Source organism: Lotus japonicus, chromosome 1 (genome assembly GCF_012489685.1).
Source record: "Lotus japonicus ecotype B-129 chromosome 1, LjGifu_v1.2".
In the NCBI taxonomy this organism is placed as follows: domain Eukaryota; kingdom Viridiplantae; phylum Streptophyta; class Magnoliopsida; order Fabales; family Fabaceae; genus Lotus; species Lotus japonicus.
In genome coordinates this window covers 85,234,596-85,306,684 of record NC_080041.1, presented here as the reverse complement: position 1 = coordinate 85,306,684, position 72,089 = coordinate 85,234,596, and the positions used below count along the sequence as shown (strand labels likewise).

Sequence of the window (72,089 nt, the reverse complement as noted above, 5' to 3'; positions counted from 1 at the left end):
CCACTCACCACTGAGTTTCCTTTCGACTCCTTATCCACATTAAACTTCAAAACAGTGGCTGGCGGTCGCTCCTAATACATTGTTTGTGACATCTTTTATTTTTGTGGCCATTCAATACGCTCAAAGCCTCTAGCAAATTGTTCCAAATTATATGGACAATCATTCTACTTCCCTTTGACTCACCAAAACGTACAAACCAAGTAATAGTTTCATATATGTTCAACAGAAACAGCTTTGTTATTAAACACTGCATGCATTTCTCTCTAGTAATAGATATTAAATCATTAGCGCTTAAGTAGTCTTAATTCTTTTTCGTTTAAAAATATAGAAAATTATTATGTGAGTTAGAAATATATTAAATCAAGTAATAAGTTTTTAATATCATAAATAAATTATAATGACATATTTTTTACACTTTATATCCACAATAAATTAATTTTTACTTTTAACATCATAATAAAAAATGTTTTTATTAGAGTAAAAAATTATTTGTTAAATTTAAATTAATTCAAATTTGGTCATAATTATTTTAATCTGTTATTCATTCTCAAGTCATTTCTACTTATATATAATAGATCAAAAATTATATTTAAAGAATTTTTTCAACGAATGCACACATATTATAGTTAATGGTAAATACTTATAGAGCGCCACTTTTTATTTAAAGACTACATTTTTTTAATTATTTTTTAATAAATATTAATTTACTATAATTAATTTTAACTCTCAATATTTTTTGTATATGCAAATATTACTTAGTTTTATTTTAACTTTCTCCCCTTCAATTTATGATTGATAATTAATATTCTAACTTTTTTAACTAATACTGAATAAACTGTTTTTTTATAAGTAACTTAAATTTATAATTAATACTTAATACAATTGATACGAACGTGAGTTTTTTATTATTTATTCTATTTTTTATTTTTACTATTTAATATATAGTACTCCCATATGATTTAGTGTAGTTTTTTTACAATTCATTATTTTTTTCCTGAAATAAATATATAGTAAATGAGTAATGTAAAAAAAATTCAAAATTTAGTTTATAATTTTATTTGTATTTAGCATGGTTAGCTAAATAGTCTCTAGTTAATTTCTTTCAGTTTTCAATCTTTATATTTAATGTATTTAATAAAAAAATTATTTCATATAATTTATAATTCAAAGGTTACATTATATTGGCATGTGTAAAGTAAAAAAAAAACAAAAAGCTTGACATATTTCAAAAGTTACATTGTATTGAAAGTTGAATAGAAATTTAATTTATTTAACTTCTTTATTTAATGCTTTTAATACATAAAGCTCAAGTGAGCTTTACATATATATATAGATATAGATATAGATATAGATTATTCACAGTTCACTCATGTTTATTCCTCAATCCTCACTACTCTGAGCAATGAGAAAAATTTCAGATTAGGCAAAACTGATTGTCACTACCATTGTCCCACTAAGGTGGTTGAGTATATTCGGATCAATTATCCCATCCACTAATCCCCTTCCGAGTTGCCTCATTTCCAAGCTGTTTAATTTGATATATAGCAATTTTGTGTTAATTAAGATATTCCAAATTTTATAGTCGTGAGACTAATAACTGGGCTCATTATAAAAAAAAAAAACTGGGCTCATTATCAGAGCAGAAAGTTGACCAATTAATTCTTTTCATTTATAAAAGTTTAAAATTGAATCATAAATCACTTACTTAAAAGATTAAGTGACACGTTAAAAAAAAAAATTAAGTGACGAATCATAATTATACCAACCTACTTGGTTATTGCTGAACTATTTAAACAGACACTACAAAAAAATGTATTTTTAGTGGCATTGATATTGTTAAATTGTGGCATTTAATAAATGTCACAAGTGATATTACCGGCATTCACCTTAAGTGCACCTATTCCCAGTGCCACAACTGCCTTTGTGGCATTTTTTGCTTAAATGCCGGTTTTGTATGCCACAATTTGCTTCAGGCATTTTTTAAATGCCACAAATGCATCTACCATTGAATTAGGCTTAAATTTTACTGGCACTTTGTAAATGCCACGAATGCATCAATCATTACAGGTTTTGAAACATCACCAAATTAGCTTTACCAAGTGAATATTTCATATTTTTCTTATTCGTAAATATATTTAAATTAAATCTTAAAATCTCTAATATGTTTTTTTTTTAAAGAGAAATCTCTAATTTGTTGGTGATTAGTTAATCCCTAATCACCAAAGTAAGCAGAAGAATAAGATAAAAGGAACATATGAATATTAATGAGCATGAGCAAGATTATGTTATACATAATTGCAAGACCACTCTTCAAAGGTGGTTCTGTCACTCATAAGAAAAAAAAAATTACAATTCACTGCTTTTCCATGTCTCAAATATGAAACATCTTTACTAAGTATGCATCAAGATTTCATATGCTAGCACACTAGCAAATGGGCATGAAGCCATGAACATGGTAAGAAATGTATATATTTGTTCCAGCCTCCAAAGTTGTAAACTACCAACACTAGCTGGAGTAAGAGTCATTGCAACATGAGACTTAGATGAATGTACATCCTACACAGATTAAAACACCAAAGTACATAAATCAGTTACAGGAAGATATATGTAAACTGTTAGGAAGCTATTTCCCTAACAGTGGAATGCAAGGGAACAGGTATGAAAGGAACTGTAAATTGATTGCTTATGATTAATGGTGGCAATTACACAGAAGAGGAATGGGTACCAATTCTGACAAGAGCTATGCTCCTAATAGGAAGCTCAAAGATTCCTATCCATTCTCTGACTAATACAATGAATTCGATACCCTCTCTACCCTTCTAACAGCCTTCTTATACTAAGGGTGATTACAATCATTCTCTCTCATTGCTGGCTAACAGCTTGCTAACATAATTAGTTATCCTTGGATTCTTTTCTCCCCCTCCTAGTGTAAACCTTCCACTCCCTTGGCCCACATTGGTGACGAATTAGAGGCCCATTAGGTAATCCAGTGCTAACATAAACTACCAACACAAGCTAATCAAGTACATGAAGATTTAAAGTCTCAAATATTTTTATACGTTTCTTCATTGTAACTATATTGTTATCAATTGACCCCGCAATAAAAAGAGTAGGCATATGCCAAGTTTCTAATCAGTAGCTGAAATCCAAAGGAATACTATCCAAGCAACTGCTCAAACAAAAATGTTGGTACAAACCTAGACATTACACTAAAATCAATTATATTAGTATATCACAATCTAATAATTGGAAATAACCAAAACCCATTTCGACTTGCTTAACAGGTGTTTAGGTTCAAGTTCAATAAGGGAAAAAAAATCAAATCAGAGTAGCCAGTACTTATTTCAGTATTTGAAAATAGCTAATGCAGTACCATCTTCAACAATTTTCCTAATATAACATAAACAGAATTCAGCCTACAGAACTTGCTCAAAGCAACAAGAGTATGAAATGAAGCACAAACCTTCATCGAACGAAATTTCACCCAGAAACTATTATCCAGGCAAATATGTAAGTTATCAAGAAAAAAGAGAATATAATAACTAAGTTAAACAGTACTAGGAGTTGGATTTAGAGCAGGACATAAAATGATATAAATACAAATAATCACAAGCTCAAGTAAGACATTGTACTTGTAGTCTCAAATATTCATAAATCAATTCTTATCTCCAAATAAACAACACGAAAACAGAGAATTGAAATTGCTTTCAACCCAAATTTCTGAAGAAAAAAGAAAAAGATTCAACAGCTTAGAGTTTTGTTTCTTCAAAATCATAAGATGGCGATTTCGCTATGTTCCATGCAATGAATTCAAACACAATACAGTACAATCCAAAGTGCATGCAGAATACCAATACAAGCAAGATTGTGCAAAATACCAATGCAGAGGTAAGGAGAATTACCTGAGCATACGTATGAGAACCAGAGTCGATTCCGTGAGCAATACCTCTATCCATCCCCCAACTACTGATGTTGATGCGGGTAGTATGGGATCACCGTCAACCCAAACACCTCCAATCCCTAAATTCTCTGCGTTCAGCCCTACAATTCCTATCTCTGGCACCGCAATTTCCAATTCAGTGTACCTACGGGTAAGAAAATAGATCGAATCAGAAGAAGAAGGGCAAGAAACGCAACCTCTCGAGCTTGATTGGGTGATTTGAACTCCAAATCGAACGAAGCCAAATCCACTGACTACCTACCTTGTTGCGGCACCTGGTGGTAGCCGGAGTGGAATCCTGGAGGTATCGGCCATGGAGCATCGCGGATCTAGGGTTTCTTCTCCGGTGAGTATTGTGAACGAGAATTTGCTGGATCTGGAAGCAGAGGAAGGAGCATTGCAAGCACATGGCGAGGCGTGGAGTGTGGCTGCGACGGAGATGGTGCTATATGGTGATAGAGGACGGCGGCGAAGGTTCTTCACAACGGCCGAGCTTGACAGACGATCGGGGAGGACGACGATGGTTGTTGCGTTCGTGAATGAGAAGAAAGCGTGAACGTGTTTTGAGAGCGTTGGAAGAAAAAGCTGAAACAAATTTTTCTTTTTTCTTTTGGGTTTAAAAATCTGAAACTGTGTGAGTGAATTTCTTTTTAAAAAATTATATATTTAAATTGAAAAGGGTTATTTGTGGCATTTGAGTTAAGTGCCACTTTAGAAAATTGCTACCAAATAGCTCCTTATTAGCTATGAATGTGTTTTTAAATTAGTGGCAATTAAGTTAAATGCCACTTCCGAAAACTGCTACCAAACAACTGCTAATTAGCTAGGAATGAGTTTCTAAACTAGTGGCATTCTAATTAAATGCCAGAATAATATACGTTTGTGGCATTTTTTGGTAAATGCCACAAATGTAGTGCCACTAAAAACAAGTTTTTTTGTAGTGACTGAAGTCAAAACCTATCGAAATACCATAAGCAATTAATTAGGATTGTTGTGTTGAAATATAAAATTCTAATTATAAACTATTTTTAAAAGTTTAATTTAATTTACATGAAATTATGTCAATACTAGTAATCAAAATAAATTAAATTTAAGATTTTTTATATTAATAATTTGTAGTAACTTTTTATTAAAATGCTATAGGTTTTGTTTCCAACGTTTGGATCAAATTCAGCAAAAAAAAAAAAAAAAGACAAAATTTCTGTTTCTCTGTTCACATGATAAGGAACAAAAAAGTTTGTAGATAAAGAAATAAAATAAAGTTTCATGAAGACCGCCTTCACTCGTTTTAAATAATAAAGAAAGTGTTAAATATGGTTTGCTGATTATATATTACACATCATCTTTTGTTTTTTACACCCATAGCACCTTCTTTTATTTTAAAATTTAAAATTAAATAAGTGTGTAAGTAATAAAAATGATGTGACAAAGTAATTTCCATATATAGAGATTTCAAAAAAAAAACTCCATACATAGAGCTCAATGGTGAGCTAAAGGAAATGAAGGGATTTGTGAGGTGAAGAAACTAATTTTCTAACAATTAATATGTGCCTATTAAAAAAAAAGTCACGTGGAAAATGACGTGATGAGTGAGTTCATTGAGGGGCTATAATTTTTTGACCAATGTTAGAGGGACTATTAACCTATTTAACCTAGAAAGTAAGATTTACTCCTCAACCAAACCATATTCCCCATTCTTCACTAGGTTCCACCGTGATCACCACATGTAAACCATAATTTTGATCACAACTCAGAAAAAAAAAAGCTAAAGTTTAAAGATTTTATTTTTTAATGTCATTTTTTCTTAGAGAGATAGAAAGAGAGAAAAAAAAATCAAGGTCAACTCATTTTTTATTGTAATCAAAATACACCTTTATTTTGATGGAGAACTAAAATTAAAACTCGCTATGTTACGGGGACAACAACATATTATCCCTATTTTTTTGAAATGAAACGAGGTTATATTAAGCAAAAGCACCCGAGACAATGCTCAATACATCCATCTGAGGATTAGCAACTAGCCTTTGAGGTACATTCTCTAGCCAAATAACTTCCGGATAATCATAAGCCTATTTAGAAACAAAATTAGTCACTTGATTATCAGACCTCTTGATAAAGCAAAATAATCAAAAACTAATGCCAAAGTCTTACAATCGTGTAAAATGGAAGCAAAATAATAAATATCAAGACCGTGTTTCTACCAAGCATTAAACAACACTTGACAATCAATCTCAATAGCAACACCATCTGAAGCTGCAATCAATCGCCACCTCGATAGCCCACTGGAAGCAAAGAACCTCAACCATGAGAGGAGATGAGGCGCGTGTCACCGACCCTTTACCAACCGTCATCCCTATTTTGATATTTTGGTTACATATGTACTTTCATTCTATTGTGCATATAAATAGTTCAATTGTGTGTCTGTGAATTTACTAGTATTCCTTCTGCCATTTATTATAAGTCATTTTTCACTTAATTATCTAGGATTAAAAATAGTTAAAATCAATTAATAACAATAAATTTGTAATTTTTCAATAACTTTCCCAAATTGCCCTTATTTTAATTTTTTCTATGTTCACTATCTATCAATGAAAATAACTTTGAAAATCAAGTACTAAAAAGTTTGCAAAAAAAGGAATTTTTTAAAATGTTGAGCATTAAGGGTATATATATATGGAGAAAAAAATAAATGTTTCATAAATAATTTAAATAAAGTGAATTATATTTTAGAAAAAAATTTATAGAAGGAGAAAATAGTAAATAGTAAATAGTAGTGCATGTTATTTCCATTTTGTGTGCGGGTGCTTTTAATTTGTATTTTTGTGTAAAATTAGTGGGAATATGCTTGTTGCAGTCCTAATCGAAATCATAGTTTAGGGAAAATGTACGTCAAGTAGTGGTGACATGGACCCAAATTGTGTGCGCTCATTAGATTTGTTTGTGATTTTTCACTTTCCTTTGTTTGCATAATTTTGGTTTTGTTTTCTAGCTTGCTAGGATTCACATTTGTGAGAACCAAACTTGTGTTTAAATTCTAGAACAAAATAATTGATTTTTCATGTTATTCCTATTCCAATACGTAAATTAGCGCTCTTTTATCTGATAGAAAAATTATCTAAATCGATTTTATATTAAATAAAAATATTCTTAATATTTTTTAAATTAATGTTTTTTATCAAAATATTTAAAATTAATTATTTTCAAAGAAAGTTGTATAATAGACAAGCTTAAAGTGTATATATATAGATAGATACACACTCACATCAAAATTAAATTTTATCTTAAAACCATCCAAAATGAAAATGTTCCCGACTCAAACATGAGTGTCGAGCATTCATGTCTCACACCAAAAACATTTACCACCATCCAAACATTTGAGTTGTTGGCATCACTTTGTGAATCTACTCAAGTAGGGTTCTAATTTGATAATTTTTTTTCTTCATATTTTACTTTGTTTTTCCAATTTTTTCCCCATAATTAAACATGACAAACTATATATCTTGCTATGGCTGGCCTTTCACATAGGTCACAAAGTATAAATGTTTTATAAAATAACTTAACATAAAAAAAGCACAAATACTATAGTTAAAGTATAATATTCAATAATGTTAATAAAAATCAAATTATTTAAGAACAATAGGGAAAATGAATAAAAAATAGCTCTATATTTAGCAACGACGCTAAGTGTGTTGGGCGCGGAGGGTCTGATCATCACTAGTTCTTCGTCTTGATTTACAACCTAATCAACATGACCTTGGCAATTAATGGTCGTTCCGGCAACTGCAGTCTACCCCTAATAAGCAGTTGCAACCTTATGTCCTTATCCTCGACAACTGCAGTCTACCCCTAATAAGCAACTTCAGCTTTCCCTTGCCAGTTGTAGTACCTTTTAATTTGGTTTGCAACTTCAATTTACTTTTGCGACAACTCTAATGTAGTAATGCCTCTTTAAGGCATGCAACTTTAGCTTCTGACCTCACTAAGGTTGCCTCACCCGCTCCATCAACAATGTCATTATGGGAAGCCGACTCTTCTCATGTAAGTTAGGTGTTACATTGGCCCTAACATTGGCGGAACTAGGAAAGGACATATGGGAGCCATGCCCCACCTTTTAGAAAAATTTATATAATGTATTACATTCATTTATTTTTCAAATAAACATTATATATATATATATTATATATATATATATTATGAGAATTATTATTTTTTATATAAAAAAGTTTGAATAAATCATGAATGTTAGATTTAATAATTAACGGTCTAGAATAAAACATCACGTCATGTGACTTTTTAAAAATGTCACATGACATTTCTATGTGGCCATAAATTATTTTAATATTTATAATTTATTCTCACATTCTCATAAAAAAATATTCTCATAAGAAGGATGTACCTTTATGAGAATGTAAAAATAAATCATTACTGTTAGATTAATCATGAATAATCAAGATTAAAAAAATTTATGAACACTTAAAAATTTTATGTGAGATTGTTAAAAAGTCCCTAACTTCATGGTCTATTTTTACATTTTCATAAAAAAAAATCGTTCAGATAAGATACATCTCTCCCTTATAATTACTTTTTTTCGGTGATTAATCTCTCCCTTATAATTACCTTATGTACGGTAACAATTGGAGGGTTGGTAGTTTCCTCCTCCCTTTGATTAATGTCAATTTCAGGCAAATTCTTTCCCCCTATTCGCTCATATATGCCGTTAATCTTTCCTCTTCTTATCCGTAAAGAACATAATCTTTCTTTAATTCAATATGGGATTCAGTTGGTTGAGTCATTTCCGGAATATATATTGACATCCGGTTTTCTTTAAGCATAGATATCATATCATTTCTAACACATATAAACATAGATATAGACATATAGTGACATAACCTCAACATCTTGATTTTAGGATATCACAAGTTTATTCATTGTGACGCAGCTGATTCTGTATTCTACCCACCTTAATTGATTTGTTCCCTTCATCATGCATGTAGCAAACATAGTATAAAAATTTAATGGGGTACAGCTTTTGACTTTGGCATCGATCATGTAATGTCCACCTTGATGCTTTGTTATTCTGATTTATTGCTTAAAAAAATATTCTTTACCCATTCCATAAAAGCCCGGAGTTGAAAATGCTCTCTCAATTTGATTCTTCACTTTCTTAGGGTCACTGGCCATTCTGATAAACCATCAAATTATGTACTTTTAATATGTACACTCAATCATTGTTATGGGCTAATCCTTCTAAAATCTCTCTTTTTAGGCCTTGTTTATTGGATTATGCTCTTAATCATACAATGACCCACTAGATCACGTAATCACAAAAGGTGCATTAGCCACCGGAAAAAACCATATTTAGCTAAAAAGTAAGAAGGGAAAATCCACTAATGAAGCTCAAATCTAGCGGCAGAAACCACTCATCAATAGCTAGCCAAATTGAACCTTTTTTTAAGAATAAGTATGCGCATAATAATGACTAATTTTCTCGTTGTGAGTACCTACATTAAACGATAATTAACTGACTACATGCAAAATGTGCTTCATTCTCATGGACAAAAATCAAACGCACAACCTCATAATTGTGGAATAAGGTAAGCAATCACCAAATCTCATGATTGGTCAAAATGAACTTGACCCCAAGACATGCACAAGCAGAACTACTATTCATAACAGTAGCATAGTCATTGATGAAAAGAGGTCAAGATGTTTCTATAAAGTGTTCTATGTTATTTGGAGCTAGTTAGTCCATATCTCAAAGAGTAAGGTGGGAGGATAAAGGCTATGTAATTTTCATCATATTTTTAGTTAATGTGAGAATTCTTAAAACACTCTTTTACGCTTATGTGTGAATTAACAAACATGTGTGAATGACTCATATATGAATAATCTAAAATAAGCTCTAATACCATTGTAAAATTTGATTAAAAAAAACTAATATAAAGTTTGCTCAACTCTTTATAGGAGGTCTTTTTGGCGTGCAATTGAACCAAAACTGTTGCTCAGTGGTTTAAACGTCAGTCCCTAGCTACGCTTCTATTCACACCCTCAATCATTAATAGATCGTGATTATTGGCGTATACAATTGTTTGCGACCTCATTTAATAATTATAGTGCTTTTTGATTAATGGTGTGTTAAGAACTTAAGATATTTATAGCTTTATGTTTTTAATATCTGCATCAAAAGTGGATAAGCACTAGGCTAGTAGCCTAGTAGGCTTATGATGAGATTTATTATGTTTTGATCAGGAATTAGCATCCAAAGTAATCTACTTAATAATAATTACTCATATTTGGAGTTGGAATCTTGTTGCAACAGAAAAAAGTAAGAGAGAAAATAGTCTCATCCCCCAACTTGGGTGGATTTGTGTTTGTGACGTAAAGCTTCACTAATCCTATTTGATATGTATGCTTTACACCGTAGTTGTAGATAAGGAATTCCAACACTTCAAATTCAGGTTAATCCATATATGTTTTGATGGGTTAATGTTAAACACTTGGCGCACGTTGAATTAAGTAGTGATTAGCACCATTTGATTGGTTTAAATGCTACTTGTTTAATTTGTATTAAATTAAGTCTTGAGTTCAAATTTTATATATGAAAAACCTCTCATTAAAAGAGCTAACTCCATTGAGATGTGGATGTTCGCGATTCAAACCTGAAATATCAACCAAGCTAAGGCATCAACAAGCACACCAAGGCACCAACAAGCACACCTTAAGGATCCAATATTCTGCTATTGTCTCCCTCTTTGCCACAGTGCTCGTTGAGCTATTGCTATCATCAGGAGGCAGGACTAAACTTTTCCAATGTCTGCCATGGTACAAAGCATCTAATTTAGCTAGTTACTCCTCTTCTTTTCTTCAATTATATATATTTTCTGTAACACCTTTAATTTGGCATCTCATGCTGCTCACTACTATAGTCGAATCCAGTGCATATCACTTCAGCTACATTATACTCTACTCTCTAAACAACTTTATATCATATATATTAATTAATTAATTAGGAACTTTGATATCTTCTGGCTATAAACATTGTTGCGTGTAAATAAGGATCTTTGAATCTGTTAGAACCTTGGTGTAAAATTTGAACCACATAATTAGATCTCATGAGCACGAAAAGGTTATTTGTTGCCATATGCCTTTTTTTTCTTATTTTTTTAATGCATCCATTCATGATATATTAAATGTTTAATTGTAAATAGAGTTCTCAAATTCAAATTAGCAACCAAGGTGTTGATATAGGCTAAACATATTATTAGATTCTCGTAAGAATGATAACACAAGTTTGAATCTCAAAAAAAACATTTGTTATAAAAAACATGCAAGTATTTCTAAAATGAAGATGATATCCGTCAAAGACAAAAAAAAAATCAAATTAGGAGCAATTATGATTTTTTTCATTTTCTTTTACTAGTCACAATTGTTTTTAACATATATAATTTTTCTTTTTTCGGTGTTAACTAAGGTATCTCATAATCGATAAATGTGAAACTAATATCTCACTCTACTTCAGTGCACTAAGCAGTAGAATACTGATAAATGAGTTTTTTTCCTTCATAATATTAGTTGGGAAATCAAAACATCATATTATTTGACATAGGCTGCCTTTTTGTTTGAATTCAAGCTTCTTCAACTAATAATATTTATTATAGCATTCATTTTTGTGGCTGCGGGACAGTTTATTTTTTTTGTCTTCGTTGATTGAGGTTATTTTTGGGTCCATTGGGTTAGGGGTTTGAGTAACTTTTCTTATTGGTCTTGAAGTACAATTTATTTCGTCATAAAGTTGAACTGTTGCATTTATTTGTCCAGGAATTATTGTGTCAGCATGGTCTGGACTATTTTTTTGCTCTCAGTGTAATGGGTTAAATTTTGGGCCATTGTTAATTTTTCTCTAATGAAAGCATTTTGCCAAAAAAGCAAGTAAGAACTAGCTATTTTTTTTTTTTAAATTCAACTGAAAGTAGATTAATGGCCAATAGACAAAGAGTTTAGTACATCTGAAGCAACCAAATGAGCAACGACCAATGAAACCTCTTCCACCCATACCAAATTAGCATAAGTATCCGCGTTCCTAGCCAAGAACTAGCTATAAATTTATAAAATTTTCAAGAGAAATACATTTCTAGCTAATACTATTTTTTCCCATTTATCACAATTTTATTACTTATAATTAATACTATAATTTTTACAATTATAGATTAAACACTTTACAAAAAGCAATAATATTATTATCTAAAATTTTATAGTAAAAATAATTACAGACACTAAATAATTAAGGCATAGAAATAATATAAATATATATTAAAAAATAATTAAGATGGAGAAAGAAAATAAACTATGTTTTTCAAATCCAAATAAAACATATTTTTCATAAAATTGAAACCATTAACAAACTTTAACCAAATTTTCATGTGTAAATTAATTAAAAATGAGCAGCAAGTAAATTCTATCTTATGGGCATTACTAAACAACTATGTTGCACGGATACGGGTACGGTACCGGTACCGGTACGGGTACGGGGTACGACATTTTTTGAAAAAACAGGTATGAGTATGCCAGTTATATATATTTATTTAATATGTGACTTTTCAACACACTCTCACGTCCACGGCTGAACATAGAGCTGTCAATACGGGCCAGCCCGGCCCCTCGACCCATATGGGTTGGGTTGAAAACGGGTTGGGTTGTGTCAACCCGGGGTCTTAACGAGCCAGGAAAATATGAACCCAACCCGGCTCGTTACGAGCTCGCGGGTTGAGTGAAATAAATATAAAAAATTGCGAAATTGGATTAGAAATTGTTTAAAATGTTATAAAAAATAATTTCAAAAAAATACTTATAGAAATTGGTATCAACTCATAAAAAAAATGTTTATCAACACAATTATTTTTATCTCACATTTGAAATATAGAAAAAGAATTTAGTTTACAGGATTTAAGAACACAATTATTTTACTGTCACATTTAAAATGAGATAAATAATATAATAACAATAAATAAAACATAAAAAATTGACTCAAATTAAAATAAATTAAAATTTCCATTTTTCTATCTAAAATTAATCCGTAAAACTAACATGGAATTAAAAAGATATAAAATAATTTTTTTAATGAAAAATAACTCTGACCCGACGGGTTGGCTCGTTTGACCCGCGGGTTGATCCGTCTAACCCGCGGGTTAAACGAGCCAGGTTGCACTAACCCAAGTTCTTTTCGAGCTGGAATTTAACCAACCCAACCTGGCTCATTTAGCCAACCCGTCGAGCTGGCCCGCGGGTTGGAACCTATATTGATAGCTCTACTGAACAACTGGTGAATGAAATATGTGCAGTCCATATACATGTGAATAGACTCTAATACCATATTAGAATTTAGAAGACATATTTCAATCTAAAAGCTAACTCAAGAGGTAAGAAGTAAAGATTCCCTTCCAATATATAAAAGTTATTTTTGGTAATATCTCTAGTAAATGTTGACTTTCCATCATACAAATCATTTTCCTTTACAAAGTTATGTAATCTATAAGTACCTCTAAAAGTATGTTTTGACCAATAATAATGACGAGAGCTTAACCCACTTAAACTTCAATAGAAAAAAAACCTAATAGGCCGTACTTTAGTAGTTAGAAAAATGTTGAGGTTGCAATAGAGCCACATATGGTTAATAAGGTGTCAGAAGGTGAAGATGCCATGTGTGCGCGTGTTTGGCTTCTCACTCTCTGCATAAAGTCTCCCACCTCCTCTCTCACCGCTCTCAACTCTGAAAAAACCTGAAACGTTCATCAAGAAAAACTTGGAAGAATCTCAACACAACACAACAAAATTGAATTGAATTCATCAATGAGGACACTGGTTTCGCGCTTGATCCATTCCACTCCCTCCATTTCCAGGCTCAAGTAACCTTTTCCACTCTGATTCCTTTCTTCTTCTTTGATTTTCCACTCAATTCGGTTACAGATCATCATTTGAATTCGATGCATTGCGTTGCGTTTTTCTCTGCCGATTAATATTTTGATTTCGCATTCAATGTTGTTCTTACTATTATTTGCGTGTTGATACTGCAAATTGAGTTTATGGAAATCGTAGGGTTCAGTTTACTGCAAATGTGGTTCCAATTTTATGCTCATGATTTTGTAGATTTCTCATTACATCGTGTTTTGTTTTTTCACTTTTCTTACCTTGAAGTGCAACGGCTGTGAGAAATCTCTGCACGGAACCTAACAAGGTTGACGAGCCCTTCAAAGTTGAAGAAGCAGAGACTGTAAATGTGCCTCCACCTCCAACAGAGAAGGTACTCTAACTAACCATGGTGGCACATTTAGTTTTGTACTCTTATTTAGTGTATTGTGCATATATATATGCCCTTACTTACCAAAATTTATGTCTTTTGAATGATGTTTAAGTTGCTTGTGTTGGGAGGCAATGGATTTGTTGGATCACATGTTTGTAGAGAAGCATTAAATCATGGGTTGTCTGTTGCCAGTCTTAGCAGGTTTGACCCCTTTTCATATTTTTGTGACAACTATGTGCCCATCATGCTTAGGCCTGTTTGGATTTTGGAAGAGCTTATTTGAGCTTATCAAATAGGATAGTCGCTTGTGCAAGTGTTTGGGTATTGAGAGAGCTTATGTAAATAGTTTATGGCATACCTGTAAGCTATCTGCTTTGAGCTTGTTTTCATAAGCTGTCCAAATTAACTTATGAATAAGAGCTTTTTCTTATCTATAACCTATTTTCAGCTTAGCTTATGAGTAAGCGCTTATGCGATATGCTTTTATTGTCATTAGCGCTTAATAAAATTGTTTTCTCAAACGCACCCTTAACCATGCCTATTGGTTTTAAGTTCTGTTTTTACTATCCTTTTATTTTGTTATGCTTGTCATATTTATTATTCAACACTTTTTCCTTGTAATTTATCTGCCTTGCCATTCACTTTGTTTTACTTCCAGGTCTGGTAAGTCATCCCTGCATGATTCCTGGGCTACTGATGTCATCTGGTATAAAGGTCTGCTTTATTTTATTTTTATTTCTCCAATATTTCATTGTAACCAACACCTTTATGGGGGGGGGGGGGTGTTCTAATTGTCTGATATATCTAAATTCTTGTTTTAATAGGGAATCTCCTTTCAACTGATTCATTGAAAGAAGCTCTGAATGGGGTCACTGCTGTTGTAAGTTTCCCCTTATATTGTTATTATGCATATAAGAAGATGCAAATGGATTGAAATGGAAAAGAGAAGTTAATGTTTGTGGTTGACTGGGAGATAATTTTGGGTTGAAAGAATTGTAGTAAGCATCGTTTACTAACTGGCCTAATGCATCTGAATTTTGTTGCTTAGGGTACAGAAATATACTTAAATGTTTTTTGTTTTCCTTGTGAACAGTAGGTCCTTTAGCTAACTTATGTTTCTTTTCTAAGATCTCATGTGTCGGTGGTTTTGGCTCCAACTCATACATGTACAAAATTAATGGGACTGCTAACATCAATGCAATTAGAGCAGCTTCTGATCAAGGTAAATGAGGAATTTGCACATTTGTTTATCATCATAATCTACTTTTTCAATTTTTTTTTTGGGAATAATCTACTTTTTCAATTTTACCCTCCTTAGTTTTTAGTACTACTGCTTAGAGTGGGGAAATGGGTAAAGCCTGTGGGGCATCTTTTTTCCAAGCTTATAACAACAGAAACAGGGCCTTATCCTGCGAGCGGGATCAGCTATATGGATTCAATGATACCATTTGGCTTGAAGAGACAAATTTGAAAAGACGGTGTTTTACAATAATAATTGAAGTTCTACTTAAAATATATAAAACTCTTTTAATGATTTAAAAGAATTACAATTTTGCATGTTAATAGTAAGGTTCTAGAAAATCTAGATTTCTCACTAAGAACATCTTAAGACTCAGTAGTATCACAAGTTCTTTCTTATACAAGTCTTGGAGACCATTATCAATTGTGCAGTCAAATGATAATACTTAGTATTAATATCAATAATATTTGGGAGCCATGCAAGTTATTGATATTCCACAAACATATTGGGACTAATCCACTTTGTTGCTGTCCAAGATATGGATCTATGCAAGTGTTTATGAAAAAAAATTACCTACCATAAGCATTCTTTACTCCCAAAATCATCCAAGAACACATTCATGATTTTCCCATATCACAAATAGAAATGCTGAAACTTTTTGGGATTATTATTATTACTCTGTAAGAGCTGGCGGCAGCAGCAATCACTCTATTTTACCCCTTCTAGATTTCTACACAGTACACACCCTTCTCGATTTGCAGTCATGAGGTAGCTATAGCCATAGAAATACAACATGGCATATATTATATAGATAATTTTGAGAACCAAAAGAAAAGTGAAAGAACTCAATGCTTCGCTTTCCTGAACTAAAGGAAATTATGTTTCCTATCATGTGATAGCTGACAAAGGATGATTTAATAAATTACAAGAAATAAACAGTGGCTTGAAAAGAAGGACGGGGGGAGGAAGAGGAGTATTGGGGAAAAGGGGGATGGTACTGTCAATAGGGGAAAGAAAATTTCTTAGGTGGCTGTCACGATTGTGTGCCTTGTTGACATGATAGAGTTGCTCTTGCCTGTAGCAATTCAAGCAAAGCTTCAAGTTTTTATTTTATTTTTTTAGAGAGTATGGCCATAACACTTTGTGCAGGAATCCCTATACTTGGTTTTAGTTGGTCAATTGAGGAAGACAGCTGTCAAGCCTTACAAGGCATTTGAATAAGAAAATGTGTGTTAATGATGTATTATTTTTTGTTTTTTCTTTTGAAGTACTGCGTTACTTAGTGTTGTTGGTTGATTTGCCCTTGGTCTTACAGGTGTTAAAAGATTTGTCTATATTTCTGCTGCTGACTTTGGTGTAGTAAATTACTTACTACAGGGGTATTATGAAGGAAAGGTAATTTACCCAACTTTTTATTGTGTGGATATTGAGGAATGAATAATTAGTTGATGAAATTTGCCATAAAATTCTAGTACAAATTGTTGAAAATCTTCTACTGATGATCCATGTCTGTGTGATGAATACATAGTAACAATTTCTAATGCTTTGTTGATATAGTAACCCCGAAAAGGAAAAAAAGAAGTTACGCTAGTTTGATAGTTTTGCGCCAGTTGTATGTCATTTTAAATTTACGTGTTCTGATATAAGAGAGAACAGTCTACTTTCTTGATTGCCTATTATCGACGATAAACTTATTGCAAATTGCAACAAGAACTCCTCCCTTAAAAAATTGCTACTGTAAGGAAATAAGAAGAAAACACCTAGGAGAGTACTGCCGGGCTGTATAATTCTTTCCCCCAGCCAATATATAGAAATTGGAAGAAACTAATATTTTCCAATTCCCTAGACTCTCCTATTCAACAACCTCCTGCCTAAACACCTTTTTATGTTACTTCTTTTTCTGGTTCTCCTGACAGAACTCTTATAGCCTCCTGATTCCAGAAGATTCACCTCCCACGGCCCTTGCTGATTAATTTCTACTGAAAACCCTTCCGTTTGTTCCTTCTTGAGTGAATCAGCCACTGACATGGTATTTCTTCAATATGGACTGGACTTGCATCATTTAGAAAAAGGCCCAAGTCGTTATATCCAAAGGGTCATATACTGATTTAGTGGTTGGCCTGTTTTCTTTCAGATGCTGCCAATAATTATAATTTTCATCTTTAGTCATTAGTTTATGGGATTTGACCCCTCTTAAATGAGAGAATCACTTTTGAGGGTCACTTTAGAAGGTATAGTGAGTCGTTGCAATCGTAGATTAGAAATCAATGGTAGATATTGTGATTACGTACTTACACATATATAATAAACAATGATGGTCTTTAAATCTCAATCTGTAATTTCTCAATAATGGTTATAATGACTTTCTTTTGTATCTAAAGTGGCTCATTTATTTTAGAAGAGTTAAATCGTAGTTTATGATATTCTGAAGTCCATGCTTCTACTTTTTCAATTGAAAAAATTATGGATGTGTTGGTGTTGCTGCAAAATTTTCCATTTTTATCTCATTAAAATAATATGTTGTGTCTCAATTGATGTAGAGAGCTGCTGAAACAGAGCTTTTGACCAGATTTCCTTATGGAGGTGAGTATTCAGTTTCTTGACATTTCTCACAGGGAGCTCTGAATTGAAAACCACCTGCAACTTAATACTTGGTTTGAATTTTGTCTATTGGCTAGTTATGTGTTAACAATCATATTTGATAATTGGTGATACTGGTCATTCTTACCCATTTTGCTTTACGTTAACTTTTGCAAAGATGCTTCTGTAGTACTGGAAAGTAAAAATTTTCCATCCAAGTGAGAACGTTAAGTTACTGAATAACTGGACTATCACATGCCTTTTTCAGGAGTAATTCTGAGGCCAGGATTTATTCATGGGACTCGAACTGCTGGGAGTATGAAGATACCCCTTGGTGTGATTGGATCTCCATTAGAGATGGTAATTTCATGTGCTTCTCCAGTAGTATGTGTAGACATTTCTTCTTCAGTCCAAATGTGCAAATAACTTCGATCCTTTGATGGATTGACATCAGTTTTTGTATTTTTACTATTTTACATGCCTAAACCAATGTTTTTAATGTTTTCCCATTATATTAAGGTTGTCTAAGCTGTTCACCAGTTGATTAATTAGGTTTTGAGTGTAAGTGCCCTGAAGTTTTAGTTTTGTGCTCCATTTCCCTAGGTCAAATGTACTGAAATCTATGTTTGCACCGTACATTCAGAGCATAGTAGGTTTTACATTGTAGGTTAACTATGGACCCGTTTGGAAGAACTTATTTGAGTTTATCTTATAGCATAAGCGCTTATAAGTGTTTGGGAGAACTTATGTAAACTGCTTATGGCCTATCTATAAACAGTTTTGTGCTTATTTTCATAAGTTGTTTAGATTAGCTTATGAATAAGAGTTTATGCTTACATATAACTTGTTTTCAGTTTACTTCACTAAGTTTCTCAAATTAGATTATGAATAAGCGCTTATTACCATAAGCCCTTAACTAAGTTGTTTTCTCAAATTAGATTATGAATGAGTGCTAAGGCTCTACTTGAATATCAGGTGGAATTTGTTTTTTTTCCATTCTCAGACTGAAATTCACTTTGATTATTGTAGGTTCTGCAACATGCTAAACCATTGACCCAGATCCCACTTATAGGGCCTCTATTGACACCTCCTGTGAATGTTATCGCGGTGGCAAAAGTTGCTGTTAGAGCTGCTACTGAGCCTGTTTTCCCTCCGGGGATCTTAGATGTCTATGGAATACAACGTTACAGTCAGCAGCATAAATAAAAAGTAGAGTTATTTGTCTCTAGATATCCATTTTTACTCTTGTTAAACTGAGAATATTTCTCCACACCGTTTCCTTCACAGAATAAATATCTGAAAGTGCATGTATGTAATCTTTCCAAATTCCACAATTTTAATGTCTGAATCTTTCTTATGAACTTATGATTCCATTAGTTACTTCGAGTCAAGTAGCCAACCATTTATATATGATTGTATTTTTTGAATAATTAACTGGCAAGTGATCTGAGGTTTCCTGTTTCGTATAATATGACTGGATCTTCTGTTTTCAACTGCAAAGAATCTCAAACTTTGAATATTTTGTTCCATGATAAAATGATTAAAAAAACAAGTTTGAAAGCTTTTCAGCTCGGATGAAAACTGATGCTGCAGTTGGAATACAAAAGACCTTGATGTTGATATTTTACATTTAAGGTTATGTCTCTGACCAATTGACATATTGAGATTGGACCAATTCTAAATATAATTGTTGATGTCAACTATAAACTATCAAATTCGAAGAGATATGCTATGAAATGTTGGTGGGTCTCATAATTTCTTGCCCTGTCTTCTCGAATCATGTGGAAATTTAACAATGATGGACCAACTCTCTTTTGCCAAACTCTTTCTTGTGCTGCACGAGTCTCACATCAATCAAGTCATGTAATGTATTAAGTTAGTTAACATTTGTATCAAACATAATCAATCAGTTGTCCTAGACACAAATTGGAGGAATTATGTTACTAATAAGGAAAATTGCAAAGGACCTGTAACATAATTTCCTCAATCTTTGTCTAGGGACAGCTGTTTAATAATTTGCTAGTTATAAATTGTTAGTTCTGAACTGATCAATTAGTTACTGTAGTATGTAACTAATTTAGCTGTAACTATAACAGAATCAATGAATAAGTTGTTATTTTATCAAACTTAACTCTAGGATTTTCCTGTTGTAACAAAACAAAACTTAAAACAAGAAGTGCTAATAACACTCACTTGATGCTCATTTTCCAATATTCCATCTTTGACTGATTGGGATTCATAAGACCCACCAAATCAGTTGTAGACCAATTAGTGAATACCATATAAATTCCATCCAACAAAGATTGTTGGAAAAATAGTATTAAAGTGCAAGTGTGTTGAATTTTTCAATTTCTTTTTTCTCTTTTTTCTATTCATATGATTGGAAAAAAGAGAGCTGTGTGAGAAGATGACTAATATTATGCATAGAAAAATCAATTGTAAAAAAAAATCACTTCAACAAATATGTTTTTGGAATATATGTCGTCGAATGATAGCTCAAGTGGTAAGAGCTGGTGACATTTGGGTTCGGAGGGGAAGGTCTAGCCGTCTAGGTCTAAGAATCAATCTCTAACGGGTGCAATTTATCTTTTCGATGTACAAAAAAAAACACTTCAACAGATATAGACATCTCGTACGCACCTTATTTCCTCTCTATCTATTTATTAATATTACATCATATAACACATCTATCTCGGATAAGTCTTCAATTAATTTTTGTCTCCGGTCTGTTTGGGTAGGTAAACATCCGTACAAAACATTTTTCTTGTACGAAATAGTGAGGAAAACATGAGTAGAAACAATATACTTCAAAAGAAAAGGCCGGCAGTAGCCAATTTCCTAGTAGATCATCAGAAGAAGAGAGGAAGAAAAGTGATCCCACTTGTACCCTTCTAAGGTCACAGAAGATGAAAAGAAATTTAGATGAAAAGGAAATCACGAAGAATAATAACTTTGAATGTGGAAATCCAAACTTGAATAACACGTTAAGTGATTATATAAATCAATTGCACAGCACATGTGGTTGCAAATTGCCATCATCAAAACCCAAATCTTCAAATAAAAAGCTAGATAATTAAAGTGCAGCCTTTCCTTAACTAACTACACATTTTCCTTTTAAATTCTAATTTGCTCACATACATCATGAATGACCCATTGAAGGCAGCTTCACAAATGGGAGATATAGACTTTCTCTACAAACTGATTCAGATGGAACCATTTCTGTTGGAGCACACTGATTTGATCCCATTTGTTGATACTCCTCTGCATATTGCTGCTGCTGCTGGGCATGCCAGTTTTGCCACTGAGATTATGAGACTCAAACCTTCCTTTGCTTGGAAGTTGAATCCCTATGGTCTCAGCCCCATGCACCTTGCTTTGCAAAACAAACATTACAGAATGGTTCAACGCTTCGTCTACATTGACAAGGACCTCGTTCGAGTGAAAGGGAGGGAAGGCCTTACCCCTTTACATGTTGTAACTCAAGCTGGAAAAACTGATCTCATAGTTAAATTCTTATCAGCATGTCCAGGTTCCATTGAAGATGTCACTGTTCAGAGTGAGACTGCTCTTCATATTGCTGTGAGATATCAACAGTTTCAGGCACTGGAGGTCTTGCTCGGCTGGCTTCAGAGGACCTGCCATAAACATGCTCCCAAACAGGAAAAACGGGTTCTCAACTGGGAGGATGAGGCAGGAAACACTATTCTCCACATTTCAGTTCTCCAAGGATTCCCACAGGTATGTCATGTATCCTCTGATATCCTTCATTTTTATTCTCATTAGAAATATAATATAAAATCATTCGTATGTTTTCACATAACAGTTTAAACTTTTTAAATAGTTGTTCATGGTAATGTATTAGAGCTTTTAAATCCTTGTTACCCTTATTATTCTAATAAAAAATTAAAAATTCAACTAAGACCAATAGACTCTTGTTGAGAGGGTTGTTAGAAATATAGTATAAAATATTTTTATGTGTTTTCACCTAACCACTTATATCATCAAGTTTCAATTAATTAATTCAGCTACCATATTCAGGGACAGAATCAAAAAATGGGGCAATCATCCCCAAAAGCAAAGAAAAGTATCTCAGCAGTGTTCTAACTTCTAATTACCCCCTCAAAAAATTTACTCTGCATCCTTCAAGTAACCATTGTTGATTTTGCTTTATATGTAACAAATTTAGCCCCTACTCATTTTTCCTAGCTACCGCCCTGGTATTAATATTGTAGATTTTCATCCATATGTGCAGGCAGTTAGATTGTTGATAGATACCAAGATAGACTTAAATGTTAAGAATTTGGAGGGTTTAACAGCATTGGACATAGTGGAGATGCATCAGACACACCCTTACAGTGCAGAGATCAGGGACATGATAGTTACAGCAGGAGCTTTACATGGTTTTTCACTTTCTGCTGCAGCACCCTGTGAACAAGAGCTAAGATCCAAAATCACATTCAATGAGAGAGTAGCAATTTGCGCTACTCGCCTCAGAAGGAGAATATCAAACGACACGCGCAATGCTTTGTTGGTTGTAGCTATTCTTTTCGCGACAAGCACATATGATGCAGCACTTAACCCTCCTGGTGGCGTTTACCAGTCTGATAGTAGTAGTACTGCTTCATATAAGAGGACCGGTCTCAGGCCTGCTAGTAATAGTCATGGTGATAGAGTGCAAGAAAATCTTGGGAAAGTGGTGATGAAGATTCAAACATTCTTTTGGTTCTGGTCATTCAATACATGTTCCTTCTATCTTTCAATTTTGATGATATGTTTGCTAATGCCTAGAGGGCGCATCAGTGTTATAGTGACTTCTCCACTCATTCTATTTTCTGGTTGCTATGTCTTCTCCATGCTGGTCATATCACCTAGTGTTAAGTGTACCATTGCCACAGTTGCTCTGCCATGCATGCTTATGTTATTCTACTGTTGGGGAACTTCAGTGTACATTAGATTAGCCAAAAAGCTTAGAAATTATGGTAATCAACATGAAGACAAGTCCAGGTTTTCAGGGGGAAACAGATGGTAATGGTATGGTATAAATATGTTGCATCTTGTAACACTTACACTTGACAAGAATGTCTCTAATTGGTTACACCATGTACAAGTCTATACTCAAAACAGCATTTTTTCTGCTTAAATATGTCATAGCTCAATAATTAATTCCCCCTTTAATCACCCACATTTACCCATTATCAAGAACATCATCATTAACAAGGCAGAAAAAGAAAGTGCACACACACTGTAAAACATACAAATCAAATTTTTGAAAACAGAAAAGCCAGACACAGAAGAAAATCTGCATTAAATTCAGAACCCAAAACAGAAATGGTTTTGTCAGAAATAACAATAACATATCAATATAGAAACAAAGAGGAAATGAAATTGAGTCAGTGCAGCATACCTCATACCGAAACTGAACTCCACCTTAATCTCAATCGCGCAGCGGCCTCTATAGTTACCTCCGATATACCCCCCTCGTTAACAACCACCGTGGCTCTTTCACAACCTGGGACCCAGCCACCACGTCTAAAACCACCTTGACATGGAATTGATTTCTAAGATTAGTTTGAGTTGCCACATTTTGTGCTGCAAAACCTTAGTTGTTCTCAAGTTGAAAAGCATATCCCTGCATGGTTGTTCTTCTGTTGAACTTCCTTCACTCAATTCCCTTACATTTTGGCTTAAGTTTTTTTTTTACAACAACCTCAATATCTTATGGAGCTTCTTTATGGGCTTCCCATTCTTGAGGATTTGAAAGTACATTACATTGTATATTGTACCCTTGATGACTCTTTTTACATGGAAGAGTTTAAAAGCTTACCCAAATTGGTTAGGGCAGAATTACTACCTCATCCAGGTTGGTTGGATGTTCCTCCTAAAGCAATATTCAATGTGGAGTCTTTGAGCATTACAACAAAGGTAAAATATTTGAAGAATCTATATATATTAAAAATATTAAAAAGCAGTAACATTCCAAGCATGACATTATAAAAAACCTCATATCCTGAATATTTTGTAATATTTTATTCTCTTCCCTTTGCACCACAACTCGACATGTGTCCCATTTGGATTATTATATTCAGATTTACTAGTGTTCTTTACCCGTGCGTTGCACGGCGATTAATTTTATTGTAAAGATAAATCAGTAGTAATGTGTTTTTAACTTAGTTTAGTCTCTTTTCAATAAATATATATAAAAGATATGGAACAGAACATATGTTACAAACATGTAGATGAATTGACCATAGTAAATATATTTATTCAATGAGGTTGTAGATACCTCACATGGACTACACTTGAATAGAAATAAAAAAACACGTTTTTAAGTAGAGTAAAGTACACTCACCCCCCTCAAGTTTTGTTAGAATAACACTCCACCCCATTCTTATCTAAAATCTACACCCCACCCCATTTTATATAGAGGCAAATTTAGTGACGAAAAATATTCTTCATTAATAATTAGTTATTATTTAAATTGTTAATCAATAATTTCAAAAAATATTTTCAATATAATCCAATAAATATAAAAATGAAAAATCACAATCCTCCTCATTCTCTCAATCGTGTTCTTCCTCCGTAAATTCACAATGCAAATTCTGCAATAGCACACATGACTGGTTGACAAATCATATCTCGAACATAGTGAAACATGCTTGTGTTTTCATATTTGGTAATAATTCAATTTTAATCAAAATAATCTATTTATACCTCCAATTTTTAAAATTGGATTGTAGACAAAAAAAGCAACACAAATGGGTGAAGAAAATAGAGAAACAAAATTAAGAAATATGAAGTGGATCGGAGGTTATTAGAACCCAACGATGCGGTGGAGCACCGTTTTTAACAAAATCCAACAACATCTTAAACCAACAAAGCGTTCGCTCACAACTTAAAGGGGTGAAGTTCACAACAAGTAGTTGAACAAGTGGCTTTGGGGATGTGCGATTCACGTTCTGGGGTTCAGGTCGCAACAAAACTTTGAGGCATGGTGGTGCCATGGGGTTTCACATTTTGGGATGGTTGTCGTCGTGTTAAAGGGAGCAAAGGTTTGGTGGTGACCGTTTGTGGTGAGAAATATGATTTGGAGATAGATGAGACGTGGACTTAACAGACAGAGTGGATGATTTTTTTAAATTTAATTCAGTAAAATTATTTTCATAAATTGATGTATGATAGTGTATATGCATTTAATTTATTTAAATTTAAATTTTAACTAATTAGTAATTATTTTTTATTAGTGACGAATTTGTTTTCGTCACTAAATTTTGCCTTTATAAAAAATGGGGTGGAGTGTAGATTTTAAAAAACAATGGGGTGGAGTGTCATTCTTGCAAACCTTGAGGGGGTGAGTGTATTTTACTATTTTAAGTAATGCATTACATGAAAATTGAAATAAGATAAAAATAACAATGACAGCAACATGAACCCTTATTCGAAATTGTAGTCCATGGTTAATGATAAAGACTTCATAACCGAGCTTGTTGTCAATCAAACATATTTGTGCTATAGAACCTAGAAAGGAAGGGAAAATTATTAGTGTAATAATCAGTAACTAATACAAATATAAACTGTGTATAATTTGAAAGTGTAAGCTAACCTTATAGAAACGTCTATACACTTTCAAATTAGATGATCAATAACTTGCTTGATATCTTTTTATGCTGTAAAACAATAAAGAGATTAACCATATCAGTTTTTCTATTTCTACTATTGAAATTGAAATTAAATGTAAGATAAGTAAACACTTACATGTCAAATATTATCGAAGACTTCTTGATACACTACGTTGCGTGTAGTGTTAGTTACAACTCCTTCGTCATCTATGATGAGCATCTTCAACCCTTTTCTAGATTTAACTCTAGAAAGTGCAACATATAACTGCCCGTGAGTAAAGACAGGTCTTGGCAAATACAGTCCAACATGAGATAAAGATTGCCCCTGACTTTTATTTATAGTCATTGCAAAACATAGAGCAACAGGGAATTGTCTGCGCTGGAATTTGAATGAGATGTCAGAATTAGATGGAGTTAAGCTCATCCTTGGAATAAATGTTGTTTCACCCATATTGTTTCCATTCAAAACAGTAGCAACAATTATATATTTAGCCAAAGCATTGACTATCATTCGAGTGTCATTACACAACCCTGCAGCTTGGTCTATGTTTCAAATGAGCATGATAGGGACACCGGCTTTCAGTTTAATTGCATGGTTTGGAATTCTAGAACACTTGAAATTATTTAGGAATTCAGATGTAAATCATTATGCATTGACACCCGAATCTTCGTCTGACTTGCACGGAGTATCACAACTCAAATATTCTGTTTCATCACCAGGAATCATTGCTAACATAAAGTTGTTGATTTCCTCTACACATTCAAGTGTTGGTGCAATGATCGCTCTTTCTTGAAAGAATGAATTTTTTTGCAAATTATTTGCAAGTTTTGGATGTGCAAAATTAACTAATTCAAGCAACGGTTCCTTACACTGTTCAATAAAAAGATTTGGAGGAATCTCAATAAGTGTTTCTTCTTCATCAATCGTTTTAACTGTACCATCTCCCACTTGAAGCAACCAATCTGCAAACTCTTTTATTTCTGCTGCTGAAGAAGTCGATGTAGCATTTTGCAATCTCATATTAATAGTCAGCTTCATTACCTTGCAATGCTTCCACAAATATGAAGAATTGATAGCTGAACCGACAATTTCTGAACGACTTCCTTTGGAAATAACTGGAAGTATTTGTCTAAAGTCGCCTCCTAGTACCACAACTTTACCTCCGAATGGAATGTCATAACTATGGGTAAACTGAGTCTTCATAATGTCATTAAGAGATCTGTCTAAAGCTTCAAAGCAATGTTTGTTTAACATAGGTGCCTCATCCCAAATAATAAGGCTTGCTTTTTTCAATAACTCAGCTTTTGGGGAACCGTGACGAAGATTACAGGTTAATATCTCATTTATTGAAATAAGAATAGAAAACCTTGAATGAGCAGTTCTACCTCCAGGTAACAATAGCGATGCAATTCCGCTAGATGCGACGTTTAAGACGATAAGGCCCCTTGAACACAAAGCAGCAGATAATGTATTCCAAACAAATGTTTTTCCCGTTCCTCCAAAACCATATAGAAAAAAGAATCCGCCGTTATCAGACAAAACAACTTTCAAAACATTCTTATAAACAATCTTTTGCTCTGAAGTAAGAGAACTGACCAATTCATCATGAATCTTTACCATTTCATCCCTATTATAATTCAACTCATCTGCAACGAATCTATTTTCAAAATTATGAATTTCTGAAAATTTAGGGTATGGTAAACATGGAAATTCCTTGAGTGACCTTCCATTGCCTTGCAATATTTTTTCAATCTCAATCAGACATAAGTTCTGTAATTCTTTATCCTCTATTCGAAGATCTGAAGGAAATTAAACAAAATAAGGCAAATAAATTAAATTAGAAAATAAAATTAAATGAGAAATATTGATTTTTTTTGTTAGGACTCCAATTACATGAATAATACAGTGCAGGGCTAGTCAAGACTTTCAAGATATCTGGATTTTTCATTCCTATGCTCCTTAGGAAATTTATTCTAGGGAGTAATCCATCATCTATGCTGTAATGTAGAAGCTGAGGGTGTTTTTTTGACCATTTTCACAACACTATCTCTGGGTGCACCCAACTCTTTGCTAAGAAACATATATCGAGTATTCCATGAAATGTCAATGCGCTGGACCAGAATATGGGGATTCAGTAGAGTGACTTTACCCAAATTTTTTTCATTAATGCCAACTTCCTCAACTAAATATCTTACTGCCTCAACAGAATTTTTCTTACCCCCATTTAGAATTTTCATCTTTTGAAAGGGGTTGACATGCTTTAGCCCTTGGTTTTTTTGCACTGCTATTGACTTGTTGGGAGTGGTGTTTTGAAGAGATCTTTGCAGTACTTAAGAAAAATTTTCTTGAAATTGAAGGAGGTGTATCTAGAGCTTAAGTATTGATATCTAAGGTAGAAGAATTGGGGTTGGATGAACTTGATGAGGTACCACAATCTCTTCTATTTGATAATATTGCTTTTCTCTTTGCCCTAGCCTCAACAGAACCTACCTTCTGAACGTTTTGTTCCATGGTGTAGGTGAATGCACAATGCTGCCTACCACCGTGGATTTTATATATTTTTTGATATCAAATTTCTAATTGATTCCCTAATTAAAAAGTAAAAAACCGTTAAATAAATGAAGTGAATTCTGACCTATAACTGTGGCCATATATTGTGAGGGATCCGAAATCTCTACACAATAAACTAATTCTGTTACATATCTGTGGCCATAACTTATGGGAAATTTACTTCAAATTAATTTTTAAACCATAGGAGTAAACACTCAATGATTTCATCTTTAAGTTGCAGGTACCCAACTTTTTTATTTTCAATTGTCATGTTGACTTTCCAGATTGAAGATTTCTTAGCAAAGATTGGAATCGGTATATCAGAGTCTTCCTAACGGTCGCAAAAATCTTACAACCCTGAAATTCATTAAAATGAGAACATAAGAGATTTATAGATTAAGCAAAAAAGGACGTAAAACATGATGTTTATGTGAAAAGTGATTTACCTTGTCATCCATAAGAATCATGTCCATGGAAAATGGAAGCTTAGATCCATATAAGCTCGGACTAAGCCACATCGATGGTGGCGAGATCGCCGATTACCATTCGAACAAAGTATATCTCAAAACTAATAATTGGTGGGAAAAAATTATGAAATTGAAGAATACCATGAGGTGATTTATATAGGAATTTGAGAATTAGGGTTACTGGTATAATCATCTTAAAAAAGGGGAAAAAAAGTAACGAAGAGATTAGTTTGTAACGAAAAAATAATTATATACGGAATTGAAGGTTCATATTCATTCTTGACTTTTGCTTGTCACGATTAAACGCATAGCATTTGGTGTATATTTGACAGAATTCAAATTTTCCATGTAATTATCATTAATTCCACCATTTTAAATAAGAAATGATTTAAATATGAATAGCATCTCGGCATTTTGGTCATTGAAATTAAAGTCTTTACACAATATGCCTTCATTTTTTTATTCAATGTTATGCGTACACCACTTAATTTTATTGTGGTGTATATTTGACAGAATTCAAATTTACCATGTAATTATCATTAATTCCACCATTTTAAATAAGGAATGATTTAAATATGATTAGCATCTCGGCGTTTTGGTCAATTAAATTATTCTCTTTACACAATATGCCTTCAATTTTTTAATTCAATGTAATGCGTAAACTACTTAATTTTATTGTAATAATGATTTCGTCAATGTATTTACACATTTTGCATTCAATTTCATTTAAAACATATTAGGAAAATTATTCAGTTTTTATTGGTTGCAAAAGAAGTCAAATAATTCGAATTTTCCATGCTTACATAGAGCTGGAATTATTTGCTGATTAATGGAAATAATAAATTATTGATGATGTAAACCCCTCCTCGTTAAGTTTATCGTGTGAATGCAATAAATTGTGAGTCATAAACCATAAAAATAAAATCATTAAGATTTGATTATTGGGCTTCCATTTAAAAACTGAAATTAAATTGGGCTTCTATTAATTTGGTCCAAAACAATCAGAAGGTGACACTTGTCATGTAAAGAGGGGGGTGTTGGAGAGTAAATTTTGAAGTGCCAAGTCATGGAGGTGGGGCTCACAGCCTTCCTCTTTTCTAAAGTATATAGATTTCCCCATCCTTCATTCTACCTCTTCTCCCACTATGTCCATCATATTTTCTTTTTTTTTTGGTTTCCCAAGGTATCCCCACAGCCGACAGCCATGAGATTAATCCTTCGAGACTCTGAGATCACTTTAAGTGGGTAGGCCTCTCCCAACAAATGCTTCTCCATACGCACCGTCCAGGAATCGAACCCTGGACTAAATGGTTAAGGAGCCCAACTATCTACCAGTTGTGCTCCCCCATTATATTTTCTCCCCCCCATTATCTCGGTCTCATCATATAATTATACTGAGGATTTAATGGTGGTCAAATTTCTATGTGCAATTAACATTAATTTCCATTCCTTTTCTCTCTCTTTTTCCTCCCTTTTCTCATATTATTGAAAGACCCTTTATGTATCTGGTCCCTTTTCATTATTATTTGAAAATTTTCAAATTATTTAGCCTCCATTGTCTGGATTTCTCCACTCTCTATTTTTATTTATCCTGCCCCATTAAGGAATTAATTCTATCTATTTTCTATGTGCATTTAACTTTAATTTCATTCATTTTCTCTCTTTATCAGAAAAAATTTCAAATTCTTAAGCCTCCATTATCTAAAATCTTAGCTCCAGATTAAATTCTAATATTTTATTTCTCATACTTCTAAGTTTTAACCACAACATGCCACATGTCCCTTTTGAATTATTTTATTCACTTTTATTTATTCATTCATCTCTCTTCTCTATCCCACTAACTTCAAAGTGACACGTTTGAAAATTGGAATTTAGTTGAGGGTACTTGTATAATAGCCCACCTACTTTATTTATATTTTGATTTATTTAATTCACATATATTCTTATATTAATGACTACTTAAAATTTGTGTCCCACCACCAATTTACTAACCAATCAAATTTTTTCTAATAAACAAATTCAACCATGATTTTTAGCTATAGTTAAAACCACCACAATCATAACCAATTAGATTTAAACATCTTTTATTTTCCATTTGAAAAGCTCCTTAATTCCTTTGTGTTTACATTTTTTTAAACGTCCCTATACCTTTCAAACTTCCTGCCTCCTAATTTGACATTGTTGAATATAAATTAAAAGTGGATGCCGTCCAATTTAACCACTAAAAAATAGAGAATTTCAAATCTGATTAATTTTATATAATAATCATGTGCTAAGCATTGCCTTGAAAATCAATCCAATGACATTCATAATCTATATTCCCTAGACATGATTTAAAAATCTGAGTTAAATTTTATAGATTCTATCACATTTTTTGATTGGATTCATGAGGCTTCAACTATAAATAACACATGAATATTGTTTCAAATCATAAATTTAAACCTTCTCTTTTGGTTGTTCCAGTTCTACAAAGGATCATTTGGGATTATTTCTTCTTCTTTGTGTTTGGCAGATTGAAGGGTACCAGAGAAGATAACAAGTTCTAAGAGGGAGGAATTTACAATTGTGTTGAATCTGGAACTCCTCTTTACAAGTCATCTAACAAATTTGATTCAGGTTGTGGCATCTAACTGAACTTCTGTTAATATATGAGCAACTAAACGTGTTTTTTTTTATCCTAGGATTCAATTCTTCTTCTTTTTATTCCAACAATGCTTAATTTTTCTCAAGTCCTGGAACTTTTTTTTTTAATGAAGTGTAGTCTAGACCGTTCTGATTTTTGGTTATGGTTAATTTGGTTTCCTTTTTTACTTGGGTGTCTAAAGTTCTTCTCTATTGTTGTTGTTTATATGTTTTTGCTTGAAATGAAACAAATGATGCAGCAGTTGCGTTTTGAAAAGGGGAATGCTCTTTAAGACTATGGATGATTTCACACAGAACAATTCATTACAATTTTGAATTTCAAATTCAAAAGTTTGTGCCTCTATCTATAACTATATTCTATCCCTAAACCCATTTAACCATTTTAAACAGATATGTTTATCAGAAAAAAATCATATGACCTTTCTTTGAACAATCCATGGGTCCCTCCGCAACAACCTCTCTTGCCCAGCTACACACGCGAAGGAATTTTTCTTTTCCGTCCTCCTTCTCCACTCCCAACCCGAGCCAAAATCCACGATTTGCCTCTGATCACTGCCTGGAAGTTCTCCTCGAATTCTCCTACCCCTTGCACTGAATCCTTCTTTCTTCTCTCACAAATGTTCGAACTTTCGGTTCCACCATCCAGAGCTCCATCCTTCACTCTCGAGGCAATCATTCACTCTTGGGCTTAATTTCAATGTTCAGATTATCTTCATTCTCCACCTACTCTCGATCATGATTTATTGCTCATGTATCTTCCTTTATTTAGGGCTTAATTGATTAACGGTTATTGTTTTCATCATGATTTAGTGTTTTCAACTTTATAATTTTCAGGTATCTTCTCCACTACCTTCCATCTCTAATTTTCATCCTTCCATCTCTAATTTTCATTGGCCAGGTCTGAATCGTCCTCTTCACCTTGGCTCCGTTATTCTGTCAATGTTTTCTTCCCAGTTCCCTACTGAAACAAGAATCAAGTTGTGTTTTTATATGGATGGATTGTGACCAATTATTGGTTTTATAGATAGTCAATTCAAACCCCTAATACCAATTGTGTCAGTTTTTTATTGCTTTATTTCCCTTTTCTAAAATTTGTGGCAATTGCTAGGGATTGAACGTGGTGCCTGAGGATTTTGTGGAAGTCTGTGCTCTCTGATATGCATGTTGATATGTTAATTCAAAACAATGAGTACTACAGCTATTATTTCCAATTATTCCCTATATTCAGCTATTTTGTTTTTGGACAGAATTTGAAACTTTTTCTTATATGCAGGTTGTTAGAAAAATTATGTACATGAAATTTAATATACAATTGCAGAATAAATATTGAGAGACAACAAATATAACAAAATTCTTGCTTTATTTTCCTAGGATTGCTTGAAGATGTTTCTACCCCTCATGTTTTCAAACAGTGCACCGTCTACCCCTTCGTCAGTCAGACGTTAAAAAACTAACAAATGAGCTGATTTGGCTTTTTTTTAAAATATTTTTTGGACCTACCACGTGGAAATTACAAGTGAAATTGGAAAAAAGGGGCATGGGAGATTCAACCTCAAGACCTGTAAGTAGCAAAACATGCATTTAATCAGTTCAGTTACATACATAATTGATATATACATCAAGCAAATTTAATTTATATCATTTCTTTGATTATCATCAACTTTATATACCCATCGTCATCTCTCCAATCCATTCAGGAACCTCTCCTGAGAAAGCCTGACTGACGGAGGGGTAGACGATGCACTGTTGAAAACATGAGGGGTGGAAACGTCGACAAAAGTAGAGTAGGGACAAAATTTGCACAAACTTGAAACATCAGAGGCCAAAAATGTCTTTTAGTCAATAGTTGCTCTTCCGTCTTATTTGATTCTTACAAAATTCACTCATTGTAGAGTGCTTATCTGGTGGTGATATCTATGAAGGATGGGGTGGTGATTGCGTGAATGGGGATCATTGAAGATTGAGCATGTGGTATTTCTCATTATACCTTATTATCTCTTTCTACTAGGATTTTAGCCCGTCTCCGTGCGATGCACGGACGAGCAGTTCTACAATTTATCATATTTATTCAATCAATTTATTTAACTCTATTTAATTAACTCACATATCAATTATTGTAATCTTTAATAATCACAACCCAAATATGGCTTAACTGAAACATAGGGGTCCATGAACTAATTATAAACATTAATATGTATAATAAAGTTGTATTTAAATTTATCTTTGTCAAAATAACTTGAACAAAATTACAGTGTTAAAGTTTTTGTTATAAATATACAAAGGCAAAAATTATGAGTCAAAAGATATTTAAATACACACTATAGGTTAATTGTTTAAAGATATTTGAATATACAACAATGTTAAATTTTTTGTTATAAATATACAACAAATATGCAACAATAGGTTAATTGTTCACCAAATTAAACACCACTCACGGTAACAAACAATTCAAGTTGTAAATACATAACACCTTTAAAGCACTGATCACTAAATACATAAAAAAAAAAACATGTAACCAAGCAAAGTAGAACAATTGAAGTGGTGTTTACAACTACTTCATGCTATATTACATGGTAGCAAAAGAAAGGAACACACTTGGGACTTCTTCATGATAAATTACTCAGTCAAACCACCTTATAACAATTTGGTAACACCATTTTCCATAAATGCATCATGTGTCATGCAACAGTGGTTCCAAGTCTAATAAATTAAATGTGTTCATATAGAAATTAAAACATGACCAAAAACCTCACCCATCATCACAGATTTGCTTCTTTACCTCACCAAGTGAGTCCCAAACAATTTCCCATCTTGCCCAACATCCATTTGGAAGAAGCACATTGATAACAAAATAAAAAATATGCAGCAATAATATAATTGATCACCACAAAAAACAAACCTACAAATTCACATCAAAATAAACTTGAACAATGCATAACAAACCTAGTATCACCATTAAATAGGTTCAAGGATACTTGCCGAAATAAATTACACTATTCACCACATTAAAAAAAGTAAAAAGTTACAGCCAAAGTACAACTTTTAGATAAATTCAAGGAAACATGTAACTAAACAGAGTAGCAAAATAAAAAGAAGGTCTAATTAACAGTTATAAAACATCCAAAAAAGTTACAATTTCTTAATGCAAAATTAAAGGGTGAATACAACAACCCTATATCTATTTGGTTGCTCCATTTTCCATAACTGCATCCGATGTCCTGCAACAGAGTCTCTTAAATGTGTCTTTGTAGAATTCAAACCAGCGGCCACAAACTTCACCCTTCATACCAGCTACCTTGCTTCTCCCACCAAGCGAGTACCAACAAATTTCCCACTTGGTCCAATATCCATTGGGAAGAAGAACATTGATTATAGGAGTTATATCACTGAAATATTCTCTTTGAACCCAACCTGAGATAATCTGCTCATTTGAATTTATAACCTTAAGTATGGAAATTCAATTGACACTAACTATTAAACCATGACATAGTAAGGAAAAATACAAAACTAACCAGCGGTTCCCTGCCACTTATGAGATCAGCATTGGTATCAAATGTGCACATCAACCGATCATAACCCACAATATCTTCAACTTCTTCCACAGAATCATCATCACTAACTAAATCAACAATACTATAACCTCCTTCATCCTCTAACAATATATTATCATTCACATTACTTGGACCTGCAACATCAGTTGCAGCATAACATGTCCTCAACCTATACTGAATCTCTTTGAGATTAAGGTCAAGAATCTTGATATTGAACCTAATACCACCCACATAAATAAAACGAACAAACACACTTCCTTGAATTTGGAGAAATTGAGGAATGAAAATGCTCTGTTATACTTTTAGACCAAAATTCTACATACAAAACAAAATCTTTGAAATTGAAATACATTCGGTCTCATTGTATGTTTCAAAATTCTTCAATAGTTGATTTTAAAGACAAAATCAATTATGAGGAGAAATTGATGTGAGTAGCTTCAGTTGTCATAATTGATTCTAAGTAGAAGAAACTGATCCAAATTACTATGCTAAAAATAATAATGGATGAGATGAAAATAGCATGCATATAATTTTACATAGTGATTTCTATTCAAATTTGAAGTTATCATCAATAAATAACAGCTATAAATACACAAACACAAAAGAGATAGTTACCTTCAGCTCTGCAAATTGGGGGAACTTCTAAGAGAGACAGAGAGAGCCGTTTGTAGGCAAGACCAATATCAATGAGAATGAGACCTAATGATGGATCATTTACAATGCTATCCTTCACAGGTAGCCATAGAAATAGCTCTTCTTGAGACAAACCCTCCAACCCTTTGAGCTGACCAAAATAATATCACTTGATTTGAAATAACAGACTTCTCTATCACAAACTTTTATGTAAAAGTAAGTTCTTGGATAGAAAAAATACAAAGTAGTCACAGAACCTGGAAACCAAGGAAAAGAAGTGAAGTTCAATGACAAATCTAATCATGTTCAGCATAAAACCAAACCATAATTTCTTACTTATCATTATTTACCCCTGATTGCAAAAGGGATTAAAGTTTAAAAACTACAGAAAACATATATTTAAGTTACTAATCATGTTTATACGGTGAGGATGAAAGCTGCCATTTTACCATGAAAGTAATTCATTATTAAATTACTTGGAAGAAAGTTGTATGCAACCTTTCAAAATGACAATCACTAACTAAAGCTACTTATCATACTTTATGCGTATGAAAAATGAACTGAACATATCAATGTCATGGGATGAGAAAAAAATCAATTTTTTTAATGTGGTCAAATACATTCTTAAATAAGATTAACTAAATAACTCATTGATGAATAGGTCAATGAGAATTTACATTTCTGATTAGACTTGGATAGTATACCAAAGATTACTAAAACATACTTCCCTGGAACTTATTTACTTGGCTTTGTAGATGTGTAATTCGGAACAGCAGCATCTTTGATAATAACCTTCTTGGCACCACATGTATCAAACAAAACAAAAACATTATCATACTGCAAACCAATGGTTGGTTTTATAATTCCATTTACAAACAATTAGATATAACTTGACATATGGTAGCTAGCTAGATCTAAATTCAAAGTTGGTTAAAAGGAATAACACCCATATCAGCCTTGCAACAATACAAGTTAAGACAGAAAGGTTACTACATAGACCTGATAATCAAACAGTGGGATTTTTCTCTTCTTTTTCAACCTTCTTCTGTCCTCCTTCTTGTTTGAATGAAGCAACATATGTCATATTTTCAGTCATCCCCTAATCGTACACTTGGTCCTTCCCCTTCCATCATCTTCTCTTCTCACACTCTTGCTATTCCCTTCCATCATCTTCCATCATCCTCTCTTCTCCTTCCTCACCGTTAAACGACAGACAGATGGGAAGGACAAATGGTAAACTAAAAAAATAAAAGATGACCTATTATAACATGACATGGGCCAACCAAAAGCTAGGCTAAAAAAATTAATAGGATGTACCAGCTAGGACAAGTTGGGCCAAAAAATAATTGGAACAAAAACAAAAAAAGTTCTCTCCTGAATAGTGCCGCCACCACCACTGACTCAACCTTCCCCTTCCCTAACCCAAAACACACAGCCGCCACACCTCCTTCTCCCTCAACTAAGGAACCCTTCACCCTTTCTTAAGCATCTGCCTGCATACCACAACCATCACCTCAGTCCACAACTACCGCCCCCACCTCTTTTCTCAACAACAAATTAATACCTCAGCCCCAAATGCAAATGCAAGCAAAATACCTCATCCATCTTTGAGGTTTGTTCAAGGAACAAAACTTTTCTGAAGGTTCTTTTCCTTTAATTCTTCACTCAGCATCAAAATAGGATAGCTTGAATGTATCCTCTCCATCATCCTTATTCTTAGCCAATTCATTAGAATTATCTGCATAATCATTATAAACTGATAAAAAAATCTAAAGATATATATATATATATATATATATATATATATATATATATATATATATATATATATATATAGAGAGAGAGAGAGAGAGAGAGAGAGAGAGAGAAGGCTCAGTTCATGCATACACTCATATTTCACAAGAAGAAGTACAGACAATAAAGAGTAAACAAAATACCTCAGCTCTAGAATCTGTGTCTGCAAGCCTCTGCTTGATGTTTCTTGCTATTGAAAAGAAAACCTCCTCCACATTCACGTTTGTTTTTGCACTCTGCATTTGTTTTTTTTAATTAATATGAATATAAAATAAATCACATATAAATTAATGAAACTTATTGTCAAGCATATTGCTACTCACAGTCTCAAAGAACTTGCTACCATACTCATCTGCAGGAGCTTGGCCTTTGGAAGTAGGTAGAGCCTAAAAAAGGAACCCCTTTAGTTTGTATAAATGGAGAATAACACAACGATAGCAGAAACCATGCAAAGAGATTGCTTGACCTCATATCAGTAAACAAATGTGGCATGAACACCAAGAAGAACACAAGATAGCAGTATTTATAGACAAGTGAAAGTGAGAAACATTTGAGCATTTCAAAAATTTAATTAAATTCACTTAAATTGAATTGAGTTTCAGAAGCAAACCTGCTTGACAACTATGCATACCAAACCTGACATGGCTTCTGATACACATCTATTCTCCTCCTTCAGACAACACATTATGAACAAATCAAACACCTTCATCAACAGTTCTATTATCAGAAACTTAGGTCAGGGTGATGAAATTTACCCCAAATCCTGGTCAACAGGAAAACCTAAAATTTCGACTTCCTCCTTCAACCAAGCTTAGACCGAACCTTCCTTCGACAAGTACACCTACCCCTAACAACTGCAACAGGACAAGGGATCTGCAAGAATGACGAAGATGACGGGCACACTCTTCAGCTTCAGCCAGAACTCCTTCAACGATCAGTGACCTCATCCCCTTCCTTATACCTTAAACACGCAACAGGGACAGGGCAAGCAGGCATGACGATAACTCACGAACGCTTAGCAGGGAAACACTCCTCACCTTCATCACATACGCTCGAGTAGAATAGAGGCGAAAAAAGTCTCACAAAGGAAGGGCCACGATTAAAGAGTGAAAATGGAGAGAGAGTCAATTGGACGGCTGAGATTGAAAGTTCTTTTAGGAATAGTGATTTCTTGAGTCTCTTTTAAAGTGTAGTAGATTTGGTTTTAGGGGATTTTCTGTTTGGCCCAGGTATCTTCCGGACATTGCTTTCAGAAAATGTAATGAGTCTTTCAAGGTAAAAACTTTCTTTTTCCATGCAAATTTCTTGCCTTAATTTCGAATTTTTACCATTTCTTTTCTTATTCATATTCCTCTCTAACTTATATTTCTTACTAAGTTATTGGAATGCGCCATTCTTTCATGTGTTTCCTTCTTTCATTTTCCTAGCTGTGTTTCCTCTATGACTTATGTTCCATATGATGTTGCTTAGCGACTTAGCGTAATGTTCTATTTATTTAACTTTTTATTATTTTGTGTCAATTAGCCTAACTACTTGTTGCTGACTCTTTAGTTTTCTTGCTCTGATAAATCACTATTTGTTGAAATGAGCTCATTTACTCATGCATTGTTTCTAAAACAATTGTCTTCTGCTCATTTGATTTTCTGGGCTCCTTGCTACCGTCTCCTAAGTTTTCTTGCTATTATGAATCACTATTTGTTGAAATGAGCTCATTTGCTCATGCATTGTTTCTCAAAATTTGTCTTTAACCGACACCTGTCATGGTTTAGGTCGTGTCTCCAACCGATTATGTTACTAGCTTTTTCTTATCATCATTATTGATTTGGGATTTTTACCAGGTAACTTCTCCATGCTCGCCCGGAGCTTTCTAGGGATGACCTTGAAGCTGCCAGGTTTTGAGAAGGGTTATGAGGAATAAGTTGATTGGAGAGGTAAGCCAACATAAAAATAGAAACTGTTTCCATTTCCATTTTAAATTTTGGTTTTAGGTTTATGGTTCTTGAAAATTGAAATACATATGTGAAACCTGTTATGCATTAGGTTTGTGGTTCTTGAAAATTGAAATACATATGTGAAACCTGTTATGCATTGGGTTTTGTTATGATTTCTCCAGCTCCTTTGAATACAAATTAGTTCATGTTGATGAATAAACTTGGCTTCTATTTCCTATAATGTTTTTCTTAACACATAATATATTTCAGTTTTTTGTTTTCATTTTTGCGTGTGTTCTGAGCTGATTAGGTAGTAAAAATATTTGATTTTGGCTTATCTTATTTCAGTTGTTGATTATTTTGGATATTGGATTATGAGCCTCTTGGGTGTTCAGGGTTCACCATTATTCTGCGAGGTTTGTCTTGAACCTGCCCCTGTTATATGCACTTTTTGTTCTATTATTTCTTCTTTTTGCTTCTTGACTAAACATCTATACATTATTGGTGCAAGTAATTGATTTATTTTTTCAACTGCACAGATTATAAGGAAGATGATGAAAATTGTGTATCATTTCAAAACACTATCTCAAGCTGTTTCTATTTCATTATTTTATTACTTCAATGCTTTCCATTATTGGTTCTGTTTTATACAAGTTGTGAATGAGTCACTTGCCTGGGAAATGTTATGAGGTTCGCACATGATGCTCTCAAAGATTACCAAAATTGTAGGAACTATACTACCAATTTACACGGTACCATGTTCCCGTTTATTTGGGAAAAATGGATACATGATTCCTTTAGGATCATGTGCACCAATAGGCCAATAGTCAGAGAATGATTTTAGTTCATTTTAACTATATGTTTAAATTTGGTGCTGACAGAGATTGTCAATATGAAATGAAGTATATATCTAGAAGAGGTTATAAGAACCAACATATTTTGTTTACCTCCATGCTTCCTAGGAACTTCATGCTTTTTTGAACGCCAAGTTTTTCTTTTTCTTTTTTTCTTTTAAAGGACGCCAAGCTGTATCCCCCCATTTATGAAAACAACCAATTATAATGATTAATGCTACAATTACCTTACTGTCCAAATGGAACGATTATCACTTTTTAATATTGGTGATAAATGAAAGGAGTAGAGCTAATTGAAAATTAAATTATCGTATTGGAAGAATAGTGGTAGATTTTCTTATAGGGTGTCTTTTTGTGATACTATCATGATGAAGAGGGATATATCTATTTGGAAGAATAGTGGTAGATTTGCTTTTCATATCTTTGTAGTCCCCGTTTCTCTCTTTTCTTTACTTTGAAATTGAAATCCAAATTCAAATTGAATGACATTACTATATCATTGTAATTGGCTGTGATGTAAAGATAATGTCACTTTCTTCTTTATTTTCAGGTTCTCTACTCTTTTTGAAATAGAAGATGATTCTGAAGAAGGCATAGAGATACATAGCAGAAAATTGCCTATATGAAATGAAGTATATCCAATTAAATGAAGTAGGGATTTTTTTTTCTTTTTTTAATATTGGTTTTCTTGATTGAGGCACTTACATTGAAGAGTTTTTGATTTTTCCTGACTAACCCAACTTCTCCATCAAGTTTTCTAAGTTAATTTTAATTGTCGTCATTGCCTGACTTTTTCTAGATTGTTCTGTACAAGTTGTTGTTGTTGATTCTCAAAAGGATGATAGTACGGATAAGATGGGTTTTAGTATCCCCAGCTCTGCTAATAAATAGTATTGGCTTATTTGAGGTCAACACTATAGGTTTTGGTGAAAAAATGATGGCTAGAATGGTATATGGGGAGGGAGAAGGATTATGGAAAAGTTGTCAAGGCGTGACACTGACCATTGAGGTTATCGAAAGGCCTAAGTCACTTGAATTAGGAGTTCTATTCTTTTTTTTTTTTTGGTCTTGACCAAGGTATCCCCACAATCGACAGCCGTGAGACTAATCCTCGCCCCACGGTCAGCGCACTAAGCGGTAGGGGGCTGACCAAGGAGTTTTTTCTATTCGCAAGAGTTGAGATTCGAACCCCCAACCACTTGCTTAAAGGACGAAGTGCTGAACCACTACACCAACCCACTTGGTTAATTAGGAGTTATAATCTGAAACCACAACTGTTGAGCAGAAGAAATAAATTATAAACTTTATGTTGAATATTAGTTGTTTCAACTTTAAGTTCAAATCCATATAATTGATTCTGTTTGTGGATATCAAGTTTGTTGTGAAAATTCCGGTGGGACTTGGTGGAGGACTAGATAAGCATTTCACATGAAATTTATTTTATGTTAATTAATAGAAAAATATAATTTAAAATTCTTTGGTATTTTTTTCATATTTTTTAAAATAATTATAAGAGTAAAATATAAAATTATAAAAATATGTCGTACGGGAATTGAAAACATTAATATATGTGTTTTATATGAGGTGTGCTAAAAATCTCTCACAGAATCTATATATCTATCTAATTTGGTTGGTTTAAAAATAAAATTCATGAATATTTTACATTTGAGTAGGTTAGGAAAATTTAAAATTATAAAGTTAATATCATTTTGATTTAGTTGTTCTCTTCATCTTCTCATTTTAGAAATTTAGAATTTAAAATTCAAAATATTTTTATTTACCATGTGCAGACCATTAATGCTTCAACCATGCATAACATTCATTGAGAATCTGCACCACTTTTAAGTTTCAATCCTTCAAACAAGTTTTTATCGGATTCTCATTCTGAGTTTAAACTCCTTACATATCCTTCCGCACAACCCTCTCTTTCCCCTTAACCCTCTCTCGCTCTCTGTCTCTCTTCACCGTCTCGATGTCTCACTGTATTCTTTCACAAAACTCGCCCCCCCCTCTTTAGCTTTTCTAAATTCATTAGTAAAGCAATTAAAAAAAAATTATGTTGTGCGGGTATTAAAAATTTTAAAATGATTATATGTAACTTAGGATACAAAATTATGTAATAAAAATACAAAGCACGAGAATGAACATTTTACAATCGACTACATTAAGTTTTTAGAAGAAATTTGCACTTCAAAGCTATAAATTTTTAGCTAACCTAAAATTAGAAATAATTTCCCAATAAATTACAGTAATAATATGTTATTATTTTTATTGTTTGTTTAAAATTGGTAAATGGGCATTGATAAAAGTATTAGATTATAACTTGTAACTAGGGGTGTCCACCGGTCGGTTTCGGACGGGTTCGGGCCAAAAAATCGGTTTTGGTCGGTTGAAAACTTGCAACCCACCAGGCCCACCACCGTCCGCTCAACGGCTTCGGTTTTTTCGGGTTCGGTTTATACGGTTTGCGGGTTTGTCGGATCGGTTTGTTCGGATAAACAACCTAGAAGAAGAAAGATGGAAGGATGAGATTATAGATATTGATTTCTGCTTTCCAGTACAGAGAAATTTTACATCAGCCATATTACAAAAGACAATTATAAAAAAAAAAGTAAAAAACCCTAATGTAATACAAAAGATGACGTTTTTACAGGGAGATGAAGAGGAGGAAAATGGAAAACCGAAATCCTATCCCAAGAGATAGTGAGATCAACCGTTACCAACTTTCTTCATCTTCATCGCCTTCTGCATGCATCAAATCCCAACCCCTCTCTCGCAAATCCAGAGCGTTCATGGCCCATGATTGCTTTTATGGACGACGACAGTTGCACATCGAAGGTTCCTCGCATCAAATCCTTGTTGTTGGGGTTGAAGGCTTGAAGCGAGGCAAAAGAAGTTTGAGGCTAAGAGAAGATGATAAGGTTTGTTGGGTGATGGGAGAAGGAGTAGCTGTGCGGGGAAAGGAGAAGAAGCGTAGGGATTTCGCGTGATGGGAGAAGGAAAGTAGAGAACTGTGTCTGCAAGGAGATGAGAAGTGATGGTGGCGGCTAGGGTTTGCAAGGTGTGAAGGTGAGAGTGATGTGGAGAGAGTGGCTGCTGATTGGATTCACTCCTCTTCAGTTCAGGGTTTGTTTTAAAAGGGTTAGGGTTAGGTGATGTGGGCCGGTGGTGTTTAAAAGGGTTTAGAATAGGTTGGGTTTTTTTTTTATTCCTCCCTCTTTCATTCTTCTCTGGGCTGGGCTGCATATTTTTTTTTTTTATATCTACTTCGGTTGGTTCGGTCGGGCATCAGCCCAGACCGAAACCGACCGTAAATAACCAATAAAAACCGGTTTTTGACAACCGTTGGACCCGTGGGCCGAACCGAACCGCCCGAAACAGCAAAAAAAGGCCGGTTTGGTCGGGTAATGGGCGGGTTCGGTTCTGATGGACAGGCCTACTTGTAACACCCCGATTTCGGTGGCGTCACTTTAGTAACTAAAAAGAAAATAAAGCGGAAAAGACGTGAATATTTTTTTTCCGATTTGTTTAAATAATAAATTTAAAGACTTGTCGAAATAAAGACTCTACAACGAAAGATAAACATAACTAATGTACAATATATTTACAGCCCCCGCAGTAAGTAGTGAACCACGTCACGAGTATCCTCCAGTGACGGGAAGTATCCGAAAGTAGTGCCCGTGGGCAATATGTACAAACCAAAGTGAAAGGTCAAGTGTTCGCAATACAGTCCTCCAAAATGAAAGTAGGTCAGCTCAAAACGGCCTGAATAAGACCTCCTAGTCCAACCAACTCTCTGTGATTTCCATAAAGAAAACCACACAAAAAGCTAACGGTCGGGAACCTACCCTGCCCCAAAATACGAACATGACGACTAGAGCTATAAGGCTACTCCTACCCTAATCCTGTCCAGAGGAGTACACCCCAGCACTCACGACTACATACTGACGTGGTCATCGTCCGAATCAGAATCCAGGACGACTAGGTCAATGTCTGCAACCATCCTTCCTCTCGCTACTGCAACATGCTTCTATGCTGGTCTCACGGGTCCAGGACCCGAACCAAGGTCATCAGCAACGACAACAGTAGGTGAGCTAGAGTCCGATGAAGTCCCTCCCACAGGCTCCTCCAGGTTGAAGCTGACAGTGTAATGCCTCAGAACTTCCTCCGTCAAGTGTCCCAGACTGTCGACACGATCTTCCATTAGTCTCCCCGAGTAGGTCGCTCTGTGGCCAGCGGGGTCGACCACCCATGAGCCGGGGATCTCCTGATCAAGCATCTCAAACCTAGTCCCCCCCGAAGGGTGGACCATCGTAAACCAATCCGCCATGGACATCTGACAATGGGCGTAGTCCGTCAAAACACAAACAGAAGGCGCGATGGTCAACTCCAAAGAATTACATAAGTAATACACCCAGTAGATAAAGTTTAAGGGATAACTACTTAGGCTTAGAAGTTTGTGATAGCATTATAAATTGTATATCTTCCAATGAATGACAAATAATGACAATTAACATATATCAAGTAAGATTAACAAGTAGCAATCACACTCGACAACTAAGTCAGTATGCATGGTGCATGAATGAGATGACGAGGAACAAGATGCAATCCGGAAGGATGGACACCAACGAGTCAGTCCTATCACCGGCCAAAGTGGGACCATTTCCGCTCGGGCATCTCTTACACCAAACAAAATGTAGTCAGATCAGCAGTATACCCGCAGGCCTGCCATTTCCGTATGCTACTAAGAATCACCGCAGTGTTCTTATGTGAAAATCCAGATCTTATGACCATTTTGGAATCCACCGAGGTCCGACATCCCACCGTGTATTAACCCCAGAAATGTGTGAATGAATGCAACGTGATTAGCCAAACAACGTCTCCGACCTCACTCGTCACGTCGTCACGTGTTCTAGCTAACTTATTGTCTCTAAAAAGAATACCCTAAGGTAAATGTCGATTATGCGACAAAAGACAATTAATTATAAAAAAAAGTGTATTATCTCATGATGACTTCTCGAATCATCCGACTCATCTCCATCCGATGGTCAAAAACTGCTCAGCGAGCAAAGAGTACCAATGTACTTGGGACTTATAGTTCCCCGGCTTATCCTTTAGATAGCCAAACAAATAAACTGCTCATCGAGCAAAAGAGCATCAACGTACTCAGAAACTTATTAATTTCCCGGCTTATCTTTTGGATAGCCAAACAACAAAACTGCTCATCGAGCAAAAGAGTATTAACATACTCAGAAAATTATTAGTTTCTAGTTTCCCCAAAACTTGGATTCGGCGACACTTCTCATTTTTCAAAACTAATATCCAGATCCTAAGCTTCCATCTGAGGTTGTTATCATTATTTAAAGGGTTCAGATGGTTGTTTAGTGTCTTATGAATTTTCCTTGTAAAATAGTTTCCATTTAGTTTTGTCTCTAATCTTATGAGTTTAAAAGAACCCATAATCCCAAGTGATTCCCAGAGAAGGTCTCGATCCATTAAAACAATAACAAGGCCCGAACCTCCGTTCGTCCCGTCAAACTTTCCCAAAATCTCATGATAAATTTGGCATAACTGCCCGTTATCCTCTCTGACGTACAACAGATATATGTGTAATTGCATAATCAAATTAGCACAATCCAATAGTCATAGCACATATATCAACACATCCTAGATTAACCATTTAGCGCGTAGCATGTAAATCAATATCAACACATCCTAGATTAACCATTTAGCACATAGCATGTGAATCAATATCAAAAACAAATCTAGCGATAAATAATCATCATTGTCAGCCGAAGCCTCAGAAAACATTTCCCAGTCAATCACAATCAAGTGCATAAACAATAAATCAAGTCGAATTCGTCGACACCTAAAGCATTAGCTAGTATTCAGTGAGTAGCCCTCACCTGTAGCTCCTCCAGCGTGATCCTGTAGCGTTCCTTCACAATCTCCTCCTTCCGCTCCTTGGAATTCCTCAAACGAACCTTAGAGCGAAAACCACAGAATTCAATCACAATCAGTTAGAAACTCAGCAAACAATAATTACTAAGGTTACACGAAGCATCATAAACTCCGAAGTACGATAATCTAACGCGATAAGACGAGTTTTCGAAAAGAGAAATTTCCTCCCCCATGGAGGGTGCTCTCGGCCACACACATGCAATTGTGTTCGCCGCTTTTTCTTCGATCAAACTTGGTTCCTAGGTTATCATTAGTCGTAACTAAGGCGAATTAAAGCTCGGAAAAATTATCGGATCGAAAACTAACGCAGGGGTATTTTGGTCAGTGTTTTTAGCTCGGAATTTCAAAATTGGAATTTTGAAAAACAAATTAGATGGGGACGTCACCAACAACGTTTATGACAACTAATCCTACTAGCGCTAAGCTCAGTCGAGAGTTTTAAGTCTAAAGGACGAAGCTTTGGTCAAAAAGGGGTTTTTCGAGCAGAATTGAAACTCGGCGAGATTCGGCAAAATGTAATCCGCTAAACATGCTCTTGGGCACGCAGGGAATAAGTTTAGACAGAGAAATCGAGTTATTTGGACAGTTTTACAAAAAGTTCAAAACTTTGAGCACAGAAAGACTTAGAGAAAAACGACAGAATTGACTATCAGAAGTAAGGAATAGCATCTATACCTCAAGGTCTTCGAATAGCAACTGTCGGTGCAGCAATCAGGCAAGAAACGGCGAAAATCTCTTCCTCCCCTTCTCCTCTCAAGCTCGCGGGCTTGGTGTTAATGGTGGTGGAGGATTTTGATTTTTTTTCAAGCTATTTATAGTTAATGGAAAATGAGGAAAAATGAAAATTTCGTGATTCCGATTTTTCCTGTGCCTTCCTCTGTGAATTCTAAGATAGGTTCTGGCGACATAATTCCAAAACTCAGAATAGGTTTCTTGGAATTAAGACAAACGATCCAAAGTCGGTGTAAATCTATTTTACCCGAAAAACTACTTTTTGCAGTTGATGTCGGATGAGAAAACTTCCTTCTGAAGAAAGATTAGAAACCTCAAAAGAAATAGGTGTATGCGTGTGGAATATTTGTTTGAAGCTCCTAATAGAAAAAGTCTTCATCGACCGTTTATTTTAAGTTTCTTGAGTTATTAGGGATTTAGTTTCGGCAAACCTCCGAGAACTAGAATCGGACGTCCGTACATTCCAGGGTTTCGTATCAAAACGCTTGTCATGGAAAGATTAAGAGAAGTTCTAACATTTCTCTGAAGATTTTTGGAATTAGTTTCTATCGTGTCTTTAAGTGCAAATTAGTCGTTTACTGACGCTCTCGTCCTAGGTATAAGCGAATACTACTTGCGCTATAACTTATATCGACTTTAATACTATCCTTAGCCTTTTCCTGAACTTTCTCCTTCATAAATTTATTCCATTTGATAAACACTTATTCAGGTTTTCCTTCACGATACATCGAACCTAATCGTGAATAGGAATTTCATTCATTTATTCTAAGCTTAAAAACTTGGGTCTCACATAACTAATGTTCAATAAAAATATAACATTAAATTAAATTATTTTATGAATAAATATATACAATTTTAACTAATCTGAATGTAAATATATATATATATATATATATAAATAAAAGTTGAGTGAAATTTTGCGGGTTGTGTGATATTCGTTGTGGTTTTGTTTTGTTGAATGCTCATATTTTTTTAGTCTCTTAATTCTAGCAGCTAAAATATTTGCAAATATTGATTTTAGCATATCAATTTTGTTTTTAATCGTTGTATTGGTACATGCCCAAATAATAAGAGTAAAATCCACCGTGCACGGGTAAGAACTTTCTACTTGAAAATACTTTCATGTTAAAGCTAATATAAAAGTTCATTTTCAAATTATTTTTGTTTGCATCGAAATTTTATTTTTAAATAATTTAAGTGCATTGTTAATATTTTTTAAATAAAGTTAGGAGAAATTATATATATCTATGTATTTTGGTTTCACTTTGTAAGTCTCAAACATAATATATTGAAATATATGTATTTACATCTTCAAGGCAAATAATCATTTATACGACCCATGTGCAGAACTGAAGATTTTGACTAACTAATTTCTTTTTTTTCCCAAAATATTTATATTGTTTAAATCAGTTTATGAGTATATAACACTATAAGTGTCTGAATTTATGTTTTTTGAATATCTATATCTTTATTATGATTGTTCTTTCATTTTTAGTATCTTAAAAATTGTTTATAATCAAAATATTTATTGATGTGTCAAATATAATAGTAAACTTTACCGTGCAGCGCACGGGCAAAAACACTAGGTTCTAGACAAGGTTCATTATTATTACTTGGAGGTAGAACTGCTCACTCTAGATTTTCTTTTCCTATTTCAATCCACGAAATATCTACATTTAATGTCCGACAAGGTTCTCCTAAAGCTGAGATGCTTCAAAAAGCGAGTCTTATTATTTGGGATGAAGCCCCATGTTGAACAATCACTGTTTTGAAGCTCTAGACAGAACTTTAAATGACATTATGAAGACGCAAACAACTTTTGACCATGATAAACCTTTTGGAGGAAAAGTAGTTGTTGTGGGGGGAGACTTCAGGCAGATTCTTCCAGTCATTTTGAAAGGAAGTAGACCTGACATCATTTTTTCTGTTGTGAATTCATACTACCTATGGAAGTATTGTAAAGTAATGAAGTTAACTATCAACATGAGATTACAACATGCTGCTTTCTCTTCTTCATCTATGGAAATCAAAGAATTTGTTGATTGGCTTCTTCAAGTAGGGGATGGAACGGTTAAGCCAATCGATGATGATGATTATAATATAGAGATTCCCTCTGATTTGTTGGTAAGGGAGTCTAATAATCCTTTACTCGAATTAGTAAATTTTGCTTATCCCGATGTTGTTGCTAATTTGGAAAACCATGGATATTTTGAACAAAGAGCACTCCTTGCACCTACTCTTGAAGTGTTGAAGAGGTTAACAACTTCATGCTGTCTATGATTCCTGGAGAGGAAACAAAATATTTGAGTTATAATACTCCGTGTAGATCGGATGAAGATTCTGATATAGATACAGAATGGTTCACTTATGAATTCCTAAATGATGTTAAATGTTCTGATATTCCAAACCACCAAATTGTATTAAAAGTTGGGGTTCCTATCATGCTGATTCAGAATTTAGATCAGTTTGCTGGATTGTGTAATGACACTAGATTGATGGTTACTGCTTTGACGCCGTATATTATTGTTGCTACCGCTCTGTCTGACACTGGCCTTCCATTCAAATTCTCAAGAAGGCAGTTCCCTATAACTGTGTGTTTTGCTATGACTATAAATAAGAGCCTAGACCAATTTTTATCCCATGTTAGATTATATCTTCCTAGACCTGTTTTCACGCACGATCGACTATATGTAACCCTATCGAGAGTTAAATCTAGAAAAAGGTTGAAGATACTTATTGTGGATGACAAAGAAGTATTCTAGAACATTTGAATGGTTAGATTTTGTAACTTAGATTTTAAAATTCTTTGTATCTTGCGCACCGTAATTAGCATCCTGTTTTTTTCTTTATCTTTATTAATCATTTTCCAAATTGTTGTAGGTACAATGAATTTTAATTCAATGAGGGAGAACAAGCAACAACTGAGATACTATAATTGAGCCTTCTTATTGCTGAATTACATTGCTGTAATATTGGTCTTTTGTCGGATTCAATGGAGATTTTATTTAAATTGTTTGTTTCGGTTTGGTTCAATTGAATTTTTTGTTCAACAAAGCATATATGTTGTAGTTCAAATCTTAAGTTTTTATTTTCATTGTCAAAATGATGCTGTTAATAACGTAAGAAATTCAGAATCGATTTTCACCATGCAGCACACGGGTAAAAACACTAGTTAGCTTTATACCCAAAGATATGCCCATTGTGTGAACTTTATTTTATATGATTATTTGAGGTCTCTTAGTAGCTGCAAATTGTTATTAGTTAACTGCATATGTAATTAGTTACTGTAATGCAATTTCTGACTTTGAAGAATCCAGTTCTTTGCGGGGTCTGTGCTTAATTGTATATATACTAGACCACATGACATGAAAAACTTGACTTTATCAAGAAGTTATATCAACTGCTCAAATAATTCATTGACCGTCGAAAATTGAATATTTATTTTCCTTTGAATCAAGAATATAAAGACAAAAACAGAGTAATTTTGAATAGACTAAGAAGAATGGAATATAGTTTTCAAGTAATAACTGTAATGATGAATTGAAACACCAATTTTACATTACATTGCAACAACGGTATAGTTACCTTCTAGCCTTTTAATCTATGAAGTTTCTATTTAAAAAAATATATATATATAGTTAGTACCTGAGACACCACCTTTCGCAAGAACGCAACTTGCCACTTCTTGCCCTTTCAAACAAAGTACGTGAGTATGAAAGAAATAACTGAGAAAGATGTATGTGAATAATCTAAGATTTTTTTTGTCTAGCTCTATGATGATGATGATATATTAAAGGGACTTGGTTTTTTTTTTTTGAACTGACTTGTTCTTTTTATTTTATGCTTATATATGATAACAGAATGGAATTTGAATTGGTCAAGTCAAAAAGTAAATGAAAATGAAAGAACAAGACCATGTGGCAGCTCTTACTGTTTCTACTCCTACAGGACTATGGAAATCATTGCCCAAGCAAAGTTTTTTTTTAATCTCATAAACAAGAGAATCAAATATTCCACTCCAATCTTCTGGATTGCATGAATTCAATAAGTGCTAAAGCAGACATATATATATATATATATGCTTTTTACCTTTAATATTATTTCGGCCAAATAGTTTTGTGATTTTGTATGTAAATAAAACGGAATCGATTTCTAGTGAAATGGGTTTTAATTTTTAAAACAATAATCAAATATTAAATTTGCGCTTTTGTGCATAGCAACACAATTATCCTACAGTCATGGAGCTACCTGTCCAAGTAAATTTTTCCATACATAAAAACTCTTACTCGACGTTGCTTAAAAATAATTAAACATGTATTACTTGATTCAATTGCATATTGACATTCTTTTAAAAAAACAAATTGCACATTGACATAAAATTTGAGCTTTTGCTATTAAATAGAGAATGTTTTCTTATGTTATACTTTTAAACTAGAAATAATACCCGTGCGTTGCACACTTTAATTTACAATTTTTTTTGAAATTATATATATATTTATTATAGTTTTAATAAATATATAAATATTAAATATTTTTTATTATAAAATATATTAAATTAATAATAATGGAAGTGAGACATTTCATTGAATATAATTAGAGTTCTCTGGATTTACATAGTTTTTTTTTTACTCTAATTAAATAATTGATATTTAATAATTAGCACTGAAATACTTTTAAGGTTTTATTCATTTTAATAATTTTTAAATCAATTAGTAAGTTTTTAATATCATAAATAAGTAATAATGTCATTTTCTTATACTTTATATCAATAATAAAATAATTTTAACTTTTAAAATTATATAAAACATGATTTTATTAGTGCAAAAATATTTAGTAAATTTAAATTTATTCAACTTTGATCATAATTATTTTACTTTGTTATTCTTTCTCAAGTAATTCCTACTAATAAAGTTTTCTGAAACAAAACTTTATTGAAAAAATAAATCATGAGAACAACTCCTCATATAGGTAATTACACTGTGCTACAATCCATAAGGCATCATGCCTCCCACTTTATATTTCAATAATTTTTTCAACAAATACACACATATTATAGTTAAAATTAAATACCTATATAGCGACACATTTTATTTAAAGACTATTTTGTCTTAATTATTTAACATATTTTGTATTTTATCATTTAATATATAGTACTTCCACATGTTTTAATGTAGTTTTTTTACTGTTGATGATTTTTTTTTTCTGAAATAAAGGAATAATGTAAAAAAATTCAAAATTTATTTTATTATTTTATTATTTAATGTAGGTAGCTAAATAGTCTCTAGTTAATTTCCTTCGGTTTTCAATCTTTATATTTATCGTATATATTTAATAAAAATAAATTTTTTATTACATAATTTAATACAAATTAAGGTTATGTTAGTAGTTACGGCCAATTAAAAACCCAAATAGTACCTTATCATAGCAAGTTTGGAAGCAAGATATGAAAACAAATGACAAAAACAATACATGTAGCACCCATATCTCATCAATTAAAGAAGATGATGTGTATTTATACTTGAAGATTAAGTGTCGAAGAATATGGAAGGTTTCACTAACTTTGAAGAGAGGATGTGTGAGTAATGTGTTCATAATAAATTAGACTAATCCATATTATTAACCGATAGTATTAATTGAATTTGGGAAAAAGAATTGGTGAAAAAAATGACAAACTTCCATTAGTTGAAGGGAATTGAATTTGCACTTTCAATAACAATGAGAATGTTATCATTTACAGTGTTATAAAATTATCATTCATCAAATCATATCATGCGATTAAGATTAGCTCTCAAAGCTATATGATGAAAATTGACATGTGTAATTAACGTCAAAAAAAAAGATTGACGTGTGATTATTATTATTATTTTTCAATTGTAGAGGCTATATGTATTTTTTCAAAAGTAATATTTTTTCAAAAGTTACTTTACTTTTTCATGTGTAAAGTCAAAAAACAAAATGATTGGCAAGTTGAATAGAAAATAGAATTTAATTTATTCAACTTTATTGTTTAATGCATTTAATACTTATAGCTCAAGTAAGCTTTACATATATACTAGAAATAATACCCGTGCGTTGCACGGGTTTATTTACACTTTTTTTGATATAATATAAAAATTATTATAGTGTAATTAAATTTCTTTTGTATTAGCATTGAATTAATTTTAAAAACTTTGGTTTTAACCTATTCTATTGATTTGGGTTATGTGTTTTTAGGTTTATTATTATGGTTTCAATTGCTGATTTATCATATATATCTGGTTGTAAACATTGATACTCAATTAGGGGAAATATTGTCCCCAGGTTTTATTCTATTTTTTAATCATAAATAATCTCTAAAAACGAATTTAATAATTTGAAAAATCCTCAAGTGAATTTGAAATATTTCAAATCAAGTAATATGGTTTTAATATAAGCTATAATAACATATTTTTTTATACACTTTTATCAACAATGAAATAATTTTAACTTAAAAATTATAATAAGTTATAATTTTAGTATCGTAAAATATTATTTAGTAAATTTAAGTTTATTCAAATTTTGCTGTCATTATTTTTCTCTGTCATGCTTCCTCAAGTTATTTTTACTTCTATATAATAGATCAAAAATTGTATTTAAAGATTTTTTTTCAAATAATATATACATTCGATATAGTAATAATTATATCTTATAGAGACATTTTTTTTTTTAATTTTCAACTATTTCTTCGACATTATTTATCAATAAATATTTTTTTATAAGTAAAAAATAGTAATAAATTTTATTTGTTATTTTTGTTTTAAATTTATCAACTTATGATTAATAAATAATAAGATTTATAATTATTATCAACAATTAGTAAAGAATATAAACTGATTATTATGAACAATCTATTATTGTCATTAATGTAAAGGTAGCCAATTTCAATTATTATTAGTTTTTAAAAATTCACCTCAATTTGTAATGAATAAATAAAATTTAAATAATTTAAATATTTCATTTTAAATAAGATAAATTGAAATTTTTTAAATTTTAATATTTACTTTTAAATATGTGAAATTGAAAAGTTTAACAATTAATAATTAATATAATGAATAATAAAGTGGATGTAGTTTTTATTTTAGTTTTCAATTTATTTATTTAATATTTTTAATTCAAAAGCAACTTACTATTTTTTTATTTGTTTAATGCTATTTTTCCAAGTGTGCTTTACATATGTATATAGAAGATAGATATTTATTTATTTGGAAAAACTAAATATATATATATATATATAAATAATTAATTTGGGAAATAAGAGCCCCAAGTACAATATAGATAGATATATATTGATAGAAAACTTTTTATTTTAAAAGTATTTTATCTAAATTATTTATTAATAAATATTATTTTGTTTTTTATTTTAATTTTTTAAATTTTTGTCAAATGCAAAGCTCAAGTCAATTTTAAGTCTATGATTGTTGTTGTTTAATATAAGTAGTTGAATAGCTTTTTATAATAATTTTTTTTCAGTTTTTAATTTTTAATTTTTTTAATTTTTTAATGTATTTAATGTAAAGGTATGTGAGCTTTACATATATATATATAGATATAGATTAGTTGTGAGTTGTGACCCATTAGAAGTGGCACATACAATTTAATGTATCATACGTGAATATCAATTAATAAGAAGTCATAAATGTTAGATAGAAATGTAATTTTGATCGATATTTAACAGATATACACAATAGTGATAATTTTTAACTATCGCATAATTTAGCGGATGTTTTTTTTAGTGCGTATGTCTATTGAATGTCACTCCAAAAATGTATTTCTAAGTGTCTATCACTCATAAGAAAATGTGTTAATTAGAGAACATATCTATGACATTTCTTTTAGAGTATCTTCATCCCTAGCATCTTAAATTTGAGCTCTTACATTTTTGTATGCCCAGAGTGTTATACAGGATATGATCTAATTAAGAAACTTTTAAGGAACTTATGCATATTTCACTCAAACCATGAGTTCTTAGAACTATTCCACTAGTCCTACAATACCGCATATATTTATATTTTCTTAGCACTATTTCCACGTAATTTAAATTTAAATTTAACTACTATAGAAAAATTAATTTTTAATTTAAGAACTCAATAAAGCAAAACACCTTGTGCAAGAACTTGATTCTTAATTAAGAACCAAGAGCTCCACATCGTTATCCATTGATGGGTTAAAAACCTAATATCTAGTTCTTAGGTGAATAAAATCAATAAAAATGCAAGTCTTGCAATTCATAACAAGGTTAAGAAGTCAAACATGTGTTGGAGATGCTCTCTATTTACACCTTAAAATTTTCAATATTTTACATTTTCAGATTAAAACAATTATGTTAAAAAATTATTTTTATTTCAATATTTTAAAAAATAATCCAAGATATTTCTCATACAGATTAATAATGATAATTACGCTACACTTTCTCTTCCATTTTATATCTACTCGTTTTTTCTTCTTATCTCTTACATTTTTTCTATCTTATCACTTATCACATCGTTTAGTTATCTTTATTCTCTTTCTATATCTCTCAAGTGAACAGTTGTGTCATGTCATTTTTCCGTACCGATATACATAATGAGTTATGATATATACATACATCTCCACTCATTTTTCACCTTCATTTTCTATCTATACACACCTTCACCTCTCTTTCACCTTCATTTCCTATCTATTTCTCTCTCATTTATCTCCAATCACCTATCACATCTTTATTTTTTCTCTCATTTCTTCCTATCTCTCTTCTTCGACCTCTTCACACCTAAAGAATAGGTGTGCAAGGTCTAATTATTCATCTATTTATCTTTTCTCTATCAATCAAATCATCTATCACATTTTTACTTTTTCTCTTTTCTTTTTATCTCTCTTCCTCCACCTCTACACACCTCAAAAGTAAGGTGTGAAGAGATGAATATTCATATTTTAGTCCACAAACTAGAAAAATTAACAATATTTTAACGTGTGCATGGGTTTGCGTGTGCATACTTTTCAAAGCTACAACACAACATCGATCTACGATTGTATATATATATAAAGATCCTCCAATATTCATTTGAGATACTTTCGATCGAACATGAATATCAAGTATTGCTTTTAGCTACCTAGCTAGCTAGAGCTTCATGTTCCAAGATGGTTAAGAATAATTTTATTAAATTTGTTTACTCTCTGATAATCTTTTATTCTTGGTCTCTAAGTTTCATGATCATGGGCATGGCACAAAGAAACGAGACAGTGATGGTGAAAGTGGGAGGTGTTATTGATCTTACTGGAATGGTTGGGAAGATGGGGTTGAGTTGCATCAACATGTCCCTTTCAGATTTCTATCTTTCTCATCCTCATTACAACACTAGGATCCAATTCAGCTTCAGGGATTCTCATGGAGACGTTGTTACTGCTGCTGCACAAGGTACCTACCCTCTGATCTCTATAATGTACTACTGTTTCTGTAATTTTCATTTGCATGCATAAGGGTATGTGCTTCTTCATCCCAAATTTTACTGCATTATGACAACAAAGCACTCTTCAAACCTTGAATTTTTCATCTTCTGGTTATTAAATTTATATCACATTGAAATTTAGTACGCGCGTGTCTATATGATGCGGATGACATAATTCAAACATTAGCTATGGTTTTTAGAGGTTGTTAAAAACTACTACTAAATTATATTGTGTGTCCGTTGAATGTCCCTGAAAATCATGTGTCAGACTAACATTTTCCTGAAATTAGTGGACAAACTTTGAGTTTTATAGTAGCCGAATTAAAACATTTAATAAAAAAAATATGTAGAAAAAAAATTGAAAAACAGTATTGTGACGAGCTTAACAAGATTTTAGCAGCACCCCAGAAGTTTCCCATTGAGCCATCAATGTCCAGTTGTCCACTTATCACTCCCGAGTCCCAACCACCTTTCTTTAGTTGCAAAATGGTAGAAGGAAGAGATATGTGAGTCCAAATTATTGTTCTTACTTCTTAGCTGCATGTCGGCTCCATTATTTTCATCCACTCTTGTACTTCTTTTAAAATGAAATATTATATATATATATATATATATATAATATCTCGTTAGAAACAATTCTTCTCAACATTGAGTCCAGTACCCAAGCTAATAAAACCTGGCAAAAACTTAACCACTACAACAAAACCCTCTAAAAAACCTATAAAAACCTACAAACAAAACCAAACCAAACTAGCAACCCCTAATGTTTACACGACAAGAAGAGATCCCTATTGAAGTCGAAAGTAATGACATTTTCAACCGAACGGGATCCTAGAGGTCCCCATTTTGTACTTTTGTTCATAGTTAAAATATGTGATATTAAACTGAGAAAGTTTTCAAATGATATGAACCCCAAGAGAAGGACGAGAACCTCCAATTGCTTAGGATTCGTGCTCAATCTCGCATGTAAGCTTTGGCTTTTCTTTTTTACAATAAAATAAGGATCTTGATCAAATCAAACTTTAAACATCATAAAAAATGAGGGGTAATTAGGCTAATTTACGAATCAGCTCTCTTTGGAAAGATTTTTTTATTAGGCTAAAACTTATTTAATTGGCGTAAAAATTATTTTAAAGGTTTGTGGTAGATAATTATTTCAGTAGCTTATAGCATATTTAATAAGTTATTTGAAGTAGCTTTTAACTTATTAAATTTATTCTTATTTTTATCACTCATCGCATTATTAAAATTTCATTAGCACACATTTTTTATATTTTACAAAACAGTAAATTAATACCCTTTTTATCAGACTCATCTCCTCTACAGTTGTCGTTGTTGCACTCATTTTAAATATTTTAATTAATAATTTAAAGAAACATAAGTTTACTTTTTAAATATAAATATAAATTTAATTATAATATCCTATATAATAAAAAATATGAATAATGAAAATAAATTTTAAAATAATACTATTTTTAAGATGATAAATAATTTTAAATAAATTAAAATTTCAAAAATGATAATTATTTTATATTAATATCATATCTATATTGATGGGTAAATAAATTAATTTTAAATATAAAAATATTTATACAAGTATGACCCTTTGATGTCATTTTACAATTTTACCTTGTTAAACAGTTACCTTGTGTCTAGCTTCTAATGCTATTACTTTTCAATCTGCTGAGTGGTGGAATCCTAACTCAGGCTCTCTTTGCTGATGCAGCTTTATCTGCTTAATATATAAGTTGTGTGTTCCCTAAAAAAAGGCATATATGATATTAAATAATAATATTGCATGAGTATTTTTATGGAATATAAGAAATATATTGAAATACAAATTTTAAAAGTTTTTAATTCTGAAAATTTAAATATTAATCTAATTGTAAAATTTAAATAATGATGTTTATAAATATATTATTGATTGTTAAAAATACAATTAGTGTTGAATAAATAAGTAACTAAATAACTATTTAGAAAGATAACTAATATTGATTTGATTTAAATTTAAAACTCATACCATATATATTACAATATGAGAAAGATAATTAGTGTCTTCATGAAATTCAAGAATTATAAATTAAATTTGATATATGTGAATAGATATAAATGAAAATGGCGAAAAAGAAATATATTTAAATATCACTTAATTAGAAAGAAGAAAAAACTACTCTCCTTTTTATATATAAAAAAGTCTCCTTACGTGATAAAAAAATAAATTAAAGTGATTTTATCTTTTATAGGACCACCCTTTTCTTTTTGTTGCCCAGCTCCACAAGTCGATAAGGTCCCCTCCTTTCTTTGACAAAACTTATTTTCTTTATTTTTCAATTTTCAGTCATTGTTTGTATTATTTAAATAAATATTGATATTAATATACAAAAAATATCAATATAAAGAGTTACTACAAATGAATTAATATATATATATATATATTCTTATTATATTTTACTATGTATATTTTTTGTGGTGAAAAAAGGGAAGTGTCCCAAGATTTTAATCTACTTGCATCCAAAAGTTTTGGAGCAATACCTTTTTTGTTATACTAGAAAAATATCATAAGAATATATATATATATATATATATATATATATGTTTGTCAATTTTGTCAATGTGTCAAGTATTTTTTTAGACTGATGAAATACATATTTAAGGTTTCATTTGATGGATAAGGTATTGATTAAGAATATGTTTATTATAATTTCCCTCAATTACAATCTCATACGAAAAATATCAATTCAGATTTTATGTTTTCTCTACGGTCAATAAATCAACTAAGCTCTTTAATTTAATAGTAATTTCTTATGTATGTAAATTCTAGTCATTGATTACAAAAATCAATGGTATATAATTGTGCACGAGGGAGCTATTGCTCCGGAGATCCTAATTCAAAAAAGATGTATCTTTTGAGAAACCAATTTGACTAATTAAATTTGACATATTTTATACTTTTTATAGGTAATTAAATACAAAAGTTTTGATTTATTTTAGATTTATCATTCTTATAAATGTTTGTGTAACAAATAGTTAAACATTTTTACTTTAACTACATATTTTCATACAAATTTTCAAAAGTGAAAATAAAATTATTTATAAAGTATAAAACAGTTTAACACAAACACTCAATCAAACTGTTACATTTTATTTTATCAAACAATGCCACATTAAAATTAAAATAAATATAAATTTCTTTTTTTTGGAAAATAAATATAAATTTCTGACGTGACGGAAATCAATTGAACGTTTATGTAAAAAAAACTTTACACTAACATCAACATTTTTCTCTTTTGTTATGTTATTAATGGAAAATAACATTTTATCAAACAGCTTTGGAACTCATACAAAATGAGCAAGTGCAAGCTATCCTTGGTCCTGTAACAACAATGGAGGCAAATTTCATGATCCATTTAGGAGACAAAGCTCACCTGCCTATCATAACCTTTTCAGCAACAAGCCCCTCTTTATCAATGCTCAAAAGTCCTTATTTTTTCCAAATTGCACACAATGATTTAGCTCAAGTGAATGCCATAACCTCCATGGTTCAAGCTTTTGGTTGGAAACAAGTGGTGCCCATTTATGTTGACAACAGCTTTGGTGAAGGACTCATCCCTTCCTTAACCATTTCTCTGCAACAAGCCTATATCAGAGTGTTGGGAAATAATCTGTTGGGGAGATGCTGCAACTCTTGGATTGATGAAGATCTTGATGACGGAAGCACTTGAAGATTCAAAGCGTGCATAAGCACTAACCTTTAGGTTCAATTCGCCCCCACCAATTAATATGTATTGGATGCAAATGAGAAAACCGGCGAATTCCCTTCAGGATACTTTGAATTCCTTGATGTGGTTTGCACTAACACACCAAGCGTATCTTTGATAATAGTTTACAGAAGTATGATTCCCACACTTCACTCATGCATTAGTGAAGTGGAGGATGATTTAGTATAAAGTAAATGGAAGAGAAATTGGCCAAAATGAAGACCAATTTCGTGCATATGTTATATCTCAGTTTTCTGCCCAAATATCTCTTTATATAGAGATATTAACATCCCTTGGTGAAGAGATATATCTCTTGGAGAAACAACTGCAGAAAATCCTTATATATTATTAATGTTCACTAAATGACACAACCTTCCCATGGCTCAACTGACAAACACGTCCTCACACAAAGGACGCGTCTCGTGGGTTCGAATCCCGTCCATTGCACCTTTTGGCTAAAATTTTGAATTTCTGAAAATTCAAAATAATAAATGGAAGAAGGAAGCCACCAAGATTCGAACCAGGGAAACAAAGGTAAGTGGAGAATTACCCAACCACTACACGACTATCAACATATTGATCTTAACTCGAACATTAATAAATATAACAATTAATACAAACATATTTCCAAGTTTATATATTTTGGAAATATTTCTCGCAATCCCCCACCATTTACAAAATATAACTAAATCCATATTTCTGGAAATATCATGGTTTCAGATAATGGTATCTTACGATTTGAACCATTACTTAGTAAGAAATGGGTTCCACTTATCCCGAATAGAAATTGGTAGACAAGCTTTGAACCAACTATTCAATGGAACAAGTGTGCATAACTTACACATGAAATCTCGGTATTATCAAAAGAATTTAAATTTGACACTTTCAATAAGGCCTTGTGTCACATATCCTTTTCATGAGAATTTAAGAGTCAAGCCCTTTAACTCTATGAAGCGGCTCCACTTCATTCTCATATAGGTAGACTATATCAGAAATGCACCCATAATTATGCATTCCAACAAATATATGTTATATGTCCATTAAGAAGAAACCTTCATCCTACCACTTTATTCTTATGGTCCAAGTACTTCTACTCTTTGGGATGTATCGATAATTAAGTACTTGCAATCACTCTTATAGTGTACTTTCACCATTGAACTCAAGACTTAATTTTACTTAAGTGTGAGTTGAGTTTCCACTATTGGTGATCAATTCGATATGGGCTTGAGACTCATCCCCAATGATGTCTTCAACATCATTTTCTTTGTCAGACCTTTCGTCAAAGGATCTGCAAGATTCTTCTCAATTCTTACGAACACTATGGAGATTACTCCATTTGAAATTAAATCCTTCACATAGCTATGTCTTAAACCAATATGTCTGGATTTTCCATTATATACTTGGTTGTAGGCTTTTGATAGTGTGCACTGACTATCACAATGTATGGATACTTGTCTCATTAGTTTTGGCCAAATAAGTATCTCATACAATAAATTTCTTAGTCATACAGTCTCTTTACTACATGCAGCAAGAGCAATAAACCCTGCAACCATGGTGGAGTAGGCAATGCAAGTTTGTTTCTTTTAACCCCAAGAAACTGCACCTCCAATAAGCATTTTCTCAATATGGTGTGATTGGGATAAACCAATACTCTCACCATCTCTGGTGATTTTAATTCCTAAAATCACATCTGCTTCCCCTAGATCTTTCATATAAAAACTTTGAATAGAAAGACTTAGTCTTTTCTACCTCATTTAAATCAGTGTCAAAGGTTAACATATCATCCACATATAAATAATGTACTATCCACAAATAATCGACCTTTGAGCGATCCTTAACTGTCTCATAATAATGAAATTCTATTTACTCATAAACCAATATTATCATATCATTTATAAAATCATAGTTATGAGTAAATGAATAACAACCATTCAATTTGGAATTGATTAAACATACAAATTTGACCACACTAGTGATTAACAAATTAATCATAATATAATTCCAAAAATGAAGTTTTCATAAACAATTAGAGACATAAAACTACATTTTATCCTAATTTCTGTAATTCCACATAACAAGCAATGACAGAAGTCACATAAATTATAAAATTATATATGAATATACGATCATCATTTATCATCCTTATGAAGCGGAAATCATAAATAAGGATTCTCATGATACAAACACTTAACTCTAATTTTAAAAACATGATACATGCATTATTACTTGCATAATAAATGAAACTCAAGACATTCAAACATGAACAACAATAATTTAGATTGTTGCAATCACATATTCTCAACCATTCATTTTGACATCATATTCATGCAGCGAAAAATTAATAGTTAAGTTCTCAAAAACATCAAGAATAATATTAAGACATCATTCATGGATCAAATCACCATTACAGAAAAACTACAAATTCTCTAACTCATGCTTTGCTACCACATGTAAATTTAATCATATTAAAGCATGTAGAAAATATATCAGATCTTAAGAATTCATAGTCTTCACACAATACGAATGGTTGTGGGGTACTAACCTCTACTCATAAGTGTAAATGATCCCATTTGATCTTCCTCTTGTTTCAGTCATGGTTCCATTTTTCTTCTCTAATGATCTTGTGGTGTTCAGAACATACACCACTTTTAAGGTTCTAAGAAGGAATTGCATCTTCTTCTGCCATCGGTTGAAATTGCCTCCATCAAACTTATCCAATTTCACAAAATTAGACTCCATAACTTTGAGTGATGCAGCCATTGATTACGAACATTGAACCTAAAGATTGTTGGGAAATAATCTGTTGGGGAGATGCTGCAACTCTTGGATTGATGAAGATCTTGATGACGGAAGCACTTGAAGATTCAAAGCATGCATAAGCACTAACCTTTAGGTTCAATTCGCCCCCACCAATTAATATGTATTGGATGCAAATGAGAAAACCGGCGAATTCCCTTCAGGATACTTTGAATTCCTTGATGTGGTTTGCACTAACACACCAAGCGTATCTTTGATAATAGTTTACAGAAGTATGATTCCCACACTTCACTCATGCATTAGTGAAGTGGAGGATGATTTAGTATAAAGTAAATGGAAGAGAAATTGGCCAAAATGAAGACCAATTTCGTGCATATGTTATATCTCAGTTTTCTGCCCAAATATCTCTTTATATAGAGATATTAACATCCCTTGGTGAAGAGATATATCTCTTGGAGAAACAAATGCAGAAAATCCTTATATATTATTAATGTTCACTAAATGACACAACCTTCCCATGGCTCAACTGACAAACACGTCCTCACACAAAGGACGTGCCTCGTGGGTTCGAATCCCGTCCATTGCACCTTTTGGCTAAAATTTTGAATTTCTGAAAATTCAAAATAATAAATGGAAGAAGGAAGCCACCAAGATTCAAACCAGGGAAACAAAGGTAAGTGGAGAATTACCCAACTACTACACCACTATCAACATATTGATCTTAACTCGAACATTAATAAATATAACAATTAATACAAACATATTTCCAAGTTTATATATTTTGGAAATATTTCTCACACAGAGTTCCCTATTGCAGTGCCATTTCTCCTTCAACCACTGATGAAGTCATCAATCATGAGCTCTACAAGTTGAGGACCATGCCAACTAGAGTCTTTGTTGTTCACATGTCACCGCGCCTTGGCTCTCGCCTCTTTGCCATTGCGAAGAGCATTGGAATGATGGAACAAGGCTATGTTTGGATTGTAACTGATGGCATTGCTAATTTGTTAAACTCTCTAAACTCATCCGTGGTAGAATCTATGGAAGGTGTGCTAGGCGTTCGACCTTATGTCCCAAAGACCAAAGAGCTTGATCATTTTAAAGCTCGATGGAAAAGACGGTTCCTTTTGGATAATCCAACACTTGGTGATGTGAATTTGAATGTTTTTGGAACATGGGCTTATGATGCTGCCACTGCATTGGCTATGGCTGTTGAGAAGGTTGGTGCCACCAGCTTTGGCCATAGCAACGCTTCAAGGAATTTGCTTGATCTTGAAGAGGTTGGTGTCGCGCGAAGTGGTGAGAAGCTACGTGAGGCTCTGTCGAACACTAGATTCAGAGGTCTAAGTGGTGATTTCAATGTTGTTGGTGGAGCACTACAAGCATCAACACTTGAGATAGTTAATGTGATTGGTGAGGGGGGAAGGAGGGTGGGATTTTGGACACCCCAGAAGGGGATAGCAAGAAACATGGACACAAAGGGAGCATTACCAATCATATATTCTACTTCTAAGAGCAATCTTGGTACTATTATATGGCCAGGGGATACTTACTCTGTTCCAAAAGGTTGGGAAATTCCTACAAGTGGGAGGAAGTTGAGGATAGGAGTTCCAGTGAAAACGGGAGATAGTTACACTGAATTTGTGAAAATAACACATGACACAACTACCAATTCAACAGTGGTAACTGGCTTTTGCATTGATGTGTTCAAAGCCGTGCTAGAAGCATTGCCTTTTGCCTTACCTTATGAATTTATTCCATTTGAAAAGCCTGATGGTGAGATGGCAGGAACATATAATGAGTTGATCAGCCAAGTTTATTATGGGGTAACTCTCTCTTTCTCTTATATACCTTCCTATTAACCTTCTCAAATATTCTTTTATTATTTGGCAATTTTCTTCTAAAGCAACCTTATGCATCCATGATATGCATTTCTTGCTCTCTCTAATGAAATGATCATATGAAAATGGTTTTTGTTTGACAGAATTTTGATGTCGTGGTGGGGGATACAACGATCATTGCAAACAGGTCCAACTATGTTGATTTCACAATGCCTTATACAGAATCTGGTGTAACAATGGTTGTTCCAGTGAAAGACAACAGGAAGAAGAATGCTTGGGCCTTTATGAAGCCTCTAACATGGGATCTTTGGGTGACATCTGCTTGTTCATTCATATTCATTGGATTTGTGGTTTGGGTCCTTGAACACCGAATGAACAGAAGTTTCAGGGGACCTCCCTCCCATCAGATTGGCACAAGCTTATGGTTTTCCTTCTCAATCATGGTGTTTTCCCATCGTAAGTATCACTCATCAATTACCACTTAGCATAGGTGTTATTATTAGTGCCTGTATGAACCAATTATCCCAAAAGCTAAACTGCCACTTTTGGGATAGTTGGTTCATAACGTGTTTTTAGAGCCTCTATAGCCAAATGATTTAGAGTTCAACCCTTGTTGTATTTCAGCACATGATAAGTGTGTTGCGCATTGTCCACTCTGTAAGCTCAATGTCCTTTTAAGTGAGGTGTGCCAAATACATAATGTAAAAATAATTCATGTCTCTTTATCTAATGACTTAAACTTTTGTGATAATTAGTTCATGACATTGATTGTTATTCAAAGTTCAAAGGTAACATTTGATCTTTTTTAACTATAGTGTAATACTTAATTTTCTCATTTTTCACAGGGGAGAAAGTGGTGAGCAACTTGGCTAGATTTGTGGTGACTGTATGGGTTTTTGTGGTTCTAATTCTGGTTCAAAGTTACACGGCGAGCCTCTCTTCCCTCTTAACAGTTGAACAACTACGCCCAACTATTACTGATGTCCATCAACTACTACAGAATAGGATGAATGTTGGCTATCTCCAAGGTTCATTTGTTTATGGAATCTTAAAGGGCTTGGGCTTCCCAGATGACCAGCTCAAAACTTATAAATCCCCAGAAGAATGCAATGAGCTTTTCATAAAAGGAAGTGCAAATGGTGGCATTGATGCTGCATTTGATGAAGCTCCCTACGTGACAAGAAATCACTGCTCCAAATATACCACAGTCGAACCAAGATTTAAAACTGGAGGCTTTGGCTATGTGAGTTGGGTGGTCTCTTTCTGTTTCATCTCTCATGTTATCTTTTCCTCTAGTGAGTTAAGTGTGTTTGGTTCCAAGTTGGGAAACCACATAATAAATTCTCATTGAGTAAAATCACTTCAGGATGACAGTATAGATGTTGGAGAATCTTCTTGGAGAATTGATTTCAGTCCCAAAATCAATTTTCCATAGAAGCTACAAAGATGTATCTAAACATCATGAGATTGGACAACTGGATTTCACAACAAAAAACACATTTTTCATAAATGTATTTAAACGTAAAACACTTCACTTTCAACTCACTTAAGCTCACTTTTAACATAATCAGTTTTACCAAAATCAAATTTATCTAGAATCAACTATGACAACGGTGATCCAAACATGAGCTAACTGTTGGGGGTGAATTTGCAGGTATTCCCAAAAGGCTCCCCTCTTGTAGCTGACATTTCAAGAGCAATCCTGAATGTGACTCAGGGAGACGAACTGAAAACAATTGAGAACGCATGGTTCAAGAAAGGCATTTGTCTAGAGTCTAGTACAGAAATTTCCTCTATGCCTAGTCTTGGCCTTGAAAGCTTCTGGGGTTTGTTTCTTGTTGCAGGGATTGCTTCTCTATTAGCACTCCTGATCTTTGCAGTGACATTCCTATATCAGCACAGACATATCTGGTTACACTACGATCCTAGTACTTCAATATGGAGACGTATTGGTATCTTGGTTAGGATATTTGACCAAAGAGACTTGGAATGTCACACATTCAAGAAAAGTGAAACTAGTAGTCCTATTCATAACATAGGTGCAGTTGAGACCACCCCAAGTACACATTGTCCACCTAGTCCATGTAGTCAATCTGAATCAAACTTTGCCTTTCCTGGAGATTTAAGTCCAGATTATGGTGATACTAAACAACAGGGTGATGCTAATTGTCAAGATAAAGAAATGAATGTCGTGTAAATGATTACTCCAGAAGTTGCCCCTGTAAACGAATATAACATTAACTCCAAAGAGACATAGACGTCTATAATTGTAAGTCTGTAACAGCAAGCTAATGATAGTTGCACTCAGTTGTGGTAGAAAATTGTAAAGCTTTCATATTTGAATTGTTCAAGTAAGGATATATATTGAAAATCTATAGTTTTTACAAACAGAATATATATTCCAGGTATGACATTAATCTTTTTAAATTGTCCACTTTCAAAATCAAAGTTTAGAGGTTTTATTTTAGTGTCAACATCAACATCAATTCTTCGATGAAGTTATAAAACATATTTCCTGTGGTGGACATAACCTAACTTAAGTGGAAGTCATGTGTTTTCAAAGCTTGTTAATGCGGGACCATTTTGTTTTCCAACAATAATACATCTAGAGATGGGTAAGCGGCCGGCCCGCGGACTAGCACGGGCTATAGTCCGGAAAACCAGAGGGCCGCTTAACTGCAGGCTTACAGGAGCAAACGAAGGGGTAAGAGAGGCTAAAACCCGCGAGACCGTGGACTAGCGCGGACTATAGCTTGGAAAATAAAGGACCGCTTAACTGCGGACCTACGCGAGGCCTCCCTGTTAACCTAATTTTCCCATCAATCTTGGATTTGAAGAAGAAAGTTACCATGAACATTGGAAGAGATTACTTTTGATAGAATAGGAATATGTCAATTATTCCATATTTGTTTACCTGTAATTACTATGTAATTAGGCTGGTTTGCATCTCCATTCTTCTCCTATCGAGAAGATTATTTCCTACACTGATGACGATTTGGGTGGATGTCCTGACACTCGTCGGTCTACTTTTGGCTACTGTGTGTTTCTCGGCGACAACCTCATTTCTTGGTCGTCCAAGAGACAACCCACGCTTTCCTGGTCCAGTGCTGAGGATGAGTATTGAGGCGTTGCTAATGTGGTTTCCGAATCATGTTGGCTACGCAACATCCTTTTGGAGCTTCACTTTCCTCCTTCTCAGGCTACTTTAGTCTATTGTGATAATGTTAGTGCCATCTACTTATCCGACAATCCTTATAAGAGATATGACCCATAAACCTAATGCCTTAAGGTTTTGGGTTAAGATGTGGTGTCCAATATCTTCTTGGTGTCTCCCCTCAACCTTGCCCATGGGTCCTCGTCGTGACACTCCCCTAACAAGTGGTATCAGAGCCGATGGTTAGTGGGACCATAGTAACGGTTCCTTGTGTTGAAAGTCTTCCTAGCAGAGTGGCTAGGCGGCGGATTCCGTTGAGCAACGAACAACGGTACAAGGGTAGATAGCTTCCGCAGACGGGAGGACCATGGGTGATGTGGTTGAGGGACTCACACTTGAGGGGGAGATTGTTGGAATCAAGTGTTGGAGTCAAGTCCCACATCGGAGAAGTCAAGGTGAGAGGGAGAGTTTATAAGAGATATGACCCATAAACCTAATGCCTTAAGGTTTTGGGTTAAGATGTGGTGTCCAAGATCTCCTTGGTGTCTCCCCTCGACCTTGCCCATGGGTCCTCGCCGTGACACTCCCCTAACAATCCTGTCCAGCATCAGTGCACTAAACACATTGAGATGGACATTCACTTTGTTCGAGAGAAGCTCGCCCGTGGTCAGACACACATCCTTCATATTCTTTCACGTCACCAGATTGCAGACATCTTCACTAAAGGCCTCTCTCGAATTCTCTTTGATGATTCTCGGTCCGGTCTCAGCGTTCGTGAACCTCCCGCTTCGACTGTGGGGGTGTGATAGAATAGGAATATGTCAATTATTCCATATTTCTTTACCTGTAATTACTCTGTAATTAGGCTTAATATTTATGTATTAGTAACATTTCATCAATAATATTAGCGATTCATATTATCTTACACCTTTGTCTTTGTTAGATATTGCCTTTGAAGTTCCTTGTAGTGCCAATGTTCCCAAAACAGAGATAAACAAACAAAAAATTATTGTAGCTAATAAATATTATGCAGGAATTTCCTTAGTAGTTCCTTCAGGAAATACATCTTACATGTACCAAAAAAGGGAAATACATCTTACTACATTAATGCATTAGCCAGTCCCAGCCTCCTAGATAATAAATATTCTGCAGAAATTTCTACACCCCTTTCAAAAGTCAAAACTACTAAAAACTCAGAAGAGATTAACAAACAAAAAATTATTGTAGATCTATATAATGTAGACACTGACGAAGGAGTTTAATTACAAAACTTTCCTAGGCTCACACTAATTTATACACAAGCAGGAATTACAAGGATATTATCATAGTAAGAATTGTTCAAGACACTCTTTCAATTTTCAAATGAATATGTTTTAAATTGTTTTCAATCATTTAATACAAAAACTGTGACATGGATTAGCCTTGATCATTTATCAAAAATAAATTAAAATTGGATGACTTTTTTAATAGAGGGATTTGATTGCAATATTAGAAAAAAAAAGAATGATTTTGATGAAAGTAAGAGAATTAAAATCACCCATAAATAGAAGTATGAGCAATTAAAAGTAATGGAATTAAAGGTAAAAGTAAAAGGATTAAAATGCATTAACATTCACGTTGTAGAATATTTCAAAAGAACTTGTCAATTTCTGTTGATCTACCTTGTATTTTGGGTTTGGATTTATCATAGACTATATATGTATATGTTTAGCAGGGACTGTGTTTGAGACCACAGGACATGAAGAACGTGACTTCATCAAGTTATATCAACTGCTCAAATAATTCATTATATTGACCGTCGAAAATTGAATATTTACTTTCCTCTGAATCAAGAGTATAAAGACAAAAACAGATCAGAGTAATTTTGAATAAAAATGTGGTAGACTAAGAAGAATGGCATATAGTTTTCAAATATTAACTATAATTATGAATTGAAACACCAATTTTACATTACATTGCAACAACGATATAGTTAGTACCTGATCAGACACCACCTCTGCATCCATGAACCGCAACTTGTCACTTCTTGCCCTTTCAAACAAGTTAGTAGAGAATGAAAGTAATGTCTGAGAAAGATGTATGTGAATAAGTTATGAATTTTTTGTCTATGATGATGATATAGTACTAATTAAAGGGCTCTCTTGTTTTTCTTATTTTATGATAACGAATTGGAGTTAGTTTGAATTGGTCAAGTCAAAAAGTAAATGAAAATGAAAACAAGACCATGTGGCAGCTCTTACTCTTTCTACTCCTATAGGACTATGGAAATGAAATCATTGCCCAAGCAAGCAAAGCATATTTTTTAATCTCATAAATATTGTCAAATATTCCACTCCAATCTTCTCGATCGATTGCATGAATTCAATAAGTGCTGAAGTAGACATAAATAAGCTTTGACCTTTTCTAAATTTTTATGTGTAAAGCGGAATCGATTTCTAGTGAACTTGGGTTTTAATTTTTAAATCATTAATTAAATATTAAATTTGTGCTTTTGTTTATGACTTTATGCAACACAGTTATCCTCGATGGTGATAGAGCTGCCTCTCCAAAAAGTGTATTCCCTACATAGAATTCGTTATTCGTATTCCATTGCTTAAAAATAGTTCAATATGCAGCACTTGAATCAATTACACATTGATATTAAATTTGAGTTTTTCCTCTTAAATAGAAAATGTTCTCTTAATTAATTATGCTATATACTTTTAAATTAGCTAAGTGACACATACAATTTCACAAATTATACGTGAGTTTCATAATTAAGAATAAAACGGAAAATATTAGATAAACTTAAATTTTGACCGACATTATATTCCCCTTAAAAAGTGCATTCCCACGTATATATCACTCATAAGAAAATGGAGTAAACAGCCATTTTGGTCCCTGAATGTGTTCACTTATGACGGACTGGTCCTTATATTTTGGAAATGGTTGTTTTTCATCCCTGAATGTGTTGCCGTCGGTCAAGTTCATCCTTGGTTGAGTTTTCCGTTAGTCCCTGAGACGGAAAAGTCCAAGTGTCACAATTTTTGCCACTTTGGCTTGACAACTCAGATCTTGTTATGTCACTTTAGTCAATTTAGTCCCCCTAAGAAAAAACAAAAACTCTGAGTTCATAAAAAATAAATATAAAAAAAGAAACTCAACATATCCATCATGTTCATCAATCTTCATCTTCTTCATCATCTTACCCAGAAAAAAGAAAACATATTCATATCCCAAACATCATCTTTTTCATGTTAATCTCTTTTCCAAACAAAACCCCAAATCTTAAAAAAACCCAACTGGTCAAGATACATGTGCAACAAACAAAGGTTTTAATTGCAGTGCTGACAACATGAGATCGAACCAGTAAACCCGCCTGCCCCATTTGATCACTACCAATTTCTAAGCAAATTGAGAAATGTAATAATGACTGAAAGAAAACAACATACTGAGATAAAACAACATGCTGAATTCAATTACAGTAGTAACGACACTTGTTGATCAAAGAGGATCCATTAGACCATAAGAACAATAGAGTAGTCACTAGTCAGTGCAAGTATCACTAGGTGGCAGATCAAAGTGAGGAGGTGGTATTCAAGCAATTCAAACAAATTAATATGAAAAACACAGGAAGAATAAGCACACAAGGTGAACAACACAGGAATGCAGAAAATAATTGAAACCGAAAAAGGACTCAAAAACCAAAGACCCATTTTGAAGTTAAAATTATGGAAATGAAGAATAAGAAACGATAGAGCAAGAAATGGAACAGAAAATTAGGGGAACAGAAAACCAGTACCTATGCACTTCCCAATCGATTTCCTCAACAAGCGTGGAATCAACAACAACCACCACCAAACACTCCTCAAAACCCCAATTTTCAACAACACATTCCTCAAAACCCCAATTTTCCATCACCCATTTCTCAAAACCCCAACTTCCAACGACCCAGTTCTCAAAACCCAACTTTCAGCCACCCCCGAGTCCTAATCGATGGAACAATCAAAACCAGTGGAACCCTCGGACTCAGGGGTCCCTAATCCGCAAAATGGAAACCCTAACCAAGCTCCGGTTCAAGTGCAAGCTCCTATTTGATTTGTATGGCCAAACGAAAGAAGAAAGAAGCATGGTGATAGTGGTGGTACTTCATAGAGGAAGAAAAAAGCATGGTGATGGTGTGGTGAAGATGATGAAGAGGAGGAAGATAAAGAAGATGAAGAAGAGGAAGAAGAAGCATAAGTGAGGGACGAGTTTGACCGTGTTTTTAGGAGGAAAAAAGAAAATGTGCCAAGTAGGATGCTAGCATGGAAAAAAATGTGCCAGTTGGACTTTTCCGTCTCAGGGACTAACAGAAAACTCAACCAAGG

The 72,089-nt window shown here is 33.2% G+C and overlaps 5 protein-coding genes and 1 long non-coding RNA gene across 24 annotated transcripts; 4 read left to right on the top strand and 2 right to left on the bottom strand.

Annotated features, from left to right (window-relative positions):
- Positions 1 to 13,593: 13,593 nt before the first annotated feature.
- Positions 13,594 to 19,418, top strand: LOC130725667 (uncharacterized protein At1g32220, chloroplastic). The gene is made up of 10 exons (XM_057576877.1): positions 13,594 to 13,842; positions 14,132 to 14,237; positions 14,350 to 14,438; positions 14,896 to 14,951; positions 15,062 to 15,117; positions 15,366 to 15,459; positions 16,793 to 16,872; positions 18,018 to 18,060; positions 18,326 to 18,417; positions 19,087 to 19,418. Exons 1-10 carry the CDS (start codon positions 13,787 to 13,789, stop codon positions 19,261 to 19,263), a joined length of 849 nt encoding a protein of 282 aa, XP_057432860.1. The 5' UTR covers positions 13,594 to 13,786; the 3' UTR covers positions 19,264 to 19,418.
- A 1,562-nt stretch (positions 19,419 to 20,980) lies between these two features.
- Positions 20,981 to 23,198, top strand: LOC130725657 (ankyrin repeat-containing protein BDA1-like). Its single transcript, XM_057576870.1, has 2 exons — positions 20,981 to 21,795; positions 22,310 to 23,198. Exons 1-2 carry the CDS (start codon positions 21,199 to 21,201, stop codon positions 23,084 to 23,086), a joined length of 1,374 nt encoding a protein of 457 aa, XP_057432853.1. The 5' UTR covers positions 20,981 to 21,198; the 3' UTR covers positions 23,087 to 23,198.
- Positions 23,199 to 26,319: 3,121 nt separating this feature from the next.
- Positions 26,320 to 27,294, bottom strand: LOC130749617 (uncharacterized). Its single transcript, XM_057602997.1, has 2 exons — positions 26,716 to 27,294; positions 26,320 to 26,544 (listed from the first exon to the last, which is right to left on the bottom strand). Exons 1-2 carry the CDS (start codon positions 27,292 to 27,294, stop codon positions 26,320 to 26,322), a joined length of 804 nt encoding a protein of 267 aa, XP_057458980.1.
- A 3,711-nt stretch (positions 27,295 to 31,005) lies between these two features.
- On the top strand, positions 31,006 to 40,878 carry LOC130725602 (uncharacterized). 17 transcript variants are annotated; one of them, XR_009014613.1, is made up of 7 exons: positions 31,006 to 31,307; positions 32,706 to 32,895; positions 33,032 to 33,305; positions 38,542 to 38,587; positions 39,151 to 39,243; positions 39,592 to 39,659; positions 40,648 to 40,878. It is a non-coding gene; the product is annotated as an uncharacterized LOC130725602 (long non-coding RNA). The 17 variants fall into 17 exon arrangements; XR_009014612.1 differs by having other exon boundaries at positions 31,010 to 31,307; positions 33,032 to 33,118; positions 33,227 to 33,305; positions 37,671 to 39,243; XR_009014622.1 differs by having other exon boundaries at positions 31,011 to 31,307; positions 33,227 to 33,305.
- On the bottom strand, positions 34,357 to 38,208 carry LOC130725591 (uncharacterized). 3 transcript variants are annotated; one of them, XR_009014605.1, is made up of 6 exons: positions 38,068 to 38,208; positions 37,923 to 37,982; positions 37,636 to 37,698; positions 37,456 to 37,548; positions 34,847 to 37,256; positions 34,357 to 34,755 (listed from the first exon to the last, which is right to left on the bottom strand). XR_009014605.1 is itself a non-coding variant. In XM_057576811.1 (4 exons), the coding sequence occupies exons 1-4, from the start codon at positions 38,019 to 38,021 to the stop codon at positions 37,137 to 37,139; spliced, it is 375 nt and encodes a 124-aa protein (XP_057432794.1). In that variant the 5' UTR covers positions 38,022 to 38,055; the 3' UTR covers positions 34,357 to 37,136. The 3 variants fall into 3 exon arrangements, 1 of the variants encoding a protein (XP_057432794.1); XR_009014604.1 differs by lacking the exons at positions 37,923 to 37,982; positions 38,068 to 38,208 and having other exon boundaries at positions 34,847 to 35,019; positions 35,501 to 37,256; positions 37,636 to 37,775; XM_057576811.1 differs by lacking the exon at positions 38,068 to 38,208 and having other exon boundaries at positions 34,357 to 37,256; positions 37,923 to 38,055.
- Positions 40,879 to 55,884: 15,006 nt separating the features above from the next.
- LOC130732150 (glutamate receptor 2.7-like) lies at positions 55,885 to 66,783 on the top strand. Its single transcript, XM_057584262.1, has 7 exons — positions 55,885 to 56,199; positions 59,558 to 59,879; positions 63,548 to 64,571; positions 64,730 to 65,042; positions 65,432 to 65,829; positions 66,241 to 66,724; positions 66,767 to 66,783. The coding sequence occupies exons 1-7, from the start codon at positions 55,923 to 55,925 to the stop codon at positions 66,781 to 66,783; spliced, it is 2,835 nt and encodes a 944-aa protein (XP_057440245.1). The 5' UTR covers positions 55,885 to 55,922.
- The last annotated feature ends 5,306 nt before the right edge of the window (positions 66,784 to 72,089 follow it).

Coding starts and splice junctions, on each gene's coding strand:
- LOC130725667 (XM_057576877.1), top strand. CDS start 13,787: ATGAGGACACTGGTTTCGCGCTTGATCCATTCCACTCCCTCCATTTCC. Junction 14,238..14,349: donor CTCCACCTCCAACAGAGAAG/GTACTCTAACTA, acceptor ATGATGTTTAAG/TTGCTTGTGTTGGGAGGCAA. Junction 15,118..15,365: donor TGAATGGGGTCACTGCTGTT/GTAAGTTTCCCC, acceptor TTCTTTTCTAAG/ATCTCATGTGTCGGTGGTTT.
- LOC130725657 (XM_057576870.1), top strand. CDS start 21,199: ATGAATGACCCATTGAAGGCAGCTTCACAAATGGGAGATATAGACTTT. Junction 21,796..22,309: donor TTCTCCAAGGATTCCCACAG/GTATGTCATGTA, acceptor CCATATGTGCAG/GCAGTTAGATTGTTGATAGA.
- LOC130749617 (XM_057602997.1), bottom strand. CDS start 27,294: ATGGTAAAGATTCATGATGAATTGGTCAGTTCTCTTACTTCAGAGCAA. Junction 26,545..26,715: donor ATTTGTGGAAGCATTGCAAG/GTAATGAAGCTG, acceptor TTTATTGAACAG/TGTAAGGAACCGTTGCTTGA.
- LOC130725591 (XM_057576811.1), bottom strand. CDS start 38,021: ATGAAGGTGTTTGATTTGTTCATAATGTGTTGTCTGAAGGAGGAGAAT. Junction 37,549..37,635: donor GTAGCAAGTTCTTTGAGACT/GTGAGTAGCAAT, acceptor AAACAAATGCAG/AGTGCAAAAACAAACGTGAA. Junction 37,257..37,455: donor ACACAGATTCTAGAGCTGAG/GTATTTTGTTTA, acceptor ATGATTATGCAG/ATAATTCTAATGAATTGGCT.
- LOC130732150 (XM_057584262.1), top strand. CDS start 55,923: ATGGTTAAGAATAATTTTATTAAATTTGTTTACTCTCTGATAATCTTT. Junction 56,200..59,557: donor TGTTACTGCTGCTGCACAAG/GTACCTACCCTC, acceptor TTTATCAAACAG/CTTTGGAACTCATACAAAAT. Junction 59,880..63,547: donor CAACAAGCCTATATCAGAGT/GTTGGGAAATAA, acceptor TTTCTCACACAG/AGTTCCCTATTGCAGTGCCA.